The 71,574-nt window shown below is 45.6% G+C and overlaps 4 protein-coding genes across 4 annotated transcripts; 3 read left to right on the top strand and 1 right to left on the bottom strand.

The window, feature by feature from the left end:
* Positions 1 to 3,618: 3,618 nt before the first annotated feature.
* On the bottom strand, positions 3,619 to 5,371 carry LOC124666496 (GDSL esterase/lipase APG-like). Its single transcript, XM_047203850.1, has 5 exons — positions 5,134 to 5,371; positions 4,866 to 4,996; positions 4,525 to 4,758; positions 3,928 to 4,183; positions 3,619 to 3,815 (listed from the first exon to the last, which is right to left on the bottom strand). Exons 1-5 carry the CDS (start codon positions 5,369 to 5,371, stop codon positions 3,619 to 3,621), a joined length of 1,056 nt encoding a protein of 351 aa, XP_047059806.1.
* Positions 5,372 to 17,180: 11,809 nt separating this feature from the next.
* On the top strand, positions 17,181 to 19,888 carry LOC124666486 (uncharacterized protein At4g37920-like). Its single transcript, XM_047203840.1, has 6 exons — positions 17,181 to 17,373; positions 17,902 to 18,299; positions 18,409 to 18,580; positions 18,673 to 18,917; positions 19,014 to 19,201; positions 19,283 to 19,888. The coding sequence occupies exons 1-6, from the start codon at positions 17,181 to 17,183 to the stop codon at positions 19,440 to 19,442; spliced, it is 1,356 nt and encodes a 451-aa protein (XP_047059796.1). The 3' UTR covers positions 19,443 to 19,888.
* An 11,188-nt stretch (positions 19,889 to 31,076) lies between these two features.
* LOC124666477 (GDSL esterase/lipase APG-like) lies at positions 31,077 to 32,633 on the top strand. Its single transcript, XM_047203828.1, has 5 exons — positions 31,077 to 31,329; positions 31,446 to 31,576; positions 31,739 to 31,972; positions 32,066 to 32,321; positions 32,437 to 32,633. Exons 1-5 carry the CDS (start codon positions 31,077 to 31,079, stop codon positions 32,631 to 32,633), a joined length of 1,071 nt encoding a protein of 356 aa, XP_047059784.1.
* A 4,283-nt stretch (positions 32,634 to 36,916) lies between these two features.
* On the top strand, positions 36,917 to 37,876 carry LOC124666469. Its single transcript, XM_047203817.1, has 3 exons — positions 36,917 to 37,063; positions 37,281 to 37,360; positions 37,441 to 37,876. Exons 1-3 carry the CDS (start codon positions 36,962 to 36,964, stop codon positions 37,691 to 37,693), a joined length of 435 nt encoding a protein of 144 aa, XP_047059773.1. The 5' UTR covers positions 36,917 to 36,961; the 3' UTR covers positions 37,694 to 37,876.
* Positions 37,877 to 71,574: the final 33,698 nt, after the last annotated feature.

The raw sequence follows: 71,574 nt of genomic DNA, 5'->3' as shown, positions 1-71,574 counted from the left end.
ATCAACGATGATTACTATGTGATTTAATCAGGGCATTACGACAAAGTACATAGACCGCTATCCAGCATGCATCTATGCCTAAATAATCCACCTTCGGGTTATCATCCGAACCCCTTTCGGTATTAAGTTGCGAACAACGGATAATTGCATTAAGTATGGTGCGTAATGTAATCAACACAAATATCCTTAGACAAAGCATCAATGTTTTATCCCTAGTAGCAACAAGACATCCACAACCTTAGAACTTTCCATCACTCGTCCTGCATTTAATGGAGGCATGAACCCACTATCGAGCATAATTACCCCCTCTTGGAGTTACAAGTATCAACTTGGCCAAAGCCTCTACTAGCAACGGAGAGCATGCAAGAACATAAACAACACATATATGATAGATTGATAATCAACTTAACATAGTATTCTCTATTCATCGGATCTCACCAAACACAACATGTAGCATTACAAATAGATGATCTTGATCATGTTAGGCACCTCACAAGATCTATAACAATGAAAGCACAAGCGGAGAAGACAACAATCTAGCTACTGCTATGGACCCATAGTCCAAGGATGAACTACTCACGCATCAATCCGGAGGCGGGCATGATGATGTAGAGCCCCTCCGGTGATGATTCCCCTCTCCGGCAGGGTGCCGGAGGCGATCTCCTGAATCCCCCGAGATGGGATTCGCGGCGGCGGCCTCTCAGTAATGTTTTCCGTATCGTGGCTCTCGGTATAGGGGGTTTCGCGACGGAGGCTTTAAGTAGGCGGAAGGGTAGGTCAAAGGGCGTCACGAGGGGCCGACACCACAGGGCCGCGCGGCCAGGGCCTGGGCCGCGCCGCCCTGGTGTCTGGCCACCTCGTGGCCCCACTTCGTCTCCTCTTCGGACTTCTGGAAGCTTCGTGCAAAAATAGGCCCCTGGGCGTTGATTTCGTCCAATTCCGAGAATATTTCCTTACTAGGATTTCTGAAACCAAAAACAGCAGAAAAACAACAACTGGCACTTCGGCATCTTGTTAATAGGTTAGTGCCGAAAAATGTAAAATAACGCTGTAAAGTATGTGTAAAACACTCAAGTATTGTAATAAAAGTAGCATGGAACATAAGAAATTATAGATACGTTTGCGACGTATCATGGGTTTGGAATTGGAAGTTGACATGTCCTATCAAAACATCAATACATCAACACAAGTTTCACGGTTTTCTCAAAAGAAATTAACTTTGCGAAAGAGAAAACCGTAGCACATGTATCGCCACACATCACAACAATGGCACGCGTAGTCATCGCAGATAAATTACAACCTTAATGGACTTCGAGCTAACAAGCATCCATGATCGTGTTACTTAAGATTGATTTTGAAAAGGCATACGATAAGGTTAAATGGCCATTTTTACAACAAGTGTTGCGCATGAAAGGATTTGATCCTAAATGTTGTACATGGGTGAAGGAGTTTGTCAGTCTGGGTAGTATTGGCATTAATGTAAATGATGACATAGGTCTCAAACACACAAAGGTTTAACACAAGGTGATCCGCTATCACCAATGTTATTTAACCTCATAGCAGATATGTTGGCAATCTTAATCGCCATAGCGAAAGAAGATGGCCAAGTGGATAGGGTGATTCCACATTTAGTTGACATGGGAATATCAATTTTGCAATACACCGATGATACAATCATTTTTATGGAGCATACTATGGAGAAAGTTCTTAATATGAAGCTCATTATGTGCATTTTCGAGCAGCTCTCGGGACTTGGGATAAACTTTCACAAAAGTGAAGTTTTTTGTTTGGTAAGGCGAAAGATGCAAAAGAGGATTATAGAAATATTTTTGGTTGCGTAGTTGGCTCTTTCCCTATTAGGTATTTGGGTATTTCCATTCATTTTAGAAAGCTACAAAAAATGGTGAATGGAAGCCAGTGGAAGACCGGTTCGAGAGGAAACTCTCAAGTTGGGTCGGTAAATTACTCTCGTATGGGGATCACCTGGTTCTTATCAATTCAGTGCTAACAAGCCTCCCTATGTTCATGCTCTCTTTCTTTGAAATACCAATAGGGGTACGAAAAAGATTGGATTTTTATAGATCAAGATTTTTCTGACAAAGTGATGGCCACAAGAAGAAGTATAGACTTAGTCCGTGGAATATCATTTGCAGACCCAAAGATCAAGGGGGTTCGGGGGTGGAGGTTTTGGAGATAAAAAGTAAGTGTTTATTGAGCAAGTGGCTATTTAAACTCTTAACTGAGCAAGGAGTATGGCAAGAGCTCATACATAATAAATATTTACACTCCAAATCTTTGTCGCAAGTAAAGGCAAAATCCTCGGACTCACCTTTTTGGAAAGACCTCATGAAAGTTAAGGACGACTTTTGTGAACGAGGTTCTTTCACTGTTGGGAATGGTTCTGGGAACATACTTGGTTAGGTGGTACACCTTTGGCACATCAATATTCATCTTTATATAATATTATCCAAAGAAAACAAGTTTCTTTGGCCAATGTCATGGCTCAAGTGCCTTTAAACATTGGTTTTAGACAGACACTATATGGTACTAGAGTTGATAGATGGATTCATTTGGTGCAGCGTCTAATGAACGTATACCTAACCACACAACCAGATACGTTTACTTGGAAGCTAACAAAACCTGGGTCTTTTACGGTCAAATCCTTATATCTAGATTATATGAATGACCATACTAGATTTCTTCGGAAATATTTATGGAAAATTAAGGTTCCGCTGAAAATTAGAATTTTTATTTGGTTCCTTCATCGTCGAGTCCTACTCAGGAAAGATAATTTGGCTAAAAGAAATTGGCATGGTAGTAAGAAGTGTTGTTTTTGTAATCAAGATGAATCAATACAATTTTATTCATTAGTTGCCCGCTAGCAAAAGTTGTGTGGTGTATTATGCACATGGCCTTCAATATAATTCCCCCAAAGAATATTACAAATTTATTTGGCGATTGGCTAGCGAGAGTTGTAAAGAAAGATAAAGTACAAATCCAAGTTGGTGTTTGTGTTTTACTTTCGGCTATCTGGAACGTGATGAATGACTATATTTTTAACAAAGCAAAAAACTACTTCTTTTATGCAGGTTATACCATTGGCTACCCATTAAATCCGTATGTGGTCTTACCTACAACCAATGGAGAAACGTTAGGATTTAGCTACTGGGTGCAACCGGCTGGATATGGTTGCTTGGGATATATGCAGCCAGTGCAGTTGGTGTTTTGATCATAGATTAACGATGATGCAGAGCTGTCTCATATTTTCTTTCTTTTTTAGATGGTTGATACATATATCGACCCTGTATGATCTATGATGTATTTTTTTTGTAAAACTTCAATTTTTAAATAAAGCAATAAAAGGCCGTATGCATCAATAGATGCAGAGGTTGGGGCTTGTGCCTCCTTTTCGAAGAAAAAAACAAACATCCATGCTACATCTCAACATCAACACACTCCATACATGCATGGAGGCCTCACTAGCTGTGAACCAAGTCCAAACCGGCACAAACCGGCAGCCATTATTATTTGTAAAGACAATCGAAGAGAAAGCTAGCTCGTACGGCCAAGGGCTGACCCAGCCATACGACACTAGTTCCAGTGACACGTACGTGTGGTTTATATGACCAGCTTGTTTATGCTTTGAGCGAATGAATCCACGATCACTTTGTTCGCCGCCTCAGACGGGTGGAGAACGTCCCAGTAGACGTATGTCGTCGCGTTCGGACAGGTGCCGATAGATTTGGGGTTGCAAAGAAGAATTGTGGACTCCACCGTCCCCGTCCCACAGCAGGCCCGTCTTGTCTCCGTGAACCCTAACGCCATGAAACCACACACGCACACAGTGACACAGTTTAGCTAGAACGAGCACAGAGACCCCTCGTGTAAAAATGAAATGTCAGATATGGCTATAATTGTATCATATACCTTGTGAACCAGGGGAGGTACTAAGGATGTATACCGGTGTGTAGATGTCGAGAAACTCAATCTTGAGATCATGGAGTTGCTTCGATAGTAAGTCTATGGCCGTGTTCAACTTCTTGTTCAACCTTAGGGCATCGTCGTTGAGCCCCGGCACGCACTTGCTGCTCCCGAAGCCAAAGACCGTGATCGCCAATGGAAAACAGCCAAACGGTGGGACCGAGAAAACACCGATGCGCCGGGCTCCCATACCGTAAAGTTGCTACATTTTTATTCATGGTTAACAAATTACTTGGTACTACTACTAATCGAGAAAGGAGTTGTACGTACATACTACCTCCATCAAAGCTTAAGGCCTATATTTTTTCAGAAAGTCAAACTATGTCAAGTTTGATCAAGTTTTTATCAAAAATTATTAACATGAAAAGGACAAAATCAATATCATTAGATAGAATGAAATATATTTTCATATGGTATCTACAAAATATCATATTTGTTCATAAATTCTTCTAAAGGTTTGATCAAACTTTACTTCGTTTGACGTTTCAAAAAAAAAAGCCTTAAACCTTGGGATGGAAGTAGTAGGTGCCATATATTGCCTACCGTCACAGTTCTGATGGAAATGCCAACTAAGAGGTCGGCGAAATCGTCGGTCGTGAGCGTCTTGTAGAGCAATGGGTTGATGTAGTAGTTGAAAGCGAAGTCATTTGATCCAGAGCTCAAGATGTAGAGTGAATCGGAGATGATGGACTGAGCCTGGCTGCTCCCAGCAACCGCAACCAGCTTTGATATGTACTCTTTGAAGTTCTTCAATTGCTGGCTCAACGGAATGAGACCCTGCGCCTCATAATTTTGATAAAGCTAGCACATGAGTGTTTTTTTGTAAATCAATACAAAAAAGGATCCTCATTATGTGTGATACACCACCGATCCATGATACTTACATACATAAGTGACGTAGGATCGTAGTAACCGGATCCAGCTGATGCGAAGTTCGCTCCATTCAAAAGGTTCGTTCCCACCGCTTGCGGGCTGAGATATGCTGGAGGAGAGCTACTAAGACCCAGCTTTTCACCTAAAACCCATGAATATTGGAGAGCAAAAAACAGTGTTCAGACTACGAAAAATGTCAAAAGGCAGCTATGATACCTGTCTGTCAAAGACAGAATACATACACAACACAAGAACAAGTACAGATCACGTGTGACCAACCAATCATGTCGCTAAGTAGCATGCCGTTGCAAAACCTCCCCGTGGCGACACTGCCCTCGAAGTCCCTGCCGTAGGGAGGGAGGTTGGCCTTGACAATTGTGTGTATATAGTCGTTGTTACCGACATCGACCAACGAGTCGCCGAAAAACATGATCGCCGGCACCGACCCTTTGGTGCAATCTGCCGTTGGCCGAGCTACAAGGAAAACGGCCAACAGCAAGATGCACCTCACCTTCATTGCAGTCATTTGAAATAGACGCTCGATCTGGTAGTCTGATGGATGGAACGTCTGTGAGCTAGCTACATGTATATATAGCACAATGGTCATGAGTGCACATGCAAGAAAGAAAGAAAATGGAGCTGGCATATGCATGTGGTAGTTAATTACTAGCTAGTGCCTAGTGTTTCCCAATTCATATAAGGCGTACGCGTACGTGCATCCACAATGGCGGCCATTAATTAGGTTGTTATTGGAAGTATACTGCGTGTTGAGGTGTACTACCTCTATTCCAAAGTTTAAGGAAAAGTCATTTTGGATCCTGAGCTACACAAAAATAACAAAGTCTGATTTGTTTTTGGAGATTTGAATCACTATACTCAGATCCACACATTTATTATTTAACTCCGATTTACTTTTGGAGATTTGAATCACTATACTTAGATTCACACATTTTTTATTTTTTGTGTAGCCCAAAATACACATTATTTCTAGCTGAAAGTTTACACGTTTGTGGTATGCAATGCTGGCTACATCATAATTTATTTTCAGATTTTTCTGAAACTTAAAAATATAATTTTTAATTACTTTTTAAGAAAGAGATCACTGGTGCCCCATGTGCACCAAATCTTTGTCCAAAGGTTAAGGCTTATATTATGTTTAGAAAGTCAAATTATGTCAAGTTTAACTAAGCTTTTACCAAAAATCATTAACATGCAAAATAAAAAAGATAATATCATTAAACAAATAATGAAATATATTTTCGTATGATATCTACAAAATATTATATTTGTTGATAGGTTGTTCTAAAAGTTTAGTCAAACTTTACTTGATTTGACTTTTAAAAAAATATAAACCTTAAGTTTTGGGATGGAGGTAGTATCAGATTAAACTAGATGATACGCAGCGCATTGCGGTGAGATTTTTAAGCTATGTATAGGAATTCATGTGCATAGCTTCATGAAAGATTTGATGTAAAGTAACACATTTCATTTATTCAAAAGTCGATAAAAAGCCTATTACATGGTCCAAGTACTTGATGAGTGCATTGGTAACTATCCAGTGTCTTGTAGATCTTTTTGTCATAGCAGAGGATAGTCGTGTCATGCCTCATTCCACTTTTGATGTATTCAATTGTGATTTGTGAAGAGCGTATACAAGTATGTGTGTGATGTCAGCACGTGAAGGCCCCCCTTGTTACCCCTCTTGTAAAGTTAGATGAGGATCCTAATGTCCTTGAGTTTTTATTCCCTCGGCATACACCTTGCTGACTTCTATTTGTCGATTATCTGAAGAAGGAAGTATTTAGATTGGCGTCACTGGTGTGTTGGATAAAAAGAAATGTGCATAAATGTAGCAGTGTGAAATATAAACAAACATATATCGTTTACTAAGCAATACCTCTTTCTGTCTCCTTGTTGCTCCATGTATAACTGACCGGAGAAGCGTGTGTTTTAAATGTTAAACGTGTATTTTGATATGGACAAATTAACTGATATTGTTCCTCTTATATAGATGGATGTTATTTTTTCGATATGGGAGCATCGCTCCGGCCTCTGCATCAATAACTGCACACAGCCATGTCTTTTATTAAAATAACGATGTTCAAAAAAAGTGTACTTATTACAATCACATGGAAGCTAAGGCTGTAACAATAAACAGCCACAGAAAGATGAACAGCAAACAAAATCTATCCATCTTCAATCTTCAATCCTTCTAGTGTGCCGCCATCCAGTAACCTGGAAATAGCAATCCCGTGTGACCGTCAAGATTCGGTTGCATCCAATAGCCATAGTATCCCGCTGGTCCTCCGGGAGAAGATGTGCCCAAAGTTGGATCCAATGCGCCGCACGAATAATAACCTGCAAAAAATTGGTTCCCTTTTGTTTATTAAACAGAATATCATTTCTACTTGTCCATATAGACCAACAAATCGCTGAGATTCCAATGCGAATATGCTCCTTATCATTCTTTTTCACTATATTCAACCAATTACCAAACATATTCGTGATATTAGCGGGGGGGGGGGAGGAATGTTATAAGCAAAATATACCATTCTCCAGATTAATTTTGCAAATGGACAAGAAAGAAACAAGTGGTCAATGGTCTCATTTTTATCACAGAAACAACACTTTTGACTACCCGTCCACTTCCTCTTAATTAGATTATCCTTAGTAAGCAACACTTTATTACTAAGAAACCACATAAATATCTTTATCTTGAGGGGTATTTTAATATTTCAAAGATATTTTCTCAGAAATCTAGTATGGCCATTCATAAGATCAAGGTATATGGATTTAACTGAAAATAAACCCGACTCTGTTAACTGCCATACAAACTGGTCTTTATCATTGTTCAGTTGTACCATCATTAGTCGTTCACATAAGTGTAACCACAAATTCCACTTATGTTCATGAAGATATCTCCTAAAATCAATATTAATAGGAGATTGATTCAATACTGTAGATACCAACACATTTTTCCGTTGGACAATATTATAAAGAGACAGATATTGTTGGGCTAACGACACTTCGCCCAACCAGACATCCTCCCAAAACCGAACCATCATCCCGTTCCCAAATTTTAAACTTACCCCTCTTAAAGAAGTCATCCTTTACTCCCATCATCCCCTTCCAAAAGGGTGAATCGGTAGGTTTCGCCTCCACCTGAGCCAGCGTTTTATTTTTAATATATTTGTTATGCAACAATTACTGCCAAACTCCTTCTTCCGATAATAATTTGACTAACCATTTACTTAACAAACATTTATTTTTCAACTCAAGAACCTCGATCCCTAGGCCACCTTGATCCTTTGGTCTATAAATAATATTCCAGCGAGATAATCTATATTTCTTTTTGTGTTCATCGGATTGCCAAAAAGACGAGATCGATATAAATCGAGTCTCTTCCTCACACCTTTAGGGATCTCCAAAAAAGATAACATGAACATAGGCAGGCTAGTAAGAACGGAGTTAATAAGAATAAGATGATCCCCGTAAGATAACATTTTACTCCGCCAACAACCTAATTTTGTAGCAAACCTATTCTCCACCGGATTCCATTCAGAATTACGGAGCATTCTATGGTGGATAGGAATCCCAAGATATCTAAGCGGTAAAGCTCCGGATGCACACCCAAAAAATTCTTTATAATGGTGTTCCATTTTCGATGCTTTGCCGAAACAGAATAATTCACTCTTATGAAAGTTTATTTTCAACCCCGCATAGCTGCTCAAAGATACACAGAATGAGCTTCATATTGACCGCTTTTTCTAAATCATGTTCCATAAAAATAATAGTATCATCGGCGTACTGTAGTACCGACACACCCCCCTCGACCAAATGTGGAATAAGACTCCCCACATGACCAGCATCTTTAGCCCGTCCAATCAAAATATCTAATATATCAGCTGCAATGTTGAATAGAATCGGAGATAACGGATCCCCTTGCCTCAGCCCCTTTTTAGTCTCAAAATTGTGCCCAATATCATCATTAACTTTTATCCCTACACTTCCCCCCTGTACAAAACTTTTAACACGATCACACTAGACTGGATCAAATCCCTTCATCTGCAAGACTCGTTGAAGAAAATACCATTTCACCTTATCATATGCCTTCTAGAAGTCGATTTTAAATAGAACCCCATCCATCTTTTTTACGATGTAATTCATGAATTGTTTTTCATGCAAAACAACCACTCCTTCCAAAATGTGTCTCCCTGACATGAAAGCCGTCTGAGTAGGTTTTACTACCTTATGCGCCACTACCGACACCCGATTAGTAGACACCTTGGTGAATATTTTGAAGCTCACATTAAGCAAACATATAGGCCTATATTGCTGAATCTATACCGCATTGTCTTTTTTCGGTAACAATGTTATGATCCCAAAATTCAGCTTGAATAAAGGAAAAACCCCAGCCTGAAAGTGACCAAACATGGCCATTAGATCTTTTTTAATTACTTCCCAAAACCGTTGATAAAACTCTGCAAGGAATCCATCAGGGCCCGGTGATTTGTTATGCTCCATTTGAGCTATGGCTTCAAAGACTTCCTCCTCAGTGAACTTAGCTGTTAAGAGGACATTCTCCTCCTCAGACAGTTGAGGGATATCATCATTACGAGTTTCTATCATTTCAAAATAGTTATCTTCAAGCGGTCCAAAGAGTTTCTTATAATATTCTGTAATGTACACTTTCAAGTTATCGTCACCGACAATGGTGCCTTCTTCTTGCTCTAATTGGAAGACTTTTTTTCTTCCTATGTTTGCCATTTGCAATTAAATGGAAGTATTTTGTATTGTTCCCTCCCTCCTGTATGTGTTTAACTTTATCCCTTTGTGCCCATTTAATCTCTTCATCTCGTCGAATTTTATTCAATTGATCTATCGCTTGTTTTAAATCCAACCTCTCCCTGTCAGTGAGAGGGTAAGTTTTGGCTTTGATATCTAAAAAGTCGATTAAAATTAGCAGACGTTTCTTTTCTTTTTTATACTTTCCACTCAGATTTTTTGCCCAACCCCGCAAGAATTTGCGTAGGTGCCTAATTTTGTTCTGCCAAGTCTCCATAGGCGTTTTGCCAATTGTACCAGCCGCCCATTCAGTTGCAACGAGCTCATCAAAACCCTCTTGCTCAAACCAAGATAGTTCAAACGAGAAACGAGCTGTATTCCCCCGATGAGCCTTACTTCCTGAATCAATCAACAAGGGAGTATGGTCTGACCCGGAGCGAGATAAAGTTCTAACCGACACTAGTGGAAATTTCTGTTCCCACTCCACACTAGCTAGTACTCGATCCAACTTTTCATAAGTCGGAATGACTCGTCTATTAGCCCATGTATACTGGCGACCAGATAAGACGATTTCCCGAAGATTAAGACTTTCAATAATTGCGTTAAACATGAAGGGCCACCTAGGATTAAAATTATCAGAACTTTTCTCCTCAGGTTTTCGTAAAATGTTAAAATCCCCCGCCACAAGAATAGGTAAATTTTCAGTATCACATAACCTAACCAGTTCAGACAAGAACCCGGGTTTACGTGTGTCTTGTGCCGCACCATACACCGATACTAAAATCCATTCAAAACCATCGTGTTTCGAACGGACATGAATCTTGACACAAAAGTCCCCGTTCTCCACCCTTTTTATTTGAAGGGTTGAAGTGTCGAACGGACATGAATCTTGACCTATGCCTGTGACTGCGAACGACCAATCGGAGGCAAACAGAACCAAGCAAAATCAACACCTCCCGACAGACCAGAGGTGAATGAATTAGAAAAATTCGATCTACCCGTCTCCAACAGCCCCGCAATGAAGTCTAACTGATATTCCTGAATAGCCTCTTTTACAAATAGATGATTTCCAGGATCCCGAAACCCCTCACTATTCCACGATATACCTCTTAAACCCTCCATCTAAGAAAATGTTTTTTTTAAATCTAGTTCTAGTGCTCCTACATAGCGGTGTTTGAAGCTTTCTTAACAATTAAACAGCTAGGCGTACTTTCGTGATTTTCATTATTTTTTAAAATTGTCATGGACCGCTCGAATTCGTTCTCTAAAATTAGACTAGCAGATTCAAATTCCGCCTTATTTGAAACACCCATAGAAACCCCCATACTCCTAGCCCTTGCAATAATATCATCACTTGTAAGAGATAACAAAGAGGTTTTACTTGTGTTGGACATACCAGGGACTTTTTTAGCCGACCGATTTTGCATATAGTCCAGCGCCCTTTTCAACTGTGTGTCATCTGCATTGGGCTGAGCTTCGATCCGTGCACTTGATCGAATCTCCCGTACAGTTGGTTCCTTAATGCCGCCAAACGCTATGACTTCCTCGCGAGATATTTTCTTTGGCCCATCTAGAGCAAAATCTGAAACAAAATCCGAACGTGGTAAACTGCAATCCTTCATATACAAAACATTAGATTGCAATTAACCATCGGAAAACACAGAGCACTCGCCGATCGACGTACCTTTATTTGCATTTGCAAAATCATGCAAAAAGGGCTTGCCATGCAAATTGGGCTTTGTTCGGTAGCTGTTTGGCTGTTGTGTGGCGGGCTGCACTTGACCGCCGTCACTACCAGCCGAGACGCCATCGACCACACACCCCGGCGATGCGGCATTCAGCAGCAGGTCACTCCCAGGCTTCTGCGATGGACGGCGGGGCGAAAATGCATCCATCCGCTGCTCGCTCGCAGTCACAGGCACAGGTCGTCCAGGCGAGGCCACTTGTACACGCTGCTCGCTGACAGTCGCATCCGACCGGTGCCCAGGGGAGCCAGCATCCACCTGCTGCTTACCCGTTGGCGAGCGAGGTGGACATGCATGCGTCGGGCCTGCGTCCCCATGCAGTGATGGACGCCCAGGCAAAGCCGCATTCACCCACTGCTCACATGCAGACACACCGGACCGACGTCCAGGCGAGACTGCATGCAGCCGCCGTTCGCTCTGGTCTGGCGCCCCATACAGCGATCCACGTCCCTCTTCATTAGCGACCACAACTGAAACAGCTACAGCCATGGTGTCAACAGGAATGATCATTGGCTGTAAAATATTTGTTTCCACATCCTTGATCATAGGGGAAGCAGTAACATTAGTTGCAACAGCCTGAACCATACGTGATGTACCTAAATTATGTGGAAAGCAAACAGCAGCCATTTGCTGCCCACTATCCAGAGAAGAAACAGAAGTAAACATAGGTTCCAAAGATTAAGGAGTAAGATATGAATCAACAAAATTTGAATCAAAATACCTTGCCTCAGATGAACCCTTCTGAGCCATAATTTGTACACTAGGATCAGGCCATGAATTACTCAGCTTTGAGACATCAAGCGAACCAAAGTGCACTGGTGAAAGCGATAAATTATTTGCATTACTATTGGACCCATGGGATTTTGTGTTAATATCCTCTTTTGTTCCTGTGTTGGCATCACCTTTGGATCTCTTGACCTCACGATCTGCAACATTATTGTCCTGATGTCCTGAGCCATTACCATCTGGGTCCTCATCTTCCCAGATGCAGTAGTCATAGTGACATCCGGTGATACATTAGGCTGCTGCCCCTCCACTTCAAATCTAAGGCGGTAAAAGTCAGTTTTGATCTTCAAATCCCAAGTAGCTGGTATCAGTGAGGGATTTGGACAAGTAATCAACATACGCAGTACATTATTTGGGCGAGTGAAAACAATGTCAATATCTTTGGTCTTTCCAAACACATCACCCAAAGACCACATAGCCAAGAAATCATCTAGAGCAAAGGGAGGTAATTTATGCACTCGTACCCAGATGTCTTCCGGTGCCCAGACAGGTTTCACTTCTTTCTTCCAAAAATCAAATGATATGGATATAACTGAATCTGGAATATTATATCTACCAAACCGCTGCACTCGCACCATATCCCAAACTTACTTGGAAAGTTCACCCTAAAGACATTAGCCTCCACTTCTTGCACTTCCCATTCATACTGATCATCTGGAACAAACCATTGTAGCTGAGTTATCACCTCATCTATAGTTAGAGATCCCCCAGACACAGTTACTCTTCCAAGCCTTGTATTTTCAATTCTAGGTTTGACCGAGTCCGACAAAGGTAACTCCCAGAAAGACAGATCAACATGGCCCAAACCATACATGGCCAGCCGAGGTCTTGGAGCTTTCAACAGTGGACATTCAGTAGTAGCATGACCAGAACGCTGACAACAATCACATAAAACAACCTCGCACTCATTCAAACAATGTCCAGCCTTACCACACCGATAACAAGTCGGTCCCTTCTTCTTCCCCCCTGCGACATTATCTCCTGCTCCAGAGACAGAATCAATAGCGGTATTAACTTGTTGCTTATTGATGCCAGCCACTGCTAGCAAAGAAACAATAGCATTTGTAGTAGTAGGCGGCTGGATAGTAGCGTCACTGCGCTGAACCGGGGCCGGCCGAGGCAATACATCATTTGCCCTGGGAACCTGTGCACTATGCTGGACAACATTTGGCACCACAGGGACTGCATTTGCCCCTAGTTTTGGCCAGTATTGTCCGCGAATTGACGCGCTAAAGCCTCCGCTGTCTCTTTTACAATTTGTTGTTGTATCTCATTCGAACTAGCAGAAGCTGGCTGATTCCGATTATTTGCAAACCTGTCATTGTATGGACCCGCATTGTAGCGACGCTGATAGCCATTGTTGCCATACCGGCGACCATCGCCGGCGTTGTTGCTGCGCTGAAAACCCGTGTTGCGGTACCTGCCTCCATGATCGTATGTGCGTCGTTGACCCGCCCGAAACACACCGTCATCGAAGACGTTGTTCCGAGTGTCGTGCCCGTCGTGAGAGCCGCCATCTTCACCCGCTGCCCCGCGCGGCCCCCCATGAACGAAGTTGCTGCGGCCGCCGTTTGGACCTCCGTCCCAGCGACTGCCTCCTCGGCCTGCTCTCGACGGTTCCCGACCACGGTTTGGATTTCCGCGCCCCCCCCCCCGTTGCATCGCAGCAGCGAGAACATAGCCGGACAGCACGATCAAATTGTGGTGACCGTCGATCATTGACTCCAGGCCCATACAGCCCTGCAGTTGAGTTAACGATTTTTTGGCAACGAAAAATTTCTGGCCCGATCGGCCCATCCTGGCAGAGACCTCATTCAAAATACTCCTGTGCGACCGTTGCATCCGAGATCTGATCGAAGCCAATCTCTGCTGACGACGAACTGCAATCCATTCTGCAGCGTCAAAGGTTTCCATGACAAATGTCGTTGGGGACAACACCGGCAGAGACAGTTCTTTTTTGCTCGTCGTTGATCTGCAAACTTTCGATGAAACAGCAAAATCTGGCGAATTGAAAGACTGACCTGGTCGTAAAGTGATCGCCGCCTGACGTTGTCTCCTCCTCTTTTCTTCTCGTCATTGCAACACTGATACCGCAGCCTCCACCAGCATGCGCTCCGCAGAAGCCAGCGAGCAGGTGAGGTATGGCGACGCCCCAGTGCCGAGATAGCTTGATCGATCCAACGAGGAACTGGCAGCAGCGTCCTCATCGGAGATCACCGTGGCTTCCTCGTCGGAGATCGCCCAGAATCGCCTGCGGTTGCCTCTAACGGCTCTCCGCCTTTCTCGCGGTTCGCCCGTGATATCTTTGCATAGCTTGACTGCATGCTTGAGCAATTCCTACGACTCGTGGTGCCTTAAATTGGGTACGGGTTATTGCAGCAGCTTTAAAATGGACGTTTTTTTCTATATATTAGGTGTTTTTATGTCTTAATTGGCAGGTTTTTATCATAAAAGAACGACAAATATACCAATGTTCTGCACGCACACCAAATGCTCACGATGCCCAAGGACACTACCAACAAAGTTGTATAAACAACCATAGAGTAGTTGCCTTTTGAGACAACAATATGGCCGCTGGAGCAGCATACATGTCTTGGTCAGCATCTTCCTCTTGGGGCCCTTCCGTTGTTGTATCAATGACACTATGACAGTAGACAACTGACCATCAAAGGGCACAGAACACCTCGATGGTGTTTCTTGTGCCTTACACCTGCAGAAAATAGTAAATACAGAAAAACATAAGCATCCTACCTGTTCGTGTTTGAAGTACTGATGTAAATGATTCCTCATTTAATCTTTGACATACTGACTGTTCGAACCTTTTGCAAGAAAATGTAAAAAAATGACATATTATATGTTGAATGGACCATTCAAGGACTTCTTTGGATCAAGGTATTAGAAAGCGTATAAATAGTCCTAAAAACGAATGGTTCAGAATATATGATATGCTCGGTGTCCCCAATTTCATGTTCGGATGAGGAGGCCGCAGGCGCTGCTGGACTCATGGAATGTCAGCTAGCGCCGTTTCAGGTGAAGTACCTAGGCATCCTGTTGTCTATCCGGAAACTGACGGCTGCAGCGTTCCATCCCCTAGTTGACCGTCTCGCTGACAAACTACCTACCTGGAGGGCATCTACGATGCCTAGGGCGGGGCGCTTGATGCTAATTCGCATGGTTCTCGCAGCTATCCTGTTGCACTAACTGATGGTGCTGAGCCTCAACAAAACAGCACTGAAGCAGGTCAATGAAATTCTACGAGGATTCCTCTGGGCAGACAGGGCCGATGCCAATGGTGGTCATTGACACGTCAACTGGTTGCGGGTGTGCTGACCGCTGCGGCTCGGAGGTCTCGGGATCCTGGACCTAGCACGCACTGCTACCAGCCTCAGAGTAAGATGGATATGGAGGATGCGCACGAATCCACTGCGACCGTGGCGAGGGCTTGACACACATTTCTCGAAGATTGAGCTGGATGTCTTTGCGGCCTCCACCTCCATGGTAGTCAGCAATTGAGAATCCGCTCTCTTCTGGGAAGACAAATGGCTGGACGGCAAGTCCGTCAAGAAAGTGGCACCCGAGGTCTATGCGATGGTGCCGAAGCGCCGGAGACAGGCGTGTACTGTCCGCGATGCGCTGGTGGAGCGCACGTGGATCCCCGATATAATTGGCGCTCATTGCGTCGTGGCACTGTGGCAGTATGTGCAGTTATGGGGCCCGCGGTATGTTGCTCCTGCTTATCCTGCTGCGAACCTAGACAGTAATACTGATTTAGTGCTCTATTTCTCAATTCAGTTGTGATGTACTGTATCCCCCCTCGGCAAATGATTCTTCTTCGTGCACTTACTTAGTTCGATAATCTCATTTTGTGGGTTTAGGCTGTTGCAGCTGCCCCTTTTTTTTTAGGCAACCGGCAGGAGCACTGCCTTTTCATTGCCAGATATCCCCTAGTATAGTTTTTCTTCTTCTTTTCTTGGGTCGAGTTGTACGGCTTGGTGTTCCTCCGTCCACTTGTACATATAACTTTTTTTATCTGTCAATGCAGCTTTTGCGTTTTCGGAAAAAATATATGATATGCTACAAATGATTTCTCTGGAAGTCTGAATAGTGCACGAGAAGTTCATGGAGATTTTCTCAACAACAACAACAGTATGAGCAATATAATTAGGGTTAGTTTTTGTCTCCTATGGTGCGTCGTTGGGTGGTGGGAGCGGCGCCCGGGAAAATAAATCTGCCACAACTCCACTCCCACACCGGCGGCGACCTTCACGGCGGCGTCTCGGAGTTGTTGGCAACGTGTGCTTGCCGATCTTTCAGGTCGGCGGCTTGGTCTTCTCGCCGTTCTTCAGATCTGGCGAGATCTGTTTCTCAACGTGTCACTGGCGTTTGTCGTTGTCCACGACGGCGCTGGGGGCCAGGGCGAGGTGGTTCTTCTGGAGCGAAGATGTTGGTCCGGAGGTGGTGGTTATGTCGTTCTTCTCCGACTTCGTCGATGGGAGGCGGCGTATCTTGGTCCAAGACAGCACGGGGACGTCCCCCGGTCGACGTGCCACAGCGACATGTGCCTCGTTGCTTGCAGCAGGCCTGTTCATCGACTCACAAAGCCTCGTTGGCGATGGTGCTTTTTTGGATCATGCAAAGGTGGAGGCTCGGCGTCTCTTCTTGCGTTCGTCTCGGCGGCGTTGGAATTGGACGGCGGCCGCTGGCTACGGTGGTTGCAGCAAACCCTAGAGATCGTTTTGTATTTCTCGATCTTTAAGGTTTTTTATCTGCAAATTCACGATAATCATTTTATCCCGGTTTGTCTTTTAGTTTCTACATGTGTTGCTTCATGTAACTTGGTGTTCAATTAATGAAATATGTGGTTGCTCTCAAAAAAAAAAAAACAAAAAAAGAGTTCATACCATTCTCAAGCAAACGAAGAGGCCCATTGGGCTTGCAATGGAGACAAGTAAGTAAGTGGGCTGTTCGGTCTCTTGTGCGTGGCAGTCGTCTCACTCTCAGACCAGCACCATGGCTCTCGACCAAGCTGCTATCGCCTCTTTGCCCTACGCCGCCGCCGCCGCCGCCTCGCTCCGCCGCCCCCATCCCTCCTGCTCCTTCCCTCCTCGCCGGCCTCCGCCGATATACCTCACCTGCGCCGCCTTCCCGTACTCTCCTCCTCCCTGCGCCACAACATCGTCGTCCGCCAGCGATGACGCCCGCGGTATGTTGCTCCTGCTTATCCAGCTGCGAACCTAGACAGTAATACTGATTTAGTGCTCTATTTCTCAATCCAGCTGTGATGTACTGTATCCCCCCTGGGCAAATAATACTTCTTGGTGCACTTCTTAGTTCGATAATCTCATTTTGTGGGTATAGGCTGTGGCAGCTGCCCCCCCCCCCCCCCCCCTCCTCTTTTTGGAGCAACCGGCAGGGGAGCACTGCCTTTTCATTTAGCAAGAGGGATATAACGTAACACTGTACAAAGATGGCATTTTTTTAATGGTGAAACATGCCGGAAAAACACCTAAAGACTCCAGAAACCGACTAAAGCTGCCCCCTTTTTAGCTCCAGAAACCGACTCCCGCATATCCAGCTTGTTCGATTGGCTGTGTGATATTAACTATTTATGTCTGTCTGTACGCCTGCATGAAATAGATTCTGTAGTACAATATCCGTGTGCATCTTGACCTACTTCTGAAACTTTGTCACACCATTATAAAACAATAATATGCCATTTTTCTGATCTCAGGACAACACCTGTTCCGCGGCTTTCCCCAACCGCGATGCTCTAATGTGGAAGCGGTCAGCGATGTGATGGCAGCGCCCGATGATTACACAGAAGACTCGCCATCAAGCAGCGGGTATGCAAACAGGCGTATAAGTGAAGAGCGTCCAGGAGGAAGCGTGGGCGAGGAAAACTACATGGCCGCAGGCAACCAGAAGATGATCAAGATATCCGACAAGTTGATCGGTGTATTCATGGTCGATAAGCCTACGCCAACGGATTGGAGGAAACTGCTAGCTTTTAGCAGGGAGTGGGACAACATCAGGCCGCATTTCTTTAGGCGCTGTCGGGAGAGAGCGGATGCGGAATCGAATCCTGAGATGAAGCACGGTCTTCTCAGGCTGGGGAGAAAGCTGAGAGAGGTAATGTGGGGCTTTCTGGTTTTGCAGGAAGCGTGTGGCACTTCGTCTATTTGTTCAACTCTTAATGTCAGATCTTAATTTTTTTTTATTTTCCTCCCTCTCTTTTCAGATCGATGAGGATGTGCAAAGGCATAATGAACTGTTTGAAGTAGTGAAATCAACGCCACCTGATAAAATTGGTGCTGTTATTGCTAAGCGACGTAAAGATTTCACGGTGGAGTTCTTCAACCACCTTTATTATGTTGCGGAGTCATATAAGGATGACCCCGATAAGCAAAAAGGTGAGACATACATGACATTTTTTTGTTGCGACCTTATTACTGATTATTGCTTTCTTGGTGCATCATCTCTCTCTTTGTTTGTTTGCTTGCAGAGTTGGCAAAACTTGGAAATGATTGTGTAGATGCATTACAAGCTCACGATGACAAGTCTGGTAGTCTTGAAGCGCTGAATGTTGCAGAGTTAAAGCTCAAAGATATACTCAATTCGCCTTCAGTGGACGCTGCATGCAGAAAGATTGATGACTTGGCCGAGAAGAAAGAACTAGATTCCGCGTTAGTGTTGATGCTTTCAAAAGCTTGGTCAGCTGCAAAGGGCACCGACATCACAAAATCCGATGTATGGATCTGTGACGCGATACTTCTTATGCTTCTTTCCTACCTGTGTTTAATTGGGACAAATCCATCAGTTTAAGTGGGTCTACCAACATTGCAGGCAAAAGACATAATGTTCCATCTATACATGACTGCAGTAGCCAATCTTCAGAGACAAATGCCGAAGGATATCAGGATACTGAAGCATCTTATAATGATCGAGGACCCAGAAGAACGTGTTAGCGCGTTGAACGATGCTTTTACTCCTGGGCCCGAACTCCAAGGCGAAAACCTTGATACATTATACACGTAAGTACTGTCACTAGTGCTTTGTGAAAGATGCTTCCTCTTGTTATCTCTAGTCACGCTGATATATATGATGGATCGCAGGAGCCCTGAGGTTTTACACACTTGGGCGAGTGCTATAATTGATGCATATTATAGCAGCAGGGAAGGCACTCTCCTGGGGCAAGCGAGGGACTTGATGAATCCTAAGATTATCAAGCGAGTTGAAGAGATTGTGAAGACAATCAAGGATAATTACCTCTGACATCACAAAACTGTGGTTTCAAATCACTAGTGATTGTGCTAGAAGTATAATCATCTGAACTGCATGATGGCCTAAGCTCTGCTTGCTATAGAGCTGGGTTCTCATCGATGGCTGCTGGGAGTGAAGAATGACAATACTTCCAAGGATTATGTCCAGATTAAATCTGGTTTGTGCCGCACATAAAGTGATTGTAGCATGTGATATATGGATGTAGGTTTCACCTAGATGTATGTCCGCCTATATTTTGTAAGTTACTCCCTCAACCTCTTCATAGATAGTGTACGTAGATTAATGCCTATGGTCAGGCATAATCTGAAGAGGACACTGAGAGATGCCTCATGTGACCGTGACAGGCATAGAAGATTAAATGCTTTCTTCAGATTCTGTATACAAAACAGGTGGTCATGTTGACATATAAGTGAATTTTCAGCATAATTTTATGATTTATTGGTTATCAACATTATATCATCCTTGTAAGGAAAAGTTTAAGTCTGGAAAATTCTTTCTGAAATCATGACATGTGAGTGGGGCAGCATCCTTATTATATACCTTTTGAAAATGTTTTCATTTGTTAGTTATATTGCTGGTGAAGATATGATGCAGCTGATACAAGTTATATGTTCTGAAATCATCACAAAAATATTCATCTTGAAGTCATATAATGAATTATTACAACCATTTCTTGATCTGAGGTTGAAGACTCTTTCTTAATTTAGTCTTAACCTGCAACTGACAGCATTTTGTAAAGTGTATCAGTTAAGACAAGACTTGGACATGTGAGTACGGGCCAAGTCGACATCTTGGTGTGCCAGGTTAGTTGTTTATAGCTAATTACCCATTGTTTATCTCATTAAGGAATTAGTTTATTACGATGATATAGACCAGCTTTGAATAGCCTAGCCTATAAGTAAACAACTATTGGGGATTTTTGTTGATAAGATCATGAGATGGCATCAGCTATTAGTTGTGTCTTAAATAGATAAGTTATATCGAATTATATATTCTACCTTCGGCAATTATTGCTTACTTACTGATATTACAGATGACCATTCCTTAGTAAATTGTTAACTTCGTAGTTGCTTCTTAATTGAAGTCTCACATCCTCTCTCCTTCCTTCAACAGGAGCTGGTTTAAGATCTCACCTCTATGAAGTAGCTTGTTCAGAATTCTCAAGTCTCCTACCTCTTTGATTCATGTTTGGATCCCATTTTGTGCATCTTGGTTATATTGCATTTAAGTTCAAATTCCCTGCTCGTCCGAATGGACTGAATCAGCTTGTAGTACCCAAAAGTCTAGGCAGGACCCGAAACAAGGATATTTGCTAGGCAAATACTTTTTTGCAAAAACAGAAGAGTGTGTCATGGTTGTGTATTTATGACTTTCACAATTAGCTAGAGAAACTTGAGTAATTGGTGCATCTGGGCTTAGCAGCCTCACAAATGATGTGCTTGCTCTTTTTTAGGGTACCATGGCTTCTAATCGCAAATGGATCTGGATATACTATAACACCAAGAGACCTGGAGTGCATGCTATGTGATGAAATTACAAATGGGTTCTCTCGTGAGCAGCAAATTGGTTCGTGGTGGTTTATAAGGTACACTAACTCTGAGCTGCCCTGGTCTAGATCAAAATTCTTGTGGAAACTGAAGTATTTGCTGAGAAGTCATTTTCTAAGTGCAGGGAAAGCTTAAGAATATGACTGTTGCCGTATAGAGGATGTCCAACACGTATATGTACGATAATGAGTTACACCGAGAAGTTGAATGTCTCATGATGGTGAAGCACCAAAATGTATTTCTTTAACCTTCATTTTCATTGCTAAAGAGCATGTAGTTCAGTATCCTACATATAATACTCACCAGGTCTGTACACTTTATTTTTGGTTGACGGGGTGCCTAATTGAATCAAGTCTCACTCTCAAGCGACATCTCTAGAGGAGTAGAAATCTGTGTTATCACTCGAATTCCTTAGCTTATGGATGACGGTTTTATCATGATCATCTCTGTTGGACAGTACACCCGTTCCAGGTCTTGTTGTTAGTTGATCTCAGGATTTGCATAAATGCATATTTTTCTTGATTGTATATCAAATACTCCCTCTGATCCATAATAAGTGTTGGGGTTTTAGTTCAAACACTTATTATGGATCGGAGGGAGTAGCTAATACCAGTATTTGTAATGGATTGTCATATTTCTGTGAGCCGTTTCCGATCATGTATCGTCATATTCTCTGTTTACAAAGTGCTGGAAATAACAAAAATACCCTTTAGCTCTCGAGCTCTAGTGAGTTTGTTTAGCAAACCTTTGAAAACATTACTTTTAGGTCTCGAAAAATGAAATTCATATCATGCTTGTATAGGTGGGTGCTTGAGCTATCTTTAGGGTCCAAAGCCTGGAGATTCGTGCTAGAAACTTTGCACCCCTGAAACTGGCCCTTCCACCTCTCTTCTGTCTTATTCTTTACTAGATTTAGATGTGCGCCTTGGCACACGATCCCGTAGAATTCGCACCAATTTATATTTTGTATAACGATAATTAAAATTAGGTGGGAAATGATAATATATGATAATTTGAATTACCAATTTCAAAGTCCTTAGCTCGTGAAGTTCAACACAAACTAAGCATTGGGTGGTATGTTGAAAGTTGAAACCAGATGCATACGCTTGTAAGATTTGACTAACAAAAATCACAATATGTTTCTCATAAGTATATAATGCCATAGGTTTATAGCTACCTATTAGATAGCACTTTGCTAGGTAACTAAGCCACAACCATAAACTGGAGGTTCATAGTAATGAAAAAAGATTAGTAGTGAGGCCTTTGCTAGAAAGAATAGAAATAATCGAGCATGAAGTAATGGAAAAAAAAAAAGCAACAATACATAAGTAGCACATAGGAAACCTGGTCAATCATCATCACAAAAGAAATACATGGTCCTTGGCACACACCCCGTCTCTCAGCAATACACAATTTTGTAGATCACTATATTGATGATGTACGAAAATATATTATAAGCAAGCTGCGGAGACCTGCCGGTTCACAACATAACCCTTACTTTTCAAATCACAACAAGCATTTAATATACTTCAAATCACAAAAACAAGTAAATAAGAGGGAATGAGGTCTCTAAGATGAAGTGCCAATTTCTAAGAGGGGCATGCACAATGTACGTGGTGCTATGGCCCAGATCAGGCACCAGCAAGCCAAGTCGCTAGGAAAACCATAGTTGCCGGCTCGGCGAACCGGGTGCCGCCCTCGAAGGTGCACACCACCACAACACTGTCCGCCAAGCCACCGCTGAAGAGGCCATGCCATGGCGCCTGGCAACCACGCCGTGCCAGGCCCGATGTCGTCATCCCGCGCCGACGACCTTCGTGGCTGGAGCATCATCAGATTCTAGCTCAAGTAAAATTACCACTTGCAGCAATGATGGATCTCAGTTCAGCTCAGTCTTCAGGAACACATGGGATCATCATAACAAGTACTTGCACTATTATGTTAGTTAAAGTTTAGTACGAAACACCGAATATATCTCAACAATGACTATTGTACTTGCGTAAGGATAGCTGTAGCACGAGCAACCCATGTTTAGCAGCTTATTAGTGGTACGTAACAACATAGGAGTATTGTATTTTGTTACAGAACCTTCCACAAATTGGCTATCATCTGTTGAATCTTCAGACGCAAATCCAATACATAAACATTATAGTCAGGGCTGTAGCATTATAGATTGGGACAGGGAAGAAGTAATCTACATCAGATGGCAAAACACTCGGAAGAAATAATGTCCAGCAAGCGTGCATCTGTGTTCACTATCAATTTACAAAAATTGAACGATTAGGTCGAGTGGAAACCTGAACATTACACGCTATCTATTGACAGTTGACTATGAGCATGGTTTTCTTCACATAAAAATGGAACCTGTGCATAAAGCCTTTTGAGTAATAACACACAAAGTTATCCATGCAATTTTAACAACATAGAACTACTGGAAACCAACATGTAAGGCTGACAACGGGAGCAAGTAAAACCCAGTCAAGAAAGAGAACTAAAAATGCCAAGAAATTATAAGAGCATTCACCTGGACCCTTGGTTGTAGAGTTCGAGGGAGACAGCGAGCATGCATGGAGTGGGTGAATGCAACCTTGTTGTGTGCGGTGGACCCTGCCTCTCACTGCACTCGTCGCTGCAGAACGCCACCACGCCCCTGCACCACACGGACAGACGCACATGGGAAGAATTCAAGCATCATGTCGCACCTCAAAAACATCTCTAATTCTCAATTCTCAATTTAGGGGAGTACAGTATGTTAGCCTTGACTCGAAATCTAAAATACCTCCCAATAGTTTTATATTCTAGAACAACACATATAGCAGATCTTGTCAAAGAAATGGCACACATGTTTAATTGAGATGCATTCATACAAGATTTCTGAAGACGACTAAAAGAACAATACGCCTGTCACACACAACGGTGAATGGTATGATCCAACTAAATACAGTTGACACTATCAAATGAGATATGCTTTTCTCCAGCTGTAAATAAGGAATGCTACCACAGGAAGAACAAGTGCTACCACGAGCGTTACCACCTGAAGAAGAAGCTTGCTCCTCTATCGATATCGTCGCTGGAACGCCACCTGAAGAATGGTTGTTACTGATATTAACTTCAGCCCACCTACTGAACAAGGTCAGAATTTAGAGGAAGAAGAATCAAACAATGCAGAACAACAACTATACAAAATACAGATCTTAATTTCCACTTCACTTCATCTACTCCCAGAAATCAAGAACAATTCAGTGTGCTGGCATGCTTGGATGGCATCTAGGTATGTTGACTGTTGGAGTAAATGACAATATAACTGAATACTACAACACTACTCCAACAACTACAAAGAGGAATTATAATACTCGTACATCAAGTACTCCTACAGCAAGAATTTTTGCTTCCTCACTAAACAATTACCTCACTTTTCAGCTACTCAATCATGAATCATCACAGCTCAGAGTCGAACAACACAGCAAGCATGAAGCATGGTACTACACGTCTACACGACCAGTAGAAAACTTGCAATTTACAGCTGCATTACACTACACTTCTGCAGAAAAATGCCCCTAAAATTAAGGAGTATATAAGTACAACACAACCAACTTTACTTTCAGTGGTAGAGGTTAGGGTTCTACCAGAACGAGGGCGTAGGTTGTAGGGGTGGAAGTGTTGCGAGCGGGGAAGAGAAGGGCGGCGCCGGCGGCAGGGCGCCGGCGCGGAGGCTGGGAAGGGCGGCGGCTAGGGCTGGCGGCGGCGGAGGCAGGAGAAGGCCGGAGTCGGCAATAATAAGATTGATTATTGCTTAAACGTAAAAGTCTGATTACAACTCTTTACATAATAAAATAACTGGGCTAAGCCCCTAATTTGGCCCATTATTGGGCCTCTTCCTGGCATAAGAGATGCCGACCATAACATTCAGATATTTAGGCGAAGATAAAAATACCCCTAGATAATAAGGAGTATGAAAGGAGTATATAAGAAGTACAGTATTATCTAACCTGTTCTTATAAAGGTTGAAGGACTAATGTAGTTCCCCCGCAGAAACAAAAAGGACTAATGTAGTGAAGCTCTTAAATCAACAGTTATCTCCAACGGTATGGAACCACTGAAAAAAGCCGCATAGGAAGCTGAATGAAGAGAACTTGTACAATGTATTTACTTGCTTCCTGAAATATCATACTCAAATCTTGTGAGTAGGAAAAAACACCAACGGGTGTTCAATTCAAACATAGATGTAGACAGACAGGAAAATGCAGACAAAAGATATGTGCCAATGTTTTGAAGTGCAGCATGATAAATATGCAATTCTCAATACTCTGTCAAAGTACTCAGAACAAACAAAGGAGAAAGCCCCGAGAAAGATTTGAGTATGATAAATATGCATATGTGCCAATGTTTTGAAGTGTACTAAGCATGCCCCGAGAAAGAACCAACACTATAAATTCCTCCAGAGGAGATACTACTGTATTCCAAATAGACAAACAAAAAATGTTGTAGACAGGATGCATGCAATAGGCACCGAAACTCATGTATCGATTCGGACGGCGTGTACCACTCCTAACATGGACACGCATGAGCATACTGCATCAACATTCGTTGTGTGTATATAGTAGATAATCTTGCAAGTTAATAGCTGGTACATGGATAAGAACTTACAATGGTTAAGACTGCCTTGCATATAGATATGTGCTGGATATACCCTAAATAAAGAAGATGAGAAACATCAAACCTTGTAAAAAAAAAGCAATAATCCTAGGGAAATAGCATGAAGAGCATAGAAACATACTGTGGTTTTGTCTCTCTGCACCTGCACATAGTAGACATGATCTTTCAACAGTTGTAACCACCAAATGTGACATCGACATCTATTGTTTAGCACCTGAAAATCCAAAACAAACCCACATCATAAAAAAGAATATATAAGAATAGAAGGTGGATTCACAAAATACATTTCAACACACAAATAAGTAAATATAACCTGTGATATCCTATAATGCCCTATTAATTTTTAAAGAACAATGGTGGGTCTGGCAAACCGTCAAACTACCATCAGATAAACCATAAGCAAGCACATCTGAAATGACACGATCAAGTTTCAGTATTGTAACTGCCAAGAGTAAAATCAATAATGGATGAGTATACTACTCAATTAACTCAACTCAGGAGTATGAGAATACTTCATCTTTGACAGAGAACAAAATGTATAACTATAATAAAATAACCTGATGCTTTGTAGTTATTGAAGATGCAATGCATTCGAACAAAAGAGGATGCAGGTTCATCAAATCTGACATGGCACCTAGGTTTACTGCTTCGAACTGATAGTTACAGTGCGGCTTAACACACCGTTGTTACTTCTGAGGTCCTCCAGCAAAGAAGTTACATGTATTAGCCTTCACACCAACATCCGTACCGTACATGCTTTTTCAGAGCAAAAGGCATCAACACAAGCTTCATAAGAAAGCTAAAACAAAAGAACCCATATGGAATTCCAGCTGTCTACTTCAGAGGTTGTTACCGGTATGTGGTGAGATGCCTTGTTGTTGACCACGATATTAACAGTGGCCGCACCATCAACACTTATGCACCCGTGCCCTCACATGCCTTCTCCAGCAGCAAGTGTATGGTGAATCGGCAACACCTCTCCTCGGCTCGGTGACCTCGTATATCTCCTGGATGAATCTGTACAAATTTAGGTCATTGACCATAAATCATAGAAAATATTTGAATAGAACGCTAGAGTTGAAAACTGAGCTATAAGTTGATTTCATTAGTGATACCATACAAATTCTGAATCTATACAAAATTTAAAACACCGTGGACTTCGAAACTTATAGTTATTAACTAATGCTTGCAGAGACAAGTCACATTCAAGAGAGGCGATATACTACCACTGTAACCCACTTGTCTTTTCCTTGATTTTGACATTCAAATATGTATAGAATTAGTAAGCTATTTTATTATTTGGACAAGCACATGGCAAGATAATCGCATATGGAGCATTAAAAGGTCTAACTTCCGGAATATGTGCTACTGTAGTTTCAGAGATGCAAATTTTAATGTAGTCAGTTCAGGAATTAGTTTAGAAGCTATGCTAGCAGCTAGTATACTGGATAGCTTAAATTTATCACAAGAATGATCTTGCAAAGTTATTCATGTATTCTTACATGATCTTGCTAAATAATTAAAATGGCATCAGGCAATCCAAACCATCAATGTCCGCAAAAGAGGTACTCCGAGAGAAATGCCATACAGAAAAGGATACTAATTGTGCTGCAAAATCTGAGTACAAATTAAATGTCATAGCTCAGTCTAATAACAGGTAAAAGGTTACTGTTAAGAACGATAGGGGTCTACTTGCAGCCACTGGACAAAGTAAGGTAAAATATAAATATATTTGGAACTGTACTATAACTACTAAGTAAGTTAAATTTTAGGCGGCAAAATTATATTCATAAACAGACTGTTTGTCTTTCTATACTTATCTCATTGAGCTTAGTCCACACGCCAAATGAGAAATGAATAGCAGTGTTATTTTTTGCAATTCACGAGCTGCTAGAGTAATTAGCAGTTTAACTCAATCATGAACACTATCTTTCTATATAATATTTATAAAACAAAAAATGGAGTACCGTAGAAGTTCAATGACAGCCCGGACAATACACCACGGTAAGTGTTACTTGTTGAATACACTGATCAGGACCTTTTCAATTCCAATAAAATGGAACATATTCCATCAAATAAAAACATGGACAACATAGCTGGGACCAATACCCAGGAATCAAGATAAAGAACGGGTGTGAATTACCAACTATATCCCTCACACACAGTACCTAACCCTGCTGGATACACTTACAATATTGATAGATAAGCGGATCAATAGAATTGCCAACTATTGCTTAAATTTGTTGGCCAAACATCTCAATTTCGGTCATCGTCTTTGCTCATGCAAATGAAACAAAATATGTGAATGACCAGCTTAGATTTATGTCGAACACCTTCTATGCATGCTAAGCAGAATCTGGACAAACATGATTTTCTAGGATTAAATCAAGAGAGAGAGAGGAGGCAAATCATTAGGAAGAAAAGATCTTGGGTACCTACATCATGAATTCATGCCATTCCCGTTGTTGCTCCAGTTGAGCGTTTGGGAAAGAGGGATCAGATCGAGGTCTCCGCTCCATCGCTGCACCTCTGAAGTCAACGCTTTTCTTGGCCGTGGGTGATGGTGTCCTCCATGGTGAAGAAGAGGCAGATGAGGAAGAGATCGAAAAGGAACAAAATAAGTAAATTAGGCTTAGTTTGGCAACAAAGTTTCTCTAAAACTGAAGTATTGTAAAACTAAAGTATTTATGTGAATTGAGAAAAATACTGCAGTTTCATGATACCGTAGTATTTTTCATTTTTGGCAAAAACTACAAGGTGTTTGGCAAGTGTTGTTTTAGTGTCCCTTTGATTGACGTTTGACCATCAGACGTCTACACATGGTTATTGCGTCAGTTGCTCAAGCATTCGAACCTTAGTCCTAGCTAGCTACATGGAAAAGTGATGAATGTTGGAAGCTGTGAACATTATATACTTCGGCAAGAAAATTCAAAATAGTGCTTCCAGCAAAAGACTTGAAATACGTTTGTACTTGTAGTACAAAATATTGTGAGGTATAGTAAAGGGCATCAGAGGTAGCAGATTCCATGCAAGCATGCATAAACTAAGGAACGATTTTATCGCGGGAACGTTTTCATTGTTCTCCGTTCCAGAAAAAAGTGGTCCGAGCCTGTTTATTTAATACTTCAAAAATACTACAGTTTGAAGGATACTAAAGTATTAATACTGCAATTTTTAGTCATAGCCAAACACATCAAAGTATTTGAAACTGTAGTATTTTTGAAAACTGTGGTATTGCTCAAATACTTAGAAAAAAACTTTGCTACCAAACGCAGCCTTAGAAACTCAAGAGAGAGAGGGAAAAAATAAATAACCGGGAAGATCATACATACCCCAAAACACCACGAAAAGGCATGGGGAAATAAGAACAGAAGAGAAACCCACCCAGATAAACCAAGAACGAAAACGTAAATAGGCTCTAGCTCGTCCAGGGGCGCGCTCGCCACCGACGCCCACGCGCGCGCTCGACGCCGACGCCCACGCGCGCGCTCACCTCCGCCGATTCCCACGCGCGCTCACCGCCGACGCCGAGGCCCACACGCGCGCTCGCCGCTGCCGCCGCTGTCGCCTACCCGCGCGCTTTCTGCCGCCACCGCAGCTGTCGCCGTCACTCGGCGATGCTCTATGCCACCGAACCGAAGCAGCCGCGGCCACCAAGCGCGGCAACCCCAGCAAGCGGACGACCTGCGAAGATGGAAAAGGCAGCACGGTAAGGCGCGAGCACATTTGAAGACGGACCACCACCGAAGGCACGGAGAAGATCCAAGGAGAAACAGTAGAAACACGAGAGGGGGAAAACACGGGGAACACGTAACCGCACCGGTGTTTCAGGGCCTCACCTTAACCGAACCCATGGCAGAGCGAAGCCATGGGGTAAGGCCGGCCACCGGCGACGGCACAGAGCGCGCGAGGGAGGCGGATTTGGAGCGGAGCGACGAGGCGAACGAGGCGATGTGAGAGGACAGCGAGGAGAAAGTGAGGAGGATGGGCTCTCCGAGGCGACGGCGCGCGTGCCTATAGTGGCTCACACAGTGAGAGCTCCTCGCGTGGGCAAATGGCGCTCCGCCACCAAGCCGCCCACACCGACCACTGAAGGAGAAGACGAAACCACCCTGCTATCTACCCCGCGCGGAGGAGATATTTTCTGCGGCCCGCGCGAGCCGAGCGCAACTCGAGAACGACCCGAAGCGACTGATGCGTGGAGCCAGCAGATCGTGGAGCCCATGTGCACCCATACGCGGGTAGACAACATCCATTACATGTCTTTCTCTAGAACCAGGGACCGGCGCAGCCACCAGAAGCTGCTCTTCGTCCAGAAATGAATGGCCGAGATGCTATGTCTACCAGCCACAGTAAAGATCGGACGGTCAACATGCTTTAATCTCTGTGAATCCCCCATGAGGGGCATCAATTATACCTTTAGATGTGCATTTGCATTTTGCAGGACACACCTAATCTTTTAGGCCCCTCACATTTCACCAAATTTTGTTGTCAGAACCCTACCCTTCCCATACCTCACAATGTGTGGGAGTTTTCAGCACTGCGTACGCCCTTTATTGAATTGATGTTGAAACTGAACACTTAATTTTCGTACATAATTCATAGAAGAATTTAGTACATATACATGTCTAGTTTATACAACCAATTTTTCATTGAAATATCTTTAATTTGTGATCTGTACAAGAAAAGACAATTTTTTTTCGTATGTACACACGTAGTGGATTTTCTGAAACTTTGAAATATCATTTGATATTTTAAAAGACCGAGCTCGGAGCCAAAACGATGCACTCTGGAAATAACCTCTAAGGGCATGTACATCGGTAGACTCCTACCTAGGCGCTTGAGAAGTCAGTTACTACATGCATGCAAGCGCGGGCAGCTTAGCAGACTTATTTTCCATTGTTAATTTAAACGCCCGGCTCTTAAGTCTGCGTCGATGCTTCAAAACCGACTGGGATTAGGACGGGAATAGCAGAAAACGGCCGGGTATTTCTTCCTAGCGCCTGGGCATAAGCGCCCCGTTGTACGTGCCCTAAGAGCTACTGTAGTTCTTGGTGTGTATCGAGCAGTGACCTTGGCAACTGCAATTTGGGTCAAGTCCTTGTCATGCTTACCTACACGTCTACAATCAATGTGTTAAGTTGTGTCAATACATCTGAGAAACATGCAGAAGGGTAGAAAATTGGCCCCAAAATTCCAATCCACTAATCGTCTGCATGTTTTCACGTGCGGGGTGTGTGTGTCCACACATGAAATGTTCCACTTTTTTTTCCTTTGAAATTTGTTCACAATATGTTTCATGTGTGTTTGCCCTTGAGTATCTCATTTCCGGCAGGTACCTACAGGCACGCTTTCTATAAAGCTCACGGACACTCCATCTTGTGCTTTCAGACAAGTCCAAGTGATACCTCGACGGCCTCCGATGGCGGTCAGACACTTGCTACTGCTGCTAGCCATCTTCCTTGTTTCTTTGGCTGGGATGACAGCACACGGCGGCGAAACTTGGCCACGGGTGCCGGCGCTCATGGTCTTCGGAGACTCGCTAGTCGACGTAGGTAACAACGACTACATTACCAGTGTTGTCAAAGCAAACTCCCCTCCGTATGGCCGCGACTTCAAGGACCATGTCGCCACAGGAAGGTTCAGCAACGGCCGATTGCTCAGTGATATCATAGGTTCGTCCTGGTCTGGCTTGACGTACTTAACTGTGTGGTTCCGACGGCAGATTGCTCAGCGGTATCATAGGTTAATCAGATGCAGAGCATGCCTCACAATGCAACTGTGGTTGTAGGTGAGAAGGTTGGGTTCAGTGGCTCTCCTCCTGCATATCTCAGCCCACAGGCGTCAGGGCAGAACCTTCTGATAGGAGCCAACTTCGCATCAGCTGGGGGTGGCTACTACGATCCCACGGCATTTATGTATGTAAGTATCACTGATCAGTGCCTCTGAAGAGAATGAAAAAGTTACAGTGAGTAACATGCTAAGATCCTTCTCGTTACTTATAACTGGTTGCAAGATTCAGCTATACCTCGTTAATTATCCTTTTTAACATGATTAGTACTTTGGCAAAACCTTATTGCGCAGCATGTCATCTCTTTGTCCAAACAACTCGAGTACTTCAAAGATTACACAACAAAGCTGGCAGCGGTGGCTGGAAGCAGCCAGGCTCAGTCAATCGTCTCGAACTCGCTCTACATCATTAGCGCTGGTTCAACCGACTTCGGCCTCAACTACTACGTCAACCCATTTCTCTTCAAGATGCTGACCGCCGACCAGTTCTCTGACCGCCTTATGGGCATCTTCAATAAAACCGTGACAGTAAGAACAGCACCCATGCACCTTCTTTCTGCACTGGCACACTTGGAATGATAAAAATCATGAAATTGTGCAAATTTCGGATACTCATTGTAGCAACTCTACGGTATGGGAGCACGGCGTATCGGTGTTTTTTCCTTGCCACCGTTCGGTTGCTTACCCTTGGCGATCACGGTGTTTGGCCACGGTAGTAGCGAGTGCGTGCCAAGGCTCAATAACGACTTCGGGAGGTACAACATGATGTTAAGCGCTGCCGTGGAGTCATTGTCGAATCGGCACCATGATCTCAAGATTGTGGTACTCGACATCTATAAACCTCTATACAACCTTGCCACCTCTCCTGAAGCACAAGGTGAGACACATTTGGCATGATGCATGCATCTCATCTGTTTTTCTCTTTCTGCATAGCTCAGCATTGAAGATACCTGCTCATTCGAACTGAATATTTTGTTTGCCCATGGATTTAGGGTTCTCTGAGGCGAGGCGGGCTTGCTGTGGGACAGGAACGGTGGAAACGACAGTTCTTCTATGCAATACCAAGTCAGTTGGCACATGCTCGAATGCGACGACGTATGTGTTTTGGGACTCTCTTCACCCATCAGAAGCGGCGAACGAAGTGATTGTCGATTCCCTCAATAAGGACATCAACCGGCTAGTCATATAAATAAATGATTGGAATTATCATCCACGTCACGAGTGCTCTGTTTTCTCCTACATATAAAATATATACAGTATTAGTACTCCTTTTTTACATGTAGTTCATTGTACTGCTTGCCTTCAAACGACACGTCAGGAGTCTTGAAATAAAACAATGCCGATTTTTTTTAGAATGTGGTACTTTATTGATGAACTGACATCATTACAAGTTACATAGTTCAGCCCAGATAAATTCAGGGCTAACACTGACCGACAACTTACAAACTAGAGGCTTAGCAGAACAAGCCAACTTATGTGTTACCACATTCAGACTATTACTAGTAGCGAATTTAAACAAACAGACTTGAAGTCTGCCGTTAGGGTATTGATATCTCTGAAAACCGCGCTCAGAATAGACCAATCTTGGCGTGGTGGCAAAAAACGCTGTATCAGAGAGATACAGTCTGACACCACCACCACCTTCATGACACTGTAATCCCAAGAGACAATCAACTTGTGTCGAATTGCGAGAGCTTCAGCCATCTGCGGGGAAGGCAATGCTGCGACGCCCTCACTGGGAGAAAGAATGAAGCCGCCGATCCTGGAGCACTGCTTCCCATCCCACGTGACGATCATCTGGGAGACTGGGAACAAGCCTTTATCAACGTTAACACAGCGAGCAAGCGAGGGTTTAAAAACCTTTCGATCTGCACTACTGTTCTTTTTTTTTGACGCAATTATCGTATTCGTAGGGGAAGCCCCTATGGTGTGGTTTTATATTTTATTCATGTAACAAATGAAGCCGTACAAAAGGAGGAGGGGAACTTCAGGGGGGGAGGTAATTTTTTTAAAAAAAACGGAGGCAAAAGCTTTGCCTCATTTATTAATTAAGAAGAGAGTGCCCAGTTTTTAGGAGAAAACCGGGCAAAAACCTACAATCACCGGGCCAAGCCCACACAACCACATCCAAGTAAAGAAGACCCAAAACATCCGGGTCACACCACTCTAGCCAACACATGAGACCACATGGCAACACGAACAAACACCCAAACATGACACACCAACATCGCACCAACAGAGCCAGACCATGACATTGGGGGCACTCATCAAACCACTCCGGGTCCAGGGTAGGCAGTAGCCAATGTAGCGAGAAAATCACAAATCTCTCTAGCGACAACAGCTCTAGGCGCCGCTACCGACAGTCCAGACTTAGCAACCCCAACGCCAAAAGGAACCACCTGCCTCTCGGACCCAGCCGAAAGAGAGACATCAACATCAACAACACCACTCCTCTCAAAGCCAAGTGCCTGAGTCGGCGGAGAAGCCACATCTAAGATCTCATGCGAGTCGGACTTCGCTTCATCGACTAAAGGAGGCATCACCACATCACCACACAAATCCAAAAGCTCAGGCATCATCTGCATGACCGGAGCCGTGACCACCGAGCCCACCTTAGCGCGTGGAGAGAAACAACCAAAAAGGCTCGCTTCGCTCGCGCTCACTTTACCACCATCAGGCGGAACCAAAGGATCGACAGGCATCCGAGAAAGCTTACCCAACACAGCTTCTGCACGATCCAGAAAACCCCCAAACGCCAGCAACCAGCCGTGCAAGGAGTCAACAGCCTCGTGGAGAGGACGGATAGCCTCCTGAAACAACTCGGCCTGCTTCTCCAAAGCAGATTTCCTATCCACCGAGGCCAAAGAGCCAACAGGAGCAGACACAACTGCCGCCCAAGACCGATGGCGAGGCACATTGGACGGGAGCGAGGGCTCAACCTGGGCTCGGCGAGGAGCAAGCGCTTGGCGAGGCGATGGCACGACATGGCATGCCAACGAGCTCAGAGGGCGCCAAGCGTTATGGCAGTCACGTGCCCGATGTCCATTCTCCAGGCAACGAGAGCACCTGAAGGGATCACAGCAAACCACAGCGCGGTGACCAGGAGCTAAACATCTGCAACATCTTCCCTTAAGCCAAGCGGGGACAAGACGCCGAGCAGCTGGCAAGACTGGCGGGGACGGGCGGCGACAGCCATGTCGCGGCAACACTTTCTGCCATCCACCACGCTTGTCCGCCACACACTCCACCTCCTTGCCACCAACCTTGACAGCAGCAGCCGCAGCGTCGAAGGTCTTGGTGGCTGGCGGCGTTCTGGGAACTAGAACCTCTTCATCGCCTTCATCATCGTCGTTGTCCACGGCGGATACCCAGGATGGCGGCCATGGCACTGCAGCAAGGGGCGGCGCCCCATCTCGCACCTGAGCGCCGTCATCAACAGCAAGGGGGGGAGGTAATGGACTAGAGGCAACAAAGCTATTAAGAAAAAAATAGCCATCACCCAGTCAAGGAGGGTTTGAACTAAGGTAGCTTTAACTCTAAATAAATTGATGAAGCAGGAGATCGCTCTTGAATCTCACTTTCCAACACTCTAGAGAAGGTTGCTGATCCTTGAAGATAAGATCGTTGTGCTTTTTCCAGATATTCCAAGCAGCGCAAGTAACAATTTCCATAAAACATGGTCCCCTAAAAACTTCACGTGCAGACATAAAACGGTTTGAATTTGGTAGAGTAAGGTTCTGATGAACATCAATCGTTGCCCAGCATGCAGCTGCAAACGAATGACTAAAAAAGAGGTCGTCACGTGTCTCCAAATCCGGCGCTGCGCATAACACACATGAAGATCTAGAATCAATGTGCCAAAAGCATCCTCATTAAGAGCAAAGGAGAATAGACGAGGAGAAATATCACATAGTAGCTGGCCATTTGTGCCAAAAATCTTTCCAGAGCAAAGCGGACTATGAGTGATGCTTTTGTAGTCTCCCACTAAACTGAATATATCTCTCCACCAAAACGACCCTCTACTAGACTGAGCATGTGGATTAACTTAGACTGAGCATGTGGATTAACTTCTCCATATAGTGACCACACCAAGTTGACCCAAAGTATGTTTTCTTTGCTGTAGAACTTGTGTAGCTGCTTTAACAGGAGCGCCTTATTTTGTAGTTCTACGTTAAGAACACCCAGACCACCACCACCATAACGCTTTGGTCTGCAGACCATGGACCAGGCCGCAAGAGAGTTGAGTGACCGCATTATCCCCTCCTTAGCCCACAAACAATGTCTCCTTTAGAGGTCGAATATTTTTATGATGGTCTTGTAAACCTTAAGAGAGCATAAAAAGTGGTTCGGGAGAGAGGATAGGACCAAATTAAGTAAGGTTAAGCGACCCCCATAATCAAGAAATCTGGCACTAGCATTCATCCTAAGCTCAATTCCGACAATAGGTGACATATCCTTAACGAGGGCTTCGTGGCACTAGCATTCATCCTACGGCCATTTAGCAATTTTTTAGATTCCTCAAATTCAAAATAGAAATAGGAGTTTTTTCATCTTTTAGGATTCGGTGATTTTTTTAAAAAAATAAATTCATTTTATTGTTATTTGAATTCAAGATTATTATTACTTATTTATTGTTGTTTAGTCAAATAATTTGTTTGATTTCAAATTATAAAGAAGTGATGTTATGGTGCAAGGGTTAATAGGATTGATATGGTACTATTGTCAGCAAAATATAACTTTTATGCAGCAAGTTCATCGTGTTGTGATGGGAGGAGCTTAAGGATATGTGACCGAGTGAAAAGCTTAATTATTAATAATGAATTCAACATGATATTAAGCATTCTTAAAGATTAAACTATCAAACAATTCAAAAAAATGTGAAAAAATGTGAAAAAAAAGTTTAAGAAAAACATTGCAAACCATTGCCGGCACAGAACCTGTTAAGGCAAACGACTGTTACATGGCCTACAGGACCACCTGCACCTATGCCGATGGTCTGGCCGACGGCCTAGTGGCTTTGCCGATGGCTAACCCTGTGCCGACGACTTTGTTGACCGTGTCGAGGCCTGATGGTGCCGATGACTTTGTTGGCTGTGCCGAGGTCTGATGGTGCCGACAGCTTGTATTATCTTGATCAAATTTACGACTTAAAAATACGCGCATGCCTATGAACTGGAACGGAGGAGTAATTGTTTCATATGTACAATTTTGAAGGAGTATTTTTTGTACATCACTGGAAAGTTTTTTTTCTTCTATGGACCAGAGAACTAATATCTCTTCACCGGACCGGGCCTCAGTGGGCCTCCTTCCGAGCTCCCTGTATGTATTCCCCGTCTTGTCCTTGAGAAACTGTATTATACCCGGTCCTCTAAAAAAAACTGTATGACCGCTTCAAAGACCTCGCCGCCGCCGTCTTCTCGTCCCCACACGACGACGCCGCCGCCGCCTCCTCGTCCGCAGTCCGCACAAGACTCCGCCGCCCGGTTCTGCTTCGTCTCTAGCTTAGCTCTGCCGCCGATGGCAACCGGGCAGCCGTCGGACGAGAAGAATCCGGCGCCGGTGCCGGAGAAGAAGGCCCCGCTCCCGAAGGTGGTCACGCTCAAGAAGGCCCTAAATTTGGTGAGCTCCGCATACTCCCCCGCTCTGCTTCCTCGCTTATTCGATGCAGTCCTCCGTGATCTCTAGTGCTGTTCGTTTCAATTTTAGCTGAGTATTAGGTCTTCGAAGCAATGGATGCTCTGCGCCGAGAAGCATTCACGGCCGATGACCAACAATGCTTTTGTTGAGTGTTTGATAAGATTGTGCGATGCTCACCCATTTCATATGCCATTCCCAGGCCCAGACATGGGTGGACAAAATGAGTGGGCCAGAGCCAGATGAACTGAACGATAAGGACTTTGAGGGTCGGCCATCAGGGTATAATTCATCAATGCTTCTTGCTATCAGCATTTTTTTTCCTGGTTAATTTGTTTAAGAGTCTGATCAATTTGTTGCAGGCTTGGTCTTGGTGCTAGAGTGGCACCTAATGTGAAGCGTGCAGCTCCCACTGATCCGGTTGAGAGGAGGTTGATTGGAAAGGTGAATGCGCAGAAGAGGAAGTCTGCGGAGGAGGAGAAAAGAAACACTCAGGAGGCGGATGAGGAGAGCGATGATGATAGCGGTGAGCCGCAAGGTAGAACCAGTGCTTGTAGCAAGAAGAGGGGATTGCCTTCTGTTACTTCATTGCCGTTAGGGAAGAAGGCCAAGTGACAATTTGTGTGCTTCAACCATCTGAATATTCAAACATGGCTTGATGTTCCAGCCAAAGTTTTACAATCCCCATTAGGCTGATTCTATTACCATGCCCTCAATGTCTATTTCTCGAATGTAAGGGCATATGCTTACTGGCAATTCTATTCGACATGTTCTAATCTTGTGCTTCAGAAGTTCAATAGTGCCTGATTTTCATTTGATTCTTTAAAGAAATTCTGTTCTTCCTATTCCAACTTACTGACTTTAGAATTTCATTTTCTTTAACTACACTTCCCGTCATGTCATATATTTCCTGAAAGGAGAACCCATGTTGAAATAAATGATGAATGGATCCTTCAGAGTAGACACCTCTTACAGGTTATTAGTTCGCGCAGCATCTTGACACACTATGGTCGCCTGTGTGGTGCAGATGGTTGCAAGAGAACCAAGAAGAGTACATTGCCAGATGGTCCTCCTAATCTAGCTGTGCACCCTTCTGCGTTTCCGTTTTGACACAATGTATGAGTGTCAGGCTTCAAGTGAGCTAATGTTGCTGCATTGCGCAAGACCAAACCATGTAAGTATCAGAAGTTCCGATTACATTTTCTAAGTATTGTCCTTGAATATTTTATTTTTCGCCCCAACATCCTTGTTATTCTTTACTATTTTATTAACTCGTATTTGTTTTCTGGATTATTCAGTCAAAAGAGCTGAAATTTGAACGTATTCTCCTGATGGCAATATCCAGACAAGCTAGATCCGGTAAGCAGTGACAAGACCTTATGAACTTATTTGAAAAATCTTAGGCGCATGCCTACATAGATGAAATAGGGGGACAGGGAGGGATATATGAGTCTAAGCAAATTGTGAGAACTTAGTCAGATCCTTATTTGAAGTAGTGCTTCTGTCCCTGGTAACAATCTGCCATTCTGATCAATAAACCATGTCCTAGCACGAGAGGATGCTGATATGACTCGGAGTTGCTGCCATGGCCAGCAGGCATATCGTATCCTTCTGCGAGCACTCTCTCGCCCTTTTCTTACATGCGCATCTTCTTGCTCTATCTGCCTTGTCAACTCTTCTATTCTTTGTTGTAGCCCAGCAGATCTACTGTCAGCAAGCTTAAGGCATGCATCTGCAGCAGCTTGTGCTGCCATTGCACTTGCTGCTAACTTCTCTTTTAGCTGTATCTTGCTATTTGCAGCATGTAAGTCTGCTTTTACCCTTCGCAGCTCTTCTCTGAGCAAGGTCACCTGAAAAGGTACCTCATTAGAACATGTACAGCTCCTCAGATGAATGACTAAATGAGAGTGTTTCTGTGCACTGTTAAAGCTATTGTCAGAGATGTTTTCTCTTGCTATTACTGTAAACTCAAGGATTTCAAACTTACGACTTCTCGAATTAATGAAAGTTGGGCGTGCTTATCCCTTTAAATTTCGTGTTTGATTACTTTGAAGTTACATTATATCAATTCTCAAATGACATTATGCTCAATTGTCACTTATCAGCCTAAGAAACACATCCCATGACCTCAAGAGGACCATTTTAGTGAAGCTTAGGTCAAACTTATTTCTCCTGGAATACCTCCTGGTTTAGTGCTTTGATGGCAACTTTTCCAGCTTCTACCTCCAAAGCACATGCCTCTCTCCATCTTGTAGCCTCCTGTTCTACTTCTTTTAGCCCTACACTGAGCTCTTCCACCTTAAGTTTTGAAAAACAGACTTCAGATCTTTGTCAAATACAGGTCTAGCAAAAAAAAAAAAAAAGAACTTGCATAAACAAACAATAGTGTGTTTATACACTGTGAAGTAGGAAAATTTCTCGTTCTCTCAGATCCTGTATGTGTGACTCCTGTTTCATTATCTTCTGAGCCTGTTCAGCAGCTTGGAGATGTAAATGCTCGCAATCTGACCTATTGGAGCAGTTTGATATTATCAGTTTGTCAGGTAGCACAGATTACAAGGCCCTCAAGCCATCCATCAAAGACATACTCCTTAGTTTACCTAGACTCATTTAAGGCCTGTCTAAGATCATTGATCTCATGATGCAGGTTCTTCAATGTCGTGCCAACTATTGAAGCCTGAAAGGAAACAACTTGAAGGTGTTTATGAGCTGACAAATTTTCCACTGGGCAAGATTTCAGTCGACACCATAATCATAACATGATCAACGGTTTCTAGCTGCATCGCATGCAGGATCATAAAATAGAGATTACCTGACAGTTACTTCACAAATAACAACTATATATAATCTAGGAAAATGACTGCTATATATTGTACTTTTTTTGTGAAGTGCTTCAGATTATTATGTAACCAACAGAACTATTGCATATACTGAGGAGTGATGTAGAACTATTTACCAGACTGTCAATCTCCTGCTTATTTTCTCTTTCATCCGACGCTGCACTGGCACTGCAGCTGCTAATCTCATCTCTTTCTGAGTCTCCACTTGTCACCTCCATGATGAAGCCAAAGCCAACCTTCTGCAATCCCTTCTCAGCAATCTGCAGGATTGCACTTCTTCTCTGATCACCGTCGTCCTTCAACGCACGAAAGCTATTCTCCGCAGCCTCCTTCTCAGCTATAGCAACTTCCAACATGATGCGCATATCCTGGTTCTCCTTCGTTAAGCTTGATATCATACTCTCCATCCTGCTTTTCTCCTTCCTTTCCTTCTCCCTGCATTCTGAGAGCTTGATCTCGACTTCCTTGGCCAGATCATGAATGTTATGAGCCTCCAATTCCAGGTATCTCAGTCCATTCTTCAGATCAATATTTGGTCTCTCAGAAATCCTCTCTACTTTTTCCTCAGAAGCTCTGTACAGGATATCCTCTAAGATCTCATGCACCGATTGGAGCGGGACAACAATCTTCTGCACGGCAACCATGGTTTGATGATCCATGGCTGGTATCTACCGGTATCTGGTGCAAGGGAAGAGAAGGGGTATTTTTCCTGGAAGTAAATCAGTACATAGCTGACAGTCAAGGAGAACCTTGAAGGGTAGATGGCTGCTCCACTGCATGTGTTCTTTCTTGGCACATATTCAGGGTTGTGCCATCGCGTCCTGAGTAAGCTTCCAAGTTGCTCTGTGTTGCTTCCAGTTTCGTATTTCCTACCATTCACTGGTGGTTGGAGTTTAAGCTCCATGGTTCGTAACTCCCATTTACACTTCCGTATTCTCATAAATTGTGTTATCAAATTTTGAGTCTGATATTGGATTGCATGCATGCAGCTGGTGTGCAGAAAGGGCGTCGTCAACAAAATTGTTGTACAACAAAACCTTGGTAAGATATATTTTTCGTCGAGGAATTATTTATGCTACTCAGCTTGCATTCATTTTCGTAATGATTATGTCTGAAAATTTTCTACTCCGTATTTAAGTTTGCCAAGGAGAATTTTGGCAAGATAAATCTTGGTCCATCAATTGATTATGCTCTCCAGCTTGCTCTCGTCAATGATTATGCCTGATGGTTATCTAACAAAGAAACTGGCAAAGAGAATTTCAGATAGATATATTTCCGTCGATAAATTAACTATGATGTTCCTATCATTTCTTGTAATCATTAGACCTGATGGTCACCGAACAACTTGACTTTTCGTATTTCCTCAGCGTCTTTAAGTTGGAAGCGACGCCAAAGGCTACTCGACACTCGAGTACTGGTACTGCCTCCATTTTCAAAGTGGGGTGATGTTTAAAATACGTGTAGTTTTTAGCTCTCCTAAGTAACTACTGTGAATTGGTCGGATGAAGATAATAGTATTACATTTGTTCTGGAAAACATTTCTGATAATTCTTTCACTTTTTTCACGGCATATTTGTACAAATATTGCGGACGAGAGCGATGGGTCGAGTACTATTTGTCGAGTGAATTTGCTGATGTTACAGGTAGCCTACTGCTAATGAATTCCTTCGTGTCACCCTTTGGGAGTTCACGGTTGAGTGTCTGTTGACGTCAGAAACCCACCGGCGGGCAGTGACTGGTCAACACCGTAGAGCCGGGAACGACTAGGGCTGCGGCTGGCCCCAGTCCCTCAGAGCGACGGCCCACAAAGCCTCCTGGTCGCGCGCCGATGCGGGTTGCAAGGGCGTGCCACCTGACCTATACCTGATCAGGAAGGTGTGGATGATGCCTCGCTTAGTTTCCTGCAGGGCACACACGTACACGTTAAATACGAGCCTCGATCGGCTCTCGGGTTGTCCCGTGAATCGGCTCATGGAGCCGATCCACCCATGATTCGTCCAAGGTGGCCGAATATATGGTGGTCCTGCTTGATCATGATAAAGCGTATGAGATCCACGACGATGCGGGGTTTTCACCGCATAATCGGATCATCCTACTCACGATTGGGCCTCGCGCTCACGCACGGTAAACGTAAGCTAGCCCTAGACAAGGCCTAAAAACCAACACTAGGTTGATCCTCGGAACGTCCTGTCTAGGGGCAGCAAACTACATCCTGCATGCCGCTGGATCCTCCAACCCTTTGTAAGGCCTAACTATTGCAGATATTAAACTAATCCTTGATGAATCAAGAAGCGACCGTAACGGATCAGATCTACTAAATAACGATCAAGCGGGGTGCCGCCCTGCACCCATGATGAGGTACGGGGACGGCTAGATGCGCAAGGGTTGCACTACGTAAGCATATGATGCTAGGAACAATGCTAACCCTAACACATCTATGATAACTACGTTGCTCGCCATCAAAAAGGCTTCGATACGAGCAACGCATGAACAACTAGGCAGGCTCGTGCTGCCTAGATCGCGAGATGCGATCTAGGCAGCATGGTGCTTACCGGAGGAACCCTCGAGACGAAGGAGTTGGCGATGCGCCGAGATTGGTTTGTGTTGAACGTTGGTTGTTGTTTATTTCGTAAACCCTAGGTACATATTTATAGTCCAGGGGACTTTCTAATGTGGGCGTGCACTAAACCGTGCACGAGATAAACTCTAATTTCTAAACTAAGATACACGGGCTAGCTAGCCCAAACTTGGTAAATAAGGCCGATTCACATATCTCTTCTATATGTATATCTTCAAGTCCATCTTGATCGCGGCCCACCTCTGGCTTGGTCAAATTCTGGTGATAACACATGCCCCCCTGGTTTTGGAAATGACATTTCCAAAATCATTATGCTTTTCTCTCGTAGGGTCATGTCGTGGCAGAGCAGAACCGTCGCAGAGTCCCTCATCATGACAACTTGCCTTCTCAACTTCTCCGCACGATTTGACAGTTTTGGCACCACTTCCTCGGAAACTGCTGTGGCATTGAATTTCTATTATGTTCCCTTTTATTTAACTGCTACGAACAGTTCTCCTCTGCATCTTCTTCGCATTAGCATCTCGAAAAGCCCTCCTGCGCCACGATGTCTTCTTCTTCCTCTCGCTCCATCGGATCTTTCCAGCCAGTCCTCCACATCCCGCGAGCCGACGCCGGAGTACAACCCAGCAGAAGTCCACGCGGCCAACATCCGCCGCGCCATCGCGGCCGGGGAGGAGTCAGACCATGACTTCTCCATCTGGTCAGAGGACGACAGGTCCCTGACTGACGGGGAGAGCGATCTCCGCTTCCTTGCCGATAAGGAAGCGGTGGAAGAAAGCGAGGATGATCACTTCCCCTGGGATGGGGCCACCTCCGAGGAGGTGAAGGAGGAGGAAGAGGAGGATGACGACGACGACAGCTCCCCCGACGAGCCGCCGGCCAAGCGCCATTGCCCCTGGCCGGGAAATCTGAGTGACTTCGACAGCGACGACGACGACGACGAGGAGGACGAGGACAATGAAGGTCCTGCCGGCGGCCGCTGGAGCAGTGACGACGAGCCGGCCGGGAGCAGCGCCGACAGCGGCGACGACGGCGACGACGAGGGCAGCAACGGCCCATAGATAGGGCCCTTAGCATAGGATCCGTAGAAGTAGGCGGGGCAATGCATCCCCTTTCGAGGGCAATCAGTTCTACTATGTAAGAAATCTTTCTTATTAATGAAGAACTTTTCCCCAATTTGATTTGCCGATTTCCTCTCCCATCGACCTTGCCGATTCGTCCCCTTTGCCAATGCATAATGAGCCGATAGCACCGTATCGGTCCTTCAAGATTCGCCCTTCCCTTCTCCAACCGATGATTTTCTAAATTTGGCGAGAAAATGCGTATCTTCGTGGAAACCTTTGAACTTTCCCAACCAAACCTAATAATGTTCTTCAATAATCATCATTTGTGAAGAAGGTTGCAATGAAGGACCAGCCGTTGGTATCTCAATCGGCTTTTAAACAGAGCAAAAACAGAGCATCCACCAGGCCTGCTGCCCCCCGAGCCTTACTCGAGGCGAGACTTAGCCGAATTTAGCCTGGGCTTGATCATGCAGAGCCAGCCGATTTGCACGTAAATCGGCTTGCAGAGAGCCTTCAAGGTGGGCTGCCCCCCGAGTTTCCTCAGTGCGCCTCTTCGTCCTTGCAGGTCAGATCGGCTCCCTTCTTTGGTGGATCTGGTGCGACCCACCCCTAACCTGATCTGGACACCCAAGCTGCCCTTAGCATTGTTCTTGAAGAGAAGATCTGAGCTGTTAAACTACTCTCTTGAGGAGTTCTTTCATTGGGGCTTCTCTTCGTAATTCACTAGGGCTGACCTTCTGGTTACCAATTGTATCTCTTGAGTCGATGGCCATGCATCGGCTGCTTCTCAATTCTAAAGTCGATGTCCATGCATCGGCTGTAAAATGTTTAAAAATTTTAGGAATCTTAGGCCGATTTGTGTACCGGCCCCCATACTGAGTATTATCTCATATCCTCATGTTTTATCCATCTAGGTGCCCCCCGAGCCGATTCTGTCAAGAGAATTGATGGTATCGGCTCTTCAGGTAGTCCCTGTTGGGTCAAACGTTGATCTCAGGCAGAATGGATGGTGAGGATAATTTTGGCCGATTGCTGGAATCGGCCTCCATGTTGCTTGCTCGGTGAAGGTTTTGTAATATCCCTTCATCAGTTTCGGAGGGCCGATCGCAAGGATCGGCCTCGCCATGTTGCTTACCGACGTAGTCTTGCTATTCGTCCATGTCGGTGGATAAAACCAGCCCAATCTCTGACCTTATCACGTTGGAGCGCTTGCTGATGTCCACCTTGGGTGCAACGTGTGATCGTGAATCTCTACACTTCGCCGGACGAACGAGCACCATGTTTGTACCAGCCGATGTTTCATCATCGGCTTTCCTTTGCTTGGGTCGCCACTCTTTTCTTTGTGGCAATCCCTCCTCATCCAGGGTCCTCTGGACTTTCGCAGCCAGATCAGGTCGCGCCTTCCTCAGCGTATGCAAGTACATCCTTTCGGCTTCCTCCAGACCGCGCAATCGCTGAACCCTGCGCTTTTGTGAATGGCTGAGACCGTCAGGGCACCACCTTGGACGGTGGCACCTGTCTTCTTCGAATTCCCCTTCGTCTTCTGAATCCTCGAGATCTTCCAACAAAGGGGTCTCAGCACGTCTGTTTTGCGGTGGGAGAGGCCCTAAGCGCTCGAACACAGACACGTTGGCTGTCTCCTTCTTTTTCCGGTTGCACTCTGGGCAGTTGCCGATTGTTGGTAATCGGCTCATTCCTGAATCCCGGCGAGTGTCCGAAGAAGGGGCGAGTGCCAATGCCTGTCCGTATCGTCCTGCTCCCTGCCGTGGCGCTCCCGCCGCTCCTCATCATGATTATGCCGGCGATGTCTTCCGTCGTTTCGGTCGGACGACCTCTTTCATCATTGTTGTCGTATCGCCGGCGTTGGTCATATCGACTAACATACTTGTTGAGGAGGTGATCGAGAGAGGGTCGTTGGTATCTTATGTTCTTCACTTCCCCTCTGCGTGACGTAGCGCTTGCCATCTTGACGGAGCCGATCGCATGGAGCGGCCCCTCTCGTGTCCTTGCTGCGAGAGCAGCTGTCCTCATCCCCGTCCTTCTCAGAGCGGTGTCCAAGCTCTACCATGCTGATGTTGGCTGAGAAATCAGGCTGGCACCCTCTGAGGTGGGCGAACTCCACCACGTTGACGGCGGGGAAGGGGTGTGTGTCGACCTTCATGGCATACTGGTTGAAAATTAGTCGCCCATTCTCTATCGCCACTTGGATCTGCTGACGCCACACCCTGCAGTCGTTGGTGGTGTGGGTGAACGTGTTATGCCACTTGCAGTATGGCTTTCCGTTCAGCTCTTGCACTGTAGGAAACTTGTGGCCTTCGGGTATCTTTATGTGCTTCTCCGCGAGTAAGAGGTCGAAAATCTGCTCGGTTTTCGTCACGTCGAAGTCGAACCCTCTTGGAGGCCCTGGTGGCTTTACCCATTTGCAGGTTACTGGGCCTGCAGCTCGAGTCCACTCAGCCACTGCGACCTCTCGTTCTCCCGTAGGACCTTCATCTTCGCCTGCGTCAACCATGGTAACCACGCGCTTGAATTTATCTTGGTAGACATCCGGGTGGCGTTGTTCATACGCTGACAACTTCTGCACCATGTGTGCTAACGAAGGATAGTCCGCCTGGGAGGCCACTTCCTTGATCGATGATGATAGACCCACCACCGCCAGTTCGACTGCTTCCTTTTCGCTTACGTGAACCGAATAGCATCGGTTCCTAACGGTCCTGAAGCGCTGGATGTATTCTGACACCGTTTCTCCTCGCTTCGTCGTACTTGTGCTAGATCGGCAATGCCAGCCTCGGAAGCCTCCGAGTGATATTGCTCATGGAACCGTTCTTCCAGCTGCTTCCAGTGTCTGGATTGAGTTCGGTGGCAGCGACGTGTACCATCCGAAAGCCGATCCTGTGAGGGATCGTGAGAAGTACCTCACGCGCAGCTCGTCTCGACGCCGAGATCATGCCCAGCCGTGCCAAATATCGGCTCACATGCTCGATGGAGCTGGAGCCATCCGATCCGCTGAACTTTGTGAAGTCCGGGAGCCGATATTTGGGTGGTAGCGGGATCAATTCGTACTCGTTGGGGTACGGCTTGGTATAGCCGATCGCCTTTCTTTTCGGCATCATGCCGAATCGATCTTTCAGGATCGTACAAATTTGATCCGCGGTGATGGCTGCAGGTGCCGAACCCTGAAGATTCGTCGGAGTGGCGTACTTAACCAGCCATGCCTGTTTCTCTGGTTCTGAGCCAACTGCAGGAGCTGGGCTCGGGAGTTTTGTCGGGGTGGCGTATTTAGCTAGCCACGTTTGCTTCTCAGGGTCTGCCTCCGATGTTCCTCCTGTTGCCCCAGAAGTCCCTGCTATAGCGACCTGGTTCGAGGGTGCCCAGGTGCTGCAGTCTGGCACGTATGCGCACGCGTATCCGTGCGGGATCTCCTTGGGCGCGTCCTGTAGAAATTGGTAGTCACTGGGGTCACCACCAATCTTGTAGACGACATAGGCCGATGAGTTCGGCGCTTCGGGCGCTGCCAACGCGAACGGCAGCGGTGGACGGGACTGGAGTAGCAACTCCCCCTGGTGAGTCCCTAGGGCTGGTCCTGACGGAGAGTACTGATGGCTCATGATCTCCTGGATCACGCGCAGCGCGACGCGCTCCAACGTATTTACCAGGCTCTTAGAATGGCGGTGTAGCGAATGAGCCACCATGAAGTTTATCTCCTGACGCAGCGACCTGGTGCGTTCCTCTGACGGGGTGGACAGGTCCACTCCATCAAGCGCGCCTTCGGTGTGAACCCCTTCCATCCGATGCCGTGGGAGCGGGTCCTGTGGAAAGAGCCGATTAGGTCGGCTTCGAGGGCAGACTTGATCTCGTCGTACTTCTTCTTGAGCTCGCCAGTGAGCTCCCCGTACGTGACCGGAGTTTCTTCTGCCACTTCTGATGAAGATGGCATGGTGTTCGATGTTGAAGATTGTCCCACCGGGCGTGCCAGAATGTGTTGACGTCAGAAACCCACCGGCGGGCAGTGACTGGTCAACACCGTAGAGCCGGGAACGACTAGGGCTGCGGCTGGCCCCAGTCCCTCAGAGCGACGGCCCGCAAAGCCTCCTGGTCGCGCGCCGATGCGGGTTGCAAGGGCGTGCCACCTGACCTATACCTGGTCAGGAAGGTGTGGATGATGCCTCGCTTAGTTTCCTGCAGGGCACACACGTACACGTTAAATACGAGCCTCGATCGGCTCTCAGGTTGTCTCGTGAATCGGCTCATGGAGCCGATCCACCCATGATTCGTCCGAGGTGGCCGAATATATGGTGGTCCTGCTTGATCATGATAAAGCATATGAGATCCACGACGATCCGGGGTTTTCACCGCATAATCGGATCATCCTACTCACGATTGGGCCTCGCGCTCACGCACGGTAAACGTAAGCCAGCCCTAGACGAGGCCTAAAAACCAACACTAGGTTGATCCTCGGAACGTCCCGTCTAGGGGCAGCAAACTACACCCTGCATGCCGCTGGATCCTCCAACCCTTTGTAAGGCCTAACTATTGCAGATATTAAACTAATCCTTGATGAATCAAGGAGCGACCGTAACGGATCAGATCTACTAAATAACGATCAAGCGGGGTGCCGCCCCTGCACCCATGATGAGGTACAGGGACGGCTAGATGCGCAAGGGTTGCACTACGTAAGCATATGATGCTAAGAACAATGCTAACCCTAACACATCTATGATAACTACGTTGCTCGGTTGATCCTCGGAACGTCCTGTCTAGGGGCAGCAAACTACACCCTGCATGCCGCTGGATCCTCCAACCCTTTGTAAGGCCTAACTATTGCAGATATTAAACTAATCCTTGATGAATCAAGGAGCGACCGTAACGGATCAGATCTACTAAATAACGATCAAGCGGGGTGCCGCCCCTGCACCCATGATGAGGTACAGGGACGGCTAGATGCGCAAGGGTTGCACTACGTAAGCATATGATGCTAAGAACAATGCTAACCCTAACACATCTATGATAACTACGTTGCTCGCCATCAAAAAGGCTTCAGTACGAGCAACGCATGAACAACTAGGCAGGCTCGTGCTGCCTAGATCGCGAGATGCGATCTAGGCAGCATGGTGCTTACCGGAGGAACCCTCGAGACGAAGGAGTTGGCGATGCGCCGAGATTGGTTTGTGTTGAACGTTGGTTGTTGTTTATTTCGTAAACCCTAGGTACATATTTATAGTCCAGGGGACTTTCTAATGTGGGCGTGCACTAAACCGTGCACGAGATAAACTCTAATTTCTAAACTAAGATACACGGGCTAGCTAGCCCAAACTTGGTAAATAAGGCCGATTCACATATCTCTTCTATATGTATATCTTCAAGTCCATCTTGATCGCGGCCCACCTCTGGCTTGGTCAAATTCTGGTGATAACAGTGTCACAACGGGAGCGAGCATAAGAAGCTAGGCGGAGCTGTATGTAGTATGTGCATTTATGGACCTCCATCACTTCGGCACGGCTCGCACGGTTGAATTAAGGCCAACAGCAGAGCTCCATGCGTGTGTGACATCCTCCAAGAAAGTAATTTACTCCACTCTTACAGGAGATCTGCACACCTCTATCTACCTGACAGTGATTGCGCCTTGAAAGAATACTACCAACATACCGGATTAATGGACAATTATGCATTTCGAGAAACAAGTTTAACTATAAATTTGGTCAATAAAATATAAGATATATATCATAAAATTTATGTTATTGAAAACAATTTTTGAATACGAAACCAACGGTATAATTTTGTGGCATATATCTCATATTTTGTTGACCAAATTTATAGTTAAACTTATTTCTCGAAATGCGTAATTGCCCATTAATCCGGTATGGAGGTAGTATTCAAAATCGAGGTCAATAATCGAATTCAATGCTTGTGCAAGTAGCCTGCGTTGCGACTTTGGAAAATAAAATCGAAAAAATGCTAAAATATTAAAGAATAATAAGGCACAAATCATGCTATATGTGCATGTTAAGTTTGAATCTAAAATATAAAAGTAATCTACATAAAATAACAAATTGTAAATTGTAAATTGTAAATTGCAAGTAGCCCTTCTTTTATGTAAGTGTAGAAAATTTGCATGAGTAAGTATCAAGGTGATATGCACATGTGTGGATTATTGCAAAAAAAAATTGAAACATTTAAATAGAAATTTTCGATTTTTTAAAAATTAGGTGCGCCTACACCTAGGTTCTCCACCATATTTCAAAATTTTCAAAAACATTTAATACGCAACTTTCTATTTTTTTTCCTCTTCTGCAACTACTCTAAAAGGACTCCATTATGGAGCGGACGTTCCACCGAGCAAACGAATTCAAGAATCTAGCCCAACGTCATACAGCATTCATTAAAAAAAAGCAACTCAAGTTTGCTCCACGGACTAAAATCCGAAGGTTCCATCAATATAGTTTTTCTTCCAAAAATCTCAAACAATATCAAAGATGTTGTTCTGTGTTCATACTTTTCCGTCCACCGCCATCTTGAAACAATGGCAGAACAATATCAAAGATGTTCGCACTGTATGGGAAGGACATCTCATGCCCACAGCATGGTGCAGCACCAACACCCCCACCTCCATTCCCCCGCCATCTGCCACTAGAAATCGCCACTCGCCTTGTCCAGAGCGTTGCCTCCGCTGGTTTGTCGCCACCCCAGCATCCCTCTGCCCCCTCCCCATTCCGATCCTTTTCTTCTCGAGTGTCGTCCCCCAACCTTGTCCCGCCTGCAACCTAACCCCTAACCCTAAGGTTAGTGCTCACCTCCATTGCATCTATTAGAGAGTTTCCGTCTTGGCTCGTCGATGCCTTCGCGGCCCCTCTCGGCATCGCTGGCTCCGCCTGGAGGCGAAAGACGAGGAGGAGCCTGACGAATCTGGAGCTGTTCACGTGGAACAGCGCAGATCACCGCATAGTGCGCTTGATTGCTCCTAATCTTTGCATCTACACAAAACAAGGTTCTAGGATATTTGGGTGCATGAAGAAGAGAGAGAAAATATTTCCTATAGAGCATAAAGGTCTAGTCCGTCTCGTAATTCGTTGGTGCATGCTTTAGTGATATTTTTTACTTGAAAATTTAAAATGTGTATTCATAAAAAACTACACACCACTATATACTGTTGGTATAGATCACCGCATTTTTCTCATAAAAGTTTGCAGATTCAGGTGCATTTCCACATATACCACTATACACAGTGAATTATATGAATTTGGTGAGAATGAGACCCTTGCAAATGTACATGCAACTGGAAATTTGGGATACTATTGTAAAGTTGATGCGCGTAACGATGCAAGTGGGCCAAGTGGCACGGATCTGAGTTGTCCTGCTCCCGCCTGATCATGCCCCGTCGAGCTAAACATGATTAGATTTCGTTGACGGGACGGGAGGCGGGATTAATGGAAAGTCTCATTCGACCTGCAACTTTGGATGCGTGTCACCATTTGGCGGTTGGGTGTCACAGTGAGATCGTACGTGTATTAACTGGATAGATGGAGCTAGGTTATGAACGCGCGTCACGTCGGCACAGCTCGACGGCATGCGACGGCGCTGGACAACACTCTTAAATTGCAACTAGCTACTGGCTAGCCAACCGCAAGCAAAGCTGAGACACGGATATCTGACACCCTCGATCGACTCTGGAGAGGAAACACAAAATAAAATATTTTGGATATCTGTATCTGCCTGACAATATGAATAGAATAGTCAAAGGTTTGGGGCACACCACCTGACAACAAGAACATTCAAAGGTTTCCACGCGACCAGTACACATCACTCGATCATCAGACGGTTTTTCTATAACGGAAGGATATATATGACCAACAAACACAGCCGGTCTCTGTTACATATAAGCAAAATAAGACATATATATAGCAAAAGAAATCATCAACTAATGTATGTCTCTAGATTGCACCCAGACTCAGTGTCATATGGTCGGGCTGAATCGCATCTTCTTCCTCGTGGATAACAACACATTACAACTTAGCTCACTAAAGCTGCTCGCTTCTGTCCATACAAAATGTCGATGCTTTAGTTTCAATTTGAACGAAATTAAACTAAAACCCTGACACTTATTATGTTTTTAAAAGAGTAGTTTAATTTGAGGCGGGCTTAATTAGCTAACGAAATACGAAATACGTCCAACTCTCATTAATTTAGTCTTTGAGCTCATTCCAGATTCGTCAGGCTCCTCCTCGTGAACGGCTCCAGATGCATGATGCAAGTGTAGCTTGTGCAGGTTTTGTCTTCTGCAACTTCTCCGCTATAGAGTATAGACACTGGGAAGATCAATCACAATTGCATAGCATGGTGCTAGAAGCAAATAGGTAGAAGGACATGATATAACTTTTGGTTTACTAGAGATCTTTATTATTTTAGACAATCAGGTGTCTTTATTGTTCGTGTGTATAGGTTTTCACATCTGATGTAATGTGACGCATTGGTTAATAAATATGCTTAATAAAATTAGATGTGTAGCGCGGGTTTAAAGATAACAACGAATGTGAGTGGTGATTTAGCTAGGTTTTCTAGCAGAGAGCGGGAGGCACTCAACGTCGATGAATATGAACGGAAATGTAGAAAACATGCGAGCAAATCTCTTTTCAAGATTCTTGTCCTTCGCGTAAGGCCACATTCAGGGGGTGGTTGTGGTGACCTTGCATACCACTGCATGTTGTACTATGCTAGTCGTTGATATAACATTCGCGAAGTACCAATCCGCAAATATTACATCCCTCAGAGTAGTACAACAGAACATAGCAGGTCCATAACTCATTCATCTATTATTACAAACCATATATACATATCATCCTGGAGCTCCTCTTGGGTCCTAAGAGGTTTACTCCTGGGTTCGAGGCGAACCCAACTTAGCTTACAATATAGAAGTTTCACGAGACTTAACATTTATTCTCTCGAGCAGCTAAGTATTAAGAGTTCGTGCTGCTCGGCTACTACTACTACCACTTGGTACTTCTAGGCTTGGTCTCCTCCGGAAGCCTCCCCGGTTCCGTAGACTATGAGATAGTCTACACCTTCAATACCTCCAGAGAGGTCTGGTTCTTCGTAGCCGATGATGTCGGCTCCTTCAGGGTTGTCGTTGTCCTCCTCCAGATGATTCAGACAGTCTAAGCAGGGGATTTAAGAGTGGTATGAGTACGAGCGTACTCAACAAGTTCATATTAGGAAAGAGGTGTTTAATGCACTAACTACGGTACCAGACCAGAAAGTCTGATACCATCACTAGTGGAAAAAGGGCTAACTGTGGCGCACCGAATCTTGATTCTGTGGCGCATATGGCCGTCGCCACAGTTGCCACGCGACTAGTATTAGAATTCTGTGGCGCACGAGCGGGTGCGCCACAGAAGTTTGGAATTCTGTGGCGCACGCTGTTCGGTGCGCCACAGAATCTTAGACTTACGTGGCGCACCATTGATAGTGCGCCACGGAATTTGGCGCTGATTTTGTGGCGCACTACCTTTCCATGCGCCACAGAATATTTATAAGTTTTTGTGGCGCACTGCCAGTTCATGCGCCACGAGAATGTTAATTTTTGGATTTTCGAATTTTTTCCATTTCTGCAGTATATAGTGGTATTGCACAGGAAATATACAGATATATATAAGAAATACATAGCACATTCCAGAAATAACAGAATTACTCACAAATGACACACAAATGACATGATACACACAAGTCTTCATCATTACATCATTTAGATCCAAATTACACAAGTAGAAATGTGTTTGATCGTCGCATACACATACATGTGTGTTCATCTCGTCTCATATGCACATGCATCGTCACCGGCCACCTAGACTAAAGTAAAGTAGAGTACAACCGCGGTGGCGGTGAGTAAGAGGGGACCAAGAACTTCAGCCGGTTCTTCTTCTTGCCCACGTGTGCCCTCCACTGTGCTACCGCCTCCTCTCTAGTCGCGTATCCCTTGTAGCTGTTCCCGCTGAACTTGTGCACCTGTTCGAGACAGTCCTGCCACTCCTCGTAGACACCTGGAACCCGACCCTTGTACACAACGTACGTCGGCATCTCTATTGACAAGGGCATATTAGTATATCATATTAGTACATCATGCATATATATATATGTTGATAAATATTAGACCAAAGTATATAGTAAAGTTGAGCACGGCAACAATAAGTTTGCGACACGCACACACAAGACGACGTCCACCGATACACATAAACCGATGAACATAGTACTTAGAGTTTAATTACGACCCACACAAAAGACCACGTCCATCGATATATATACAAACTAACCGATGAAGATAGCTAGTTTATCACACACTAAGTCAAGGCTCGCAGGGGCTCCGGGAACGGCTTGTACAGATCTTTTGTAATCCACGTCCTCGTGTCACCCTGCGCTTTGAGGCGTTGCTCGATGTCCCTCTTGCATAACGCTCTACCCTGGTGCAAGGGCCCTCCCCCTGTGGTGACGTCTTGAGTGATGATATGTGATAACTTGACCCTGGTATCCTGGAAGTCTTCTCTGAGGTCATCATCGTTGATCCGCGCCAACTTTTCGGCCCATCCTCGGAGAGCGGATGGTAAACGCAAGTTCGGCTATCCCGGACAAACCCTTTTAGGTGATGCATGACATAGAAGGCGTCCGAGTGCTGTTTTCCGGCTGCTTGACACAGGGGAACTCGAACAAGTGCTTGAACTTGTGTTTACCATCATCCCTGAAACATTCCGCCTTTTCTTTGAAGGCGCCTCCCTTTTGAAGTAGCCCTCGAGAGCATCATCTAGCACACCCCTTATTCTGGCGTAGTTCTTCTTTTTCGCACTCCCCGAGTCGAAATAGGTGGCAAGAGAAAACTTCGGGGCAATGGAGATGAGTACGCAGTGCGTGTCTCTGCGCAACACAAATTTGGATCGAGGTTGGAAATGAGCAATGGAAAAGAAATTTATTACGGGGCTAGCGGATGTGTACTTACTCGGGAAAGTAAGCCAAGAGGATGTTGTCCTTCCTCTTGTTGTCCAAGAAGCACTTCTGTAGGTACAACGAAGCCCGTACCCGCACCGCTGATAAGTTCAACTGGCTTTCACGCATGTAGTAAGGATCCGCTATCGCGACGTCCGGGATACTCTCTCTCTTGATCTTCATCGCCAGATTGAGCGCGAATAGGCGGACCAAGTTATAGTCCAGCCTTCTCGCGTGGAATAGCTTGAAGATGTCCTCGTACGCTATAAAGAATATATCCGCGGGGACATCAGTGACGAAGCCCACATCTCTTGGCACCCTGACCGTGAAGACCGGGTAATTTGGATCTTTGTCCTTAAGAAGGATACTCTCTAGGACCAGGATACCGTCCTGCGAGAGGCAGCATAGCTCCGGAAGCAAGGTGTAGCAGCTCCGGACCCAGTATTGGTTTGCCAGCTTCATGCATTCTGGTCAAGCCATCCTTGCTGGGAGGTACCATGGAGTCCCGATGACGGATCGTCGGAGGTGGCTGGCTCGCAGACTTCTCCTTGTTCTTACTAGGTCTTTTACGGGGCTTCTTCGGAGCAACGGGCCCCGACGCTTCAAACTGCTCGTTGACCTTGTTGATCAGCGTATTGGGGCTGAAGATGTTTGCGGCGGTTGGCTCTTGTGTATCGGCTGCCGGAGGCGTCTCTTGAGAGAAGCCGCGGAACACCGGGCGCTGTTTGGTTGCCTTGGGTGGGCCGGCTGGTTCGTCGCGAACGCGGTATGCTTCTTCATCCGCGCCCGCCATGTACAAATCATCTATGTCGGCGCCGGTGTTGAGGTAGGCATCGACGTCTACCGGCCCATCATCATCGATGTCATCTTCATTGGGTGATGGGATGGGCGATAGCGGTGCAGCGGCCTTGCCTTTAGGCTCCGCCGGTGGCGGTTGAGGCGGAGACTCTCCCGGCAGTTTCTTGTGGCGGCTTGTTGTGGCGGTGACGACGGGAGGAGCTGCCCTCCGAGGAGGCGGCCGGACGATCGAGGAGGCGCGGGTGGAGCGACCCCCAAGACGGATCTGGGTCTTTGGCCATACCATGGTATAGCCATGGCAGTTCTCAAATGTCAGGTGCTCGTCGGCTCCCTCGGGTTGTATTGGGGGTCCATGTCTTCGCAACCCGGCAACACCCGACCCAAAGTGACCTTCAGGACGTTGGAGTCCATAGCCACGGTGTGCAACGTGGTGCTCTTCGGTTGTATGATCATTCCCGTGGCAACATCCTTCAACTCGCCGCCAGGCGCGCAGTGAAGGAGCACGCAAGGAGTGTCCTGAGTAATGTTGGGCATCATTAATTAGATAGCCGGGTATCAAAACGCATGAAGGAGATGGCATGGAATAACTAATTAGTTAAGTACCTTGGTGATGGCGTTGAGCTGTGCTAATGTGGAGACAGTGGCGGCCGGCCTATCAATCTTCGGGGGCTCGGGTGCATTATGAAGCACCGCCGCCGCCGGCTGCGCCTTGGTAGCCTCGGCAGGATCAGCGGGGGCACCGGTTCATCCAACTCCATCGGCTGCCCCGCGGCGATGGTGGGCGGCGGGGTAACCAGATCCGGAGATGGCGACGCGTTGAAGATCGAGTTGCTGGCCCGGCGCTAGGCACTTTTATCGACCCCACCTGACCGGCCGCATTCCACGCAGCTATCCCCTCGATGACCTGAGGGGGCAGGAAATCGCGGAGCTTCTTCTCGAAAAGCTTGTCCACCTCATCTTTGTCCATCGAGTTTGCCTGTTTTTCCTCGAGCATGGAGACCTTCTTCCTCAGCTCTTCCACCTCGGCTTTATCCTCTTCTGACATCGCGCTCCTCCTTCTCTTCTTGCTGTTTTCCTCTTTGTAGTACTCGCGAAACTTCATGCTTGTACCAAAGCCGCAGACACGTCCAGCCGACGTCGGCGGCTTGGATACTGGCCTCTCCTTGAGGATATTCAACGCCCTGTTGAAAGGCGTGTCCCACGGCTCCGTCGAGCCCTGGGACGACGATTCGGCCTCGGGGAGATCGGCCTTCGCCAACTGCTCGTTCTGCAGACAAGGATAGGGTGAACACATTTAGGGCATTGCATTCACGTCATATATGTAATATGTGCAGCAATGGTAAATTCCCTTACCAGCTTTTCCTCGAACTTCCTCACGTCGTCATGCTCGGTAACGAATTCCATTGTCTTCCTGTCCAGAGTGTAGCGGGCCCGGACAAAGTACCTCACCTGCAGGTCCGTAATTTTCAACCATGGGTTCGGTTTCCCAAGCACGTGCAAGTTCTTCGTCCTCCTTTTCCCAAATGGGAATCTTTCCTCTATAACCGCCGCTTCCAAGGTGATGTGCTCCTAAGTTGAGCTCATGCATTTGTCTACCCCACTCCGTCCATGCTTTCGCATCGTCGCTATCCAGCCGCTCCTTGAATATCTGTAACTCTGCTTCATCGAGCATCGGCTCACCCTTCTTAATACTCTCAAAGCTTTCACCTTTGTCGATCTTGGCCTTCACCCGGCTTTTCCAGCTGCTCAGGGCATTGCTCATCTTCGTGATGGCCAATTTATTCACCGGGTTGGATCTTTCCAAGTTATTGTATGGCGCCGGGAACTTGTACCGTCGGTGAAGCTTCGAAGGCGAGCTCGACCAAATGCTCATTGCCTTCACCTCGGATTTTCACCGTGTTGATCGACATGCTTTCCCGGACAATGCACCCGAGTTGCATGCCGTACCCAGCGGCAACAGCCTCCGGCTCCTGTGGTTGCCCACTTTCGGAGACCAATGTGATCTCGCTGGTGGTGTTGGCGAGCACCGTCGGCTTCCGATCCTTCCGCGGCTTCTTCTTCTTCTTAGCGAGTCGGGTTGCCGCTGCCGTCAGCCTCCCCGACGCCGTCACCCCCGTGTGGGCGGCGCCGTCGGTGGTGGGTTCATACTCCTCCTCCTCCCCGGCTTCGGTCATCCGACGGTCAGCTCCGACTTCCTCCGCCGCCAAGTCCACCTCCTCCTCCTCTTGTCGCCGGGAGGGGCCGAATTCCCGGAACTCGACGTTCGCCGCTCCGGCTTCCTCTTCGAGGGTCATGGCGGCCTTAGAAGTGCCGGCCACGTTGTCGTCGGCCGACATATTTGCAATTTCTATAAAGAAGAGGATGAAATCTATTAGTACAATTGTCGGCCGGAAAATTCGGCATGACCTTTGCTAATTTTTGGACATAGGAGCCCCATTTCTCAACCGAAACGGAAGTGAATCAACGTTTCGGGAGAAATGGGCAGCTCATTTGAAGTCCCTGCAACATTTCACATAAAAATATACCACCAGGTCCATACACAACAGCAATTCACATAAAAATATACCACCAACAGCACCAGCATGTAGCAGCACCAACAACACCAGCATGCATACCACCAGCAACAACAGCAGCCACCAACAACATGCAACAGCCAAGCAACAACACAAGTAACATGCAACAGCCAAGCAACATGCAACAGCACAAGCAACAGCACAAGTCCTCAAGTCCTCAAGTCTGAACAGCACAAGTCCTCAAGTCCTCAAGTCTGAACATATTTGGTTTATAATTTCTTACAAAACCATTGCTTGCTTGATTTACTCATTGCTTCCTTGCTTGTTACTCATTGAGAAAAAACCAAGTATGAGAAAAAACCATTCATAAAATAAGCAAAGGCACTTCTCTGGTTAGTAACTGTAGCATTTTAGTGTACTGTAGCATATCAAAATACTGTAGCCTATCAGAAAATGTGTGCATTTTATTTTGTAGTATTAACCAGGGCATTTTATGTTGAATAGCTTAACCAGGGAGGCTAGATGAACATAAATACAGTGGGAGTGGCAAATAGTGATCATGGAGGCTACACTTATGGCAACCAGTAAGCATCCAGAGCATTTTATGTTGACTAAATTAACCAGGGCATTTTATGTTGAATAGCTTAACCAGGGCATTTTATGTTGAATAGCTTAACCAGGGCATTTTAAGAATAACATTGATAAACCAATATTCTCTGACTAAATTAACCAGGGCATTTTACGTTGAATAGCTCTAGTATACAAGTATAACCAGTAAGCAAATATATATAATTTACCTAGCTACTGCTACTACTGCAAAACCATTTCTATTTCCTCTATAACTGCTACTGCTACTGCTACTCAACAAGTCAGTAACATGTCAGTAACAGTGCTACTACTGCTACTATATATATACAAGTATATAATTTACCTAGCTACTGCTACTACTGCCAAGTATAACCAGTAAGCAAATATATATAATTTACCTAGCTACTGCTACTACTGCCAATATTCATCAAGCATAATTAAGACTATTGCATGCTCCCTTTATGTTCCACTATAACACTTTAGGGTATATTAAAAATAGCTCATTTTACTTGCCAAGTGCCCAAGGACCAAGCACAATGAAGTGCTCATTTTACTACCAGCACTACAAAAATCAGTTCTAAATCGACACAACAAGAAAAGGCACTTCTCTGGTTAGTGTGTGTACTGTAGCATATCAGATAATCCAACAGTATGCCCATGTTGTTTCTCAATTAAGCATAATTATATCCTACTGTATCCAACATATATCCAGTAACTATATATAGCCAACATAATTAAAGGAATCAACAGCATCATCACATCATGAGCAGAAAGCAAGCAAAATTGCATCAATTCAGTACTCAAGGAGAGGGATTCAGTACTCATGAGCAGAAAGCAAGCAAAATTGCATCAATTCAGCCAGAGGAAATTGCATCATATCAATGCAGCAGTGGGCATTTTACCCACACTCTACTGCTACTGCTACTGCCAGAGGAAATTGCATCATATCAATGCAGCAGAGGAAATTGCTTATTTTAATTATAACCAGTGGGCATTTTACCCACACTCTACTGCTACTGCTACTCTTATGATAAATTCTCTGACTTAGTGGATATAATTTATCAATTTAGTGACATATTGCACTAAGATTGTGATAAATACTGTTTAATTTATCAATTTAATACAACTTGTTTTGATGTAGTTCACAAACAGCTTATTTTTACTTATATAATTCATGCTTGTAAATTATCTGGGGTTGTAGCAGATCCAAAACAGCTTGTTTTGGATCTTGGTTGCAACAGAATTAGCCAACATGCATGTAGTCCAAGCATTCAACAACATATATCTACAAATGCAAGCACTAGGCCATCTAAAACAGGAACTAAGCACAAATGCAGCTCGGGCCTAATCCTAGATATCCCATTCCATAATTTGTAGAACCTAGCACTCAATCTACACACATAGAGCGCATCAGATCCCACCCTGGAACCGGAACCAGCACACACACTTGCCGAATCGAGAAACGCGCAAATAACTGAACCGAAATCGGACCGCGAGGCAGTGACGGAGATACAGTAAAGGGAGACGGGGCGGCTTACTCGGTGAGATCTCCGAGCTGGCGCAGGATCCTGACGAGGCCCCCCCTGGTTGGACGAGGGCAGCGGTCGGGCGGCGGTTGGACGGGCGGCGGTCGAGCAGCAGCGGGCGAGGGCGGCGCTCCTCCGTGTCCTGGGCGGCGCTCCTCCGGGTCTTGGGCGGCGGCGAGGCGAGCACAGAGCGGAGAGCGGCGAGGCGAGCACAGAGCGGCGGCGGCGCGTAGTGTGTTGGGATTGAAGAAGAAAGGTTGGGGAAGAAGAAAGGGGGCGAACCGCTCGGGATATGCTAAGTGTGGAAATTCCGTGGCGCACCAAACCTAGCATGCGCCACAGAATTTCAAGATTCTGTGGCGCATGTTGGGTTTGGTGCGCCACAGAATTTCCATACTTAGGCATATATATAGTAACCGGCCGGCCGTGTGGGTTGTGGAATATGCCTAAGTGTGGCAATTCTGTGGCGCACCAAACCCAACATGCGCCACGAATTTCAAGATTACGTGGCGCATGTTGAGTTTGGTGCGCCACAGAATTGCCACACTTAGGCATACTTTTAAATTCCTGCATCATATATTAGCTAGTGTTTTATGAATTTTTAAAAGTATTTCCTTTAATACATTCCTAGTGTATTATTCCAAGAAATAAATGAAGGTTCAATTATGCAAGTTAATTTATATAGATAATTCAAAAAAGTACATATATGGATGCTTGTGTGTCATACACACACATATACACACATGTGTTTTTGCCAAAGTACATAGTACACAAAAAAAAGCCACAATTGAACTTCTCGGTTCCGATCGGTGGCTAGCTAGCGTTTCTTGACAATGTTCTTGCCCTTCTTCATCGCGGTTGTTGAATACTTTAGCCCGGCCACCTTGAGATTTCTTCTCGTGTACGGGCAACCTTTAGCCGGTAGGGTGGTCTTCCTTCTTACTTTTGAATAAGTAGTAGGCTTGTCGAAGTACTTGTCAAATTCCTCTTCGATCTTCGGATCGCCGTTCTTGTCGATGTCTTGCTTGTCGGCTTCTCCTTCCATTCCGATGATGCTCCTCTTGCCCCTCCTCACGACCACACGGCTGGGCTTTGACGGGTCGGTAATGAAGAAGCATTGCTCAACTTGGCTAGCGAGCACCCATGGCTCATTTTTCGCGGAGGGGGTCTTCGATTTGGCATCGGGTATAACCATGGTGGTGAAATATAGTCCATCTTTTTCGACGCTCTTGGCCCATCTCACACGGAACATCGGTATCGTCACTCCAACGTAGTCGAGTTCCCAAATCTCCTCGATCCTTCCGTAGAATCTTTCCTTGACATCAGTCTTGTCATCGGTGTAGGATAGCATAGTTACTCCTGAGTTTTGATATTCGCTATTCTTGTCCTTTTCCTCGGTGTAGAATCTATAGCCGTTGATGTCGTACGACTGATAGGTCCTTACGTTGTGCCCGGGTCCCTGTGACAGGGAGAATATGAGTTTCTGCTCTTCAGTAGAAGGCATCGGTGCGGGACTTTCCAGTAGCCTTTTCTTGAACCACCCCGTGAAGTTGGAGTTGTGCTCTTTCGTAACGTCCCCTGTTTTCCTCGGCCGTCCTAGGTCGATGAACTTCTGCTCGATTAAGCTTTTGTGCTTATCCACCCAAGGGCTGACCAATTCTATGTGTTGTAGCGCGACTCGGTGTGCCCTGTCAAAGTCGGCGTGTCGACCAGCGATGCCGACATGCATTGCGCGGTAGCCCTCACGGTGACCAAACCCTGCTAGCCTGCCGACGTGCTTCCTGGTGGGCAGACCGACATCCTCGTTCTCGGTGCTTAGGTAGTTCTGGCAGAAGGAGATGCACTCGTAGGTGAGAAAGCCCTTGGCTATGCTTCCATCTGGACGGGCCCTGTTGCGAACGAATCCTTTGATGACACCGTTCAACCTTTCGAATGGCATCATGTTGTGCAGGAATGTCGGCCCGAGGTGGATGATGTCATCCACTACATGGACAAGCAGATGCACCATGATGTCGAAGAACGCTGGCGGGAAGTAAATCTCGAGCTCGCATAGTATCTCGACGATCTCTTCTTGTAGCCTGTTGAGCTGCTTAACGCCGATGGACTTCCTAGAGATGACGTCGAAGAAGTTGCAGAGGCCAAACAACGTCTCGCGGACGTTGTCGTCCATTATCCCTCGCATCCCAACGGGAAGTATCTGTGTCATCAGCACGTGACAGTCGTGAGACTTCATCCCGCTAAACCTCTTCTTCGCTACGTCCAGATATCTGCTTATCTTCCCCGAGTAACCGTGTGGAACTTTTACACCTAGGAGGCACTCGAAAAACCTCTCGAGCTCCTCCTCGCTCAGAGTGAAGCAGGCAGGTTTAAGCACCACCACCTCATTCTTCTTAGCCCTTTTGTGGTGACCCTGAGTCGTTTCCGTCTGTTCATCATCATCATCACTATCGGTGGGGTACTGAAGTTCTTTCTTGAGGCCAAGCAATTTCAGGTCGGTTCTTGCTTTCGGGCCATCCTTGGTCCTCTCCGGCATGTTCATCAGAGTTCCAAGTAGGCTCTCGGTAACGTTTTTCGTGATGTGCATGACATCGAGGCTATGGGGCGTGTGGAGGACCTTCCAGTACGGCAGGTCCCAGAAAACAGACCTCGCTTTCCATACTCCCAGCAGCGGCGATTCCCGCGGTCGCTTCTTTCCCGGCGCGGGGCACTCTTCCCAATTTTCCAAAAGCTCGGATATTTCTTCGCCGCTCCTCGGTCGTGGGGCTCTTCCGAGCTCCTCTTCGCCGTTGAACGGATCCTTGCGTTTTCTCCACGGGTGATCGAAGCGAAGCCACATTCGAGTCCCTTGGAACACGGTTTTACAAGACCCGGGAGGCTTCGGCAGCTGCAGATGCGGGGTCTTATCCATGCACTTGACACATCCCTTGAATCCGTGGTTCACCCGGCACGATACATATGCGTAACCAGGATAGTCCTGCACTGTCGTTAGCAATGCGGCTCTGAGAGGGAAATAATCTCTTTTGTACGCGTCCCAAGTAGGGGCCGGCGTCTGCCACAGCGTGGCTAACTCCTCTTTCAACAAACCGAGATACAGATGCATGTCCACGCCCGGTTGTTTTGGCCCCTGAATAAGAATACTCATGTGTACGTACCGCTGCTTTGTGCACAGCCAGGGGGGAGGTTGTATGGCCATACAAACACGGGCCAGGTGCTATGCGTGCTACTCGGTTTCCAAAGGGATTGAGTCCGTCGGTGCTCATGCCCAGACGAATGTTCCTCGGTTCGCTCCCGAACTCATCTGCGAACTCAATGTCCAACGCATTCCACTGGCTAGCGTCTGCAGGGTGTGTCGGGATCTTGCCCTTCTCCGGATCATCTGCGGGCTTCTCCCTTTCCGCGTGCCATTGCATGAGCTTTGCTTCCTTAGGATCTACGAAATACCGCTGCGGACGGGGAGTGATAGGAAAGTACCAGACAACTTTCAGAGGAACTTTCTTGTTCCCTCTCTTGTACCGTCCTTGGCCGCACACCGGACATGTGGTTCTATCCTTGTACTCATTCCGAAAAAGTGCACAATCATTGATGCATGCGTGGTACTTTACGTGCGGTAGGTCGAGTGGGCAAACTACTTTCTTGGCCTCGTCGATACTTGTCGGCAATGTGTTGTCCTTGGGAAGACGAGCATGCCAGGATTTCATGTTATCGCTGAAGCTGCTCGTCGGTCCATTTGTGTTCCGCCTTCATCTCCGGACACTCGAGCGTTACACTCAAGCGTGTATCCTCGGGCCGGCACCTCGGATACAATGGAGTCATCCCGTCTACCTCCATTTGCGCCGGCTTAGCTTCAGGTTTGGCGTTGCCCGTGTCCTTCGGAGAAGCTCTTGAACATGAGGGTCCCGCAGGGCCGACGTTAGCGGCGTCTCGCTTCCTCTCGGCATCTCCACCACCATCTCCTCCGGCATCATCATCTCCTTCATCGGCCTCTCCTTCCTCATGATGAACACCATGTTCGGGAGACTCTTCGTCTTCTCGCCCGATGTCGGCCTCTTCTTCATGACCAACATTTGCCGCCGGCTCCTCGTTGAAGCCGAGCATGAAACCGCGCCCGAGCAGGTGTTCCTCCGGTTGTCCGAGAATCGGGGTCGATCCACTCGCCGGAGTCCGCATTTTCGACACGGACATCTTATCGGGGTCATGTTGTTCCTAACCATGTCGGCCTTCGCGTTCACCTTGTATCTAACCACTTGTCCTTCCCTCATATGGACGACCATGGTTGACTGCATCATACATATATAGAGCAAAAGAGAGTTAATTAGAACCACACACACCACCCATAAACACACATGCATGCATGATCGCCGGAAAATTTCGACATGACCTATCCTAAAAGTGGGACATATGGCTAGTGCAAGAATTTTCCGAAATGGAAATGAATCAACATTTCGGCAAACATCCATGCACCACACGCCGGCACAAACCAACAACACAAATAAGCTTCTTCGCAAGCAAACATTCAACCACAACACAAAGCTCAACACATATAAACATCATCTTCTCGCCACCGCAAACCGTCCGGGAGCGCGATAATAATCTTCACCTACAAAACATCCATACACACAAAACATGCATCCAATAGTACTCAACCTCTCACAAATCTACCAACATCATGGTGGAGCAAGAGGATGGGGTGGTGGAGACAAAACAATGGACCATGCAAGAGGGAAAGTGGAGGAGGAGGGAAAGAGAATTGTGGTTTTTAGTACCCCTCTACAAGTTGGTGTGGCTTCCCCTCACAAATATGCCCACAAAATAGGCTTAGAGCTATCAACAATGGAGAAAAGTATGACCAAAATGGAGTGGGAGAGAGGAGGAACACGAGCTGGTTGGAGAAGACAAGAATGGAAAGGGTGGTGGGTGGAAGAAAGAGGGGGAAAGCTGCCTCCAAAAGTGAGATCTACTATTCACTTTCCGTGGCGCATTAGCTAATATGCGCCACGTAAACATGAACTTCGTGGCGCATAGCAGCTCATGCGCCACAGAATCATGGTGGCGTGAGCCGGGGGGTGGTCCCCGCAGGAAATTCTGTGGCGCATGGACCAACGTGCGCCACAGAAACTTAACTTTCTGTGGCGCACGCTGGACCATGCGCCACAGAATTTCCTTCGGCCATGTGCAGTGGTGGACCCACGGTGGGTCCCACGAACTTTCTGTGGCGCATTGCTCACCGTGCGCCACAGAATCTCCATCTTCTGTGGCGCACGTGCAAGCATATGCGCCACAGAAACATCAATTTTTTTATGGCGCAGCTTTGTGGTGCGCCACAGAAATATTTTTGTGGCGCATGACCATTTTGGTGCGCCACAGAGGTGATTTCCACCTATAATGGTTTTCCTACTAGTGCATGCAGGTTTTGATAACCATTTCTTCAAAAGGTTGTTTTTATTCAGAAGAACTATGTCCGTCAGCCTTCACCGGTTTACTAGAACTTCATGGAGTTCCTTTCCGGCAGCGTTCGCAGTTCCAAATCCCGGAACAAGGAGTGACTGGTCACAATTCGTTACACTCTGCAGAGGTGTGTTTCTTTACCCATAAGAGATCTTAACCTTGGTGCCAACCGGGCAGCTTTCCCGTCCACACTTCCTTTGGTGTGAAGCCCGGTATAAGGTCCTAGCCGTTCATATCCCTCCGCTACCTCGCACACCCACCCTTTGTTGCATCCCCGACCCTGGGTCCTCGCCGGTCCCATTATTCCCATATTTCAGGGTGGACCCCGACCACGACGACAATTTGGGATCGAACCAAACTCCTTCGCCGGTAGATGCAACCCCTCATAGACCGCAATACCGTGGGGACTTGAGGCTTCCCCAGCCACCAAATGATCTTCGGGCTACAAGTGTTCTACGGACAAAGCCGTGGGGACTTGAGGCTTCCCCGACCACCAAATGCACCCTAGGATTCAAGTGTTCTCCGGTAAAGCGCGTCCGTTGATGTACGAGAGGTGGAAATACAATTGGCTACTCCGTCCCATTCCAGATCCTATGGTGAACACGGTTTATACGGCACAAGAATCACTGGACGACATTTGTTACTTAATCCTAGATGGATATAAACCCTTGCAATGGAACCTCCACCATATCAACACAATCCATGGTTCCATTGCCCACCACATAGTCATATTCATAGTTATGAAAATAGTGGTTTTGTTTTTTTTATGCAATAGTGATAAACATAGTACTTTGCAAGTAATTTGGTAAAAATACTCAAATGACATGAGCAAGCGATGAACTTGCCTGAACACTTCAAACTGTTGCAGTTTGATGGTGTGGACTGACCCTTGTCCTCTGTTGCTGAAAAAATAGCATCATTGTCCGATAAGGGCAATGGTTAAAGAACCAAATATGCATGATTCAGCTTTTAGGGTTGTTCCCCCCCTTTTTCCGGTGTTTATTATTTTATGTAGAAGGTTAATACTAAGAATAATTTAGAGATATTCTGTTTAGGGTAAAATACAACCTTGAAATGTTGTCAAGGTGTTTTTATAGTCCAAAGGTATTAATGGACTTATTTTCATTATTGAAAATAATATGTGTGATTTAAATGATTATTTAAATCATTAATTTAAGACTTATTTTTAATTGTCTTTAAAAATTCAGTTTGATATTTTATTCATGTAGAGAATTTTATGCTGATCAATTTTCATATTTTTAATTATTTTTTTAGAGCTATTAAACATTTACTATTAATTTTCAAAGTTTCAGCATTTTTTTTATGAATTTGTGAAATGGCACAATTGCCCCTGGGCCCACCTGTCAGTGGAGCCCCGCGGGTTTGGTTAGACCAGCTCGGGTCCAACCGACCCGAGCGGTCGCTCACACCTCACTTCCCCCGCGCCGGCTCGACGAACCCTAATCCCCCATCTCTCTGGCGATCCGCGTCGCCTCCGCCGTCGCCGCTCGATCGATTCCGGCGAGCTCTGCCGGACTTGGCCCCCGCCATGGTGCGCAATCGACGCGCCCCACGACGGCGGTCATCCTCATCCGCATCGATTTGACGCAGGCGACCTGCTGCGCCCATCCCCGACCCTCTCTGGTGCTAGGGTTACGGGATCCGCGCGATCCCGCTGCTCCCAAAGCTCCAGGCGAGATGGCGCCCCCGTGGCTTCGCCGCCGTGCTGCGGTTGGTGCCGTGGCGCCGCCATGGCTTGGCTTGGCCTGGCGCCGCCGCACCCTGGCGTGTGCCGCCGTGGCCGCCATGGCTGTGAGTGCCAGCTGCTCGCCCCGGTACGTGCTCCATTCGTCTCTCTCTCTCTCCCTGTCTGTTCTACTTCCTCATCCTCTAGTTCTGACCATGGCTTGTATCTCCATGTGGAGATGCTCGCCATGTCACTGCTCTACTGCTGCATCTTGCTTGCTTGCGCATGAGCTGCTGTGCTCTGCTGCTACGCCATGCTTGCACCACTTGCTTCATTCCAGCCCTGTGCCTCTGTTCTGGTTATTGTGCTTGCCAGAAGCTCAAGTGTATTCATGTTTGCTGGCTCATGAGTATCTTGTAATGCTCATGGACTGATAAATTGCTACTGGTTATGCTATAATTTATTCAATTGCTTGCTTGCTGGCTCTAGTTGTTGCTATGGCTCATTTATATGTGGGTGTCATCCATATATGTATTCCTAATTGGATTACTTGATTAACTCTTGCTTGAGCAAGGTTAGTTATGTGTGCTATACATGTCTAGCTCGATCCAGTGGTACATCATGTATTTGATGTGCTTCTGGATACAATCATTTATTTGATTATCTGTGAAGCAATTGTTGATGAATTGGTGCTGTGTAAGATATGTGATTCATGGATTGATGCTAGGTTGGTTCTAGCATGTACTGGCATGCTCTGTTAGGCCCTGATGGTTATATGGTCATCAGTGCTTAGTGATTTTCTACTGTCCTATGGCTTGTGTTCCTCTGGTGCTCTTCTTTGGCCTGTGTGGCACTCAAGCCTGTGCTGGTGCATGCTCTTGCTTACCCCACAGCACATGCTGTTGCTTGTAGTGATCATCTGGATCATATGCAAGACTCCAGTGCTTGGTTACCTTGTGTATGTCATTCATTTGTGTAGCTTGTCATGATTTAATAAATGAATGAGATGAACTGCTTGCAGTGATGAATCTTATGATTAATTTATTTGGGCTAGAGGGATGCCAACAATTGTTGGGGACCCTAGCCCACTCTGAACCCATCTGGGTGATGATGTATGTGATGGGCTTGGTGGTTTGATTGTTTTGGTGGTTGAGGTGGCCTCAGCAGTCATTCTTGGCTGCTCAGGAAGCTCCCACCCCTGTTGGCTGGCTATGGCTTGGAGAATACATCACTGGACAATCCCTTGTTGGATTTCCAGTGAGCTTTACTGTTGACAAACAAGGAATAGGCACAGGTTGCCTATCAGTCTGATGGTTTTACTAGTTGTAGGTGCTAGGTGATTTGGGCTAGGCTAGCTGTGAACCCATCCTTTGCTGGATTTCCCTAGTTATGCCACTAATTTGACATAACTAGTGTTCCCTGGGATGATCTCCTATTGGCCTCTCCCCTCTTTGCTTGCACCAAATGGCTAGCAGCCAAGTGATGCTTCAAATAGGGTTCTACCCTTCTTTTGCTTCTGTGGTTTATGCATATGGATGCTTAAGTATGAGCAAGATATAATCCTGCTCAGGCTCCTGTGTGGTATACCTCACTCCAGCTCCTAGGATGTGTTGTTGGTGTAGAGGTGTTGCTTCTGTGTTAATCTGTTGGTTAAGTGCTTGCCCTGCTCCACCTGGTGAGCTCCTGAAGCTTGATTGGATTCTGTGGTTGTATAGAGCAGATTGAACAGTGAGGCTGTTCTATCTGTTCTAGCTGTTCTAGGGTTTTCTTGGTGTTCTTACCAGATCAATCCTGCCGATGGATGATGCAAGTGACTAGGGTTTGGCTGTGAAAAGCTTTTATATGATCTCCTCCTCCTTCTTTGGTCGACAACAAGGCCTGGCAGCCTGTTGGTGATTCACCAGCTATGTGTGTGTGGTGTGCTACATGCACACTGCCTTGTGAGCACTCTGGCTGTGTGTGTGTGCAGATACATAGTATCTGGCTTGGTCCTTGGCTGTGACTAGATCAGCTCGGCAGAGTTGATCATATCTACCCAATTTTCATTTCTTTGCTAACCTGCCAAGTGGCAATGCCACTTGGCATAATACTTGTGTTATTTTCTTGTGTTTGTTCTATTTGTGTGCAGGAATCAAGAAGCTGATCAAATGGGCATGAAGATCACCAAGTTCAAGATCATATTGTAGATTAGGATAATGTCCATTTACTTGTAATTTTCTTTATCTTTTTCTATTCAAGCAATTCTTGTAATGTGTAATTATTTTCTTATGAATATTGTAAAGACAATGTAATTTGTGTGCTGATCAATAAAGCTCAAGATTTTCTCTAATGAGCTTTACTTATTAATTGTCTTGTTCAATATTGTTTACTATTTATTAATTATTTAATGAATTTCCTCACAATTGAATTATGAGATAATTATTTGATATTTGAATTAGACATTCAAATTCAACTTAGGTTTGAAATCAATCATGCAACTTAATTTGTGATGAAATCTCTCTCCTCTCTTCTCAAAACCCTAATTTAGTTGAATGGAAACAAGTTTGTCGCACTCTCGGAACCCTAACCCTGTAAGGTGTCGAGAGAGAAACTTGTCCCCCTTCGATGCAATTTTTGTTTAAAAGCGCGAAATTTCCCCAGAATTTACAATGCAATGCACATCCATTTCTAAAATCTACCCCTCGATCGTCTCTAAACCTGGGACATTACAGTGGTGCACATCTCATCCGCGTGTGTGTGTGTGGGGGGGGGGGAGGGGGTGAGTCATCTACAATATGCAGATGACACGATGATCCTGTTGGAGCCTACCGATCTAGGGATCACAAACCTCAAATTTCTCCTCCTTTGCTTCAAGTATGCCGGGCTTGAAGATAACCTTTGACAAAAGTGAAGCGATTGTGACAGGGGTCACCCAGGAGAGGAAGCGAAGCTTAGTGAATAAGCTCAACTGTAAGTTTGGCAAGTTTCCCGTGAAGTACCTCGGTCTTCCGACCGCTCATGGTTTCTGATTGGGACCTCCTCCCCGAAAAAGTGGTTCATAGGGTTGACCCATGGCAGGACTTGTTCCCAGCCTCAGGGGGAGGTGGAACTCACCAACTCCTATTTGTCTAGTTTTCCGATGTTTGCGATGGGTGTTTACTTGCTTCACGAGGCTACTCATAAGGGCATGGACACACCTCGGTCCTATTTTTTCTGGGAATGTGTGGGCAATAAAAGCAAATACCATATGATGGACTGGGCAACGGTGTGTAGGCCAAAAGAGTTTGGGGGTCTAGGGATCCTCAACACCAGATACATGAGGATCTAGAAGCTATATCAAAAAGCGGAGGTACTATGGGCTGACCTGATCCGCGCCAAGTATCTGGGCACCTCGAACATTTACTCTAGAGAGGTTCCGGTATGTGGCTCTCAATTTTGGAACGCCATTCAAAAGCTCAACTGACATTTCCAGCTTGGAGTCAAACATCCGTTTCGCAATGGGAGGTGAACCTTTTTCTGGCTAGACTACTGGTCGGGCAATGCACCACTTAGGGCCCTCCTCCCACTAATGTTTAGATGTTGTGCTGACCCATTTATTTTGGTTCATGGGACCCATGTTCTAGATGGGAAGCAAGGGGAATGGTACATCCATTTCCGGAGACAATTTGGCCTTGACGACATGGTCGAGTGGGACAACCTATGTAGGGAGATTCAAGCTCTCTCGGAGGACCCCAATGAGGATGGAATGTATTGGGCCTTGGAGACCTCGGGTGAATACTCCACGAGATCTATCTAACTCAGTTTGTCGCAGGGAGCGACAGTGACACACTTCAGGGAGGTGCGACGTACTACAATGCCACTGAAAATTAATATTTTCTTGTGGCGGTTGATTAGGGGCAAACTTCCATGTAGCGATCAGGTGGCGAAGAGACATGTCCCTTTTACGGGTGCATGCTTTCTTTGCGGTGAGCTTGATGATTGCACTCATATCTTCTTTGTGTACCCTCTTGCTCGTTTCGCCTGAGCACGAGTCAGGGAATTCCTTCATTGAGATTGGAACCCAAACAGGGCTGGTGGTTTCATCTCACTTGCCCATGGGCTCTTGGGCTCCCTTCGTAGGATAGTTTTGTTCACCTTACGCAGCCTTGTGCTAGACTTTGTGGAATTTCCACGATGAACTTACTATCAAAGGGAAGATGATTAACAATCCAGCTGATGTCTTCTTTTAAATGTTGATTCATATGCAGTGCTAGACGGTTCTAATCACACCGACAGACAAGGGCCTGCTGGACGAGGCACTAGGTGTGGTGATGAGACTATACGCACAGACTAGGGCTTGAGGATGACTTGCTGAGGCACGGTGGCTTAGTTCTGCTTCTTGTTTCGTTCTCCTATTGTCCAGGCCTTAGTCCGATTTATGCTATGTTATTTGATAAAATTATAAGACTACGGGTTGTAAACGTATACTGTATGATGCCGGTTTCGTGGTTTTATTAATTTAAAGGTTGCTATG

The sequence above is a fragment of the Lolium rigidum genome, chromosome 1 (assembly GCF_022539505.1).
Source record: "Lolium rigidum isolate FL_2022 chromosome 1, APGP_CSIRO_Lrig_0.1, whole genome shotgun sequence".
Taxonomy (NCBI): Eukaryota; Viridiplantae; Streptophyta; class Magnoliopsida; order Poales; family Poaceae; genus Lolium; species Lolium rigidum.
The sequence above is the reverse complement of the archived record's forward strand: the minus strand, read 5'-3'. Positions and strand labels throughout refer to the sequence as shown.

Excerpts from the sequence above, each read along its gene's own strand:
- LOC124666486 (XM_047203840.1), top strand. The coding sequence starts at position 17,181 with ATGGCTCTCGACCAAGCTGCTATCGCCTCTTTGCCCTACGCCGCCGCC. Across the intron at positions 18,581-18,672 it reads TGACCCCGATAAGCAAAAAG|AGTTGGCAAAACTTGGAAAT; the intron begins GTGAGACATACA and ends GTTTGCTTGCAG. Across the intron at positions 19,202-19,282 it reads AACCTTGATACATTATACAC|GAGCCCTGAGGTTTTACACA; the intron begins GTAAGTACTGTC and ends GATGGATCGCAG.
- LOC124666477 (XM_047203828.1), top strand. The coding sequence starts at position 31,077 with ATGGCGGTCAGACACTTGCTACTGCTGCTAGCCATCTTCCTTGTTTCT. Across the intron at positions 31,330-31,445 it reads ATTGCTCAGTGATATCATAG|GTGAGAAGGTTGGGTTCAGT; the intron begins GTTCGTCCTGGT and ends CTGTGGTTGTAG. Across the intron at positions 32,322-32,436 it reads CACCTCTCCTGAAGCACAAG|GGTTCTCTGAGGCGAGGCGG; the intron begins GTGAGACACATT and ends CCATGGATTTAG.
- LOC124666496 (XM_047203850.1), bottom strand. The coding sequence starts at position 5,371 with ATGAAGGTGAGGTGCATCTTGCTGTTGGCCGTTTTCCTTGTAGCTCGG. Across the intron at positions 4,759-4,865 it reads ATCCTACGTCACTTATGTAT|GGTCTCATTCCGTTGAGCCA; the intron begins GTAAGTATCATG and ends TATGAGGCGCAG. Across the intron at positions 4,184-4,524 it reads TTTCCATCAGAACTGTGACG|CAACTTTACGGTATGGGAGC; the intron begins GTAGGCAATATA and ends ATAAAAATGTAG.
- LOC124666469 (XM_047203817.1), top strand. The coding sequence starts at position 36,962 with ATGGCAACCGGGCAGCCGTCGGACGAGAAGAATCCGGCGCCGGTGCCG. Across the intron at positions 37,064-37,280 it reads TCAAGAAGGCCCTAAATTTG|GCCCAGACATGGGTGGACAA; the intron begins GTGAGCTCCGCA and ends TGCCATTCCCAG. Across the intron at positions 37,361-37,440 it reads TTTGAGGGTCGGCCATCAGG|GCTTGGTCTTGGTGCTAGAG; the intron begins GTATAATTCATC and ends AATTTGTTGCAG.